This window comes from Staurois parvus, unplaced genomic scaffold (genome assembly GCF_062004578.1).
Source record: "Staurois parvus isolate SC_StPar_1 unplaced genomic scaffold, SC_StPar_1.0 ptg000108l, whole genome shotgun sequence".
Taxonomy (NCBI): Eukaryota; Metazoa; Chordata; class Amphibia; order Anura; family Ranidae; genus Staurois; species Staurois parvus.
In genome coordinates, this window is record NW_028317904.1 from 1,465,645 (window position 1) to 1,537,733 (window position 72,089).

The following is a 72,089-nucleotide window of genomic DNA, read 5'->3' on the forward strand; positions in this document are numbered from 1 at the left end:
ATATCTGTATGCATTGATTGTGGATCAAAGCAATTTATATGCACAACAATTTATTGCGCCAACCCAAATTCAAACCTTGCCAGACCATTCGCATGGAAACTCATTACGGTTTCAGAATTAAAATTTTTTTTGGACCTAACCCTCAACATGGGCATTACTAAAAAAAATTAATTGTGGATGTATTGGTCCACAGACCCGATTCATCATATGCCGTGTTCTCTGCTGCCATGGTCAGGCATAGATATGAGAGTATAATGTGTTTTATGTTTTTCAACGACAATACACTGTCGTCTTCGAGGTGACCCTGAATTTGACCGACTCCACAAAATTCAGCCCCTCGTAAATCACCTTAAGCAAAAATTTGCAGATGTCTATACTCCCCAGCAAAACATCTGCATTGATGAGTCCCTCATTCACTTTTCTGGCCGCCTTGCACTCAAACAATTTCTCCCCAGCAAGCATGCCAGATATGGGGTCAAGATGTAGAGAAGGGCAACAAGCTATACTTTTGAAGTTTCGGATTTACGAGGGAAAAGATAGTCACGTGGAGCCCCCCAGATGCTCAGACTACATGGGAAGCAGTGGCAAGATAGCTTGGGACTTGGTGTCATCCTTTTTCCATATGGGGTACCACGTATACGTAGACAATTTTTATTGAAGTGTGCCACTATTAAGACATTTGTACAATCTTGGAATTAGTGCATGTGGCACCGTTCGACCTAATGTGTGCCCACCATTAGCAGTGGGTGGATACAGTACGGTATATTCTAATGGTGGGCATGCCACACACTTTTTCTGGCAGAGATTTCTTCTCTTTTTTTCATTCAGCCCACAGGCTGCATACAATAAAAAAAAAAAGAACATAGCATATATACAACTGCAGGCATCCTCCTGGTATCATTTGTTTCAGCCGGCGATCTGCTTTCATGTAAAAGCAATCCTAGTGGCTAATTAGCTGCAGGATTGCTTTAACAAGCAGTGGGAGATGATGCCCCCCCTCCCCCGCTGCCTTCCACAGCCTTCTCGGGCAGTCCCGTGCCATCAGGGGAACCAGAGAATACAGCCGGTGTTTCTTCCAGCTGACCATAGAGCTGATTTTAGACCAGAATGGTGCTAATCATCTCTATAGTCTTAGAAATCTGAATCTACGAGCATTTCATCACTTCAGTTTTGCAGGATATAAACAGCGCCATTTGTAAATTGGGAAAGCATCTGAACACACTGATCTTGGTTTGATTAGATAATGTAAGGGCAGAGGAGATACCTAGAATCTGATAGACCCCAGATTTCTCAAAAAAGAATATATGACAATGCCCATTGAAGTTGTAGGGGATATTTGCATTCCCTGTGATAGCATTAAAAGTGATAAAAAAAAAATAAAGGGACAGTGTAAAAATAATTAAAATAATCAAAATAATTTATAAAAAAAAAAATTCACCCTCGCCTTCCCCCGAGCGCGCACACCTGTGTGCGAGAGCGTTGACCCTGTGCAGGTATGTAAACAGCGGTTGCACCATGCATGTGATATATTGCTGTGAACATCAGACCCAGAGCAGTAATTCTAACACTAGACCTCCTTTGTAAATCTAAAATGGTAGCTTGTAAAGGCTTTTAAAACGTTGCCTATGGATATTAAAAACGTATGCAGTTTCTCGCCATGGCATTATCAAATAATTGGCCAATATATTGTGTTTTTGTGCATTAAAAGTAAAAAAAGTGTATTTTTTTAAAATTGTGTTTGAAAAAGCGCTGCGCGAGTATAAGTGACATAAAAAATTGCAGCACCCACTATTTTATTCACTAGGGTGTTTGCTTAAAAAAATATATAATGTTTGGGGGTTTAAATTAATTTCCTAGCAAAAAATACAGATTTTTTTACATGTGAAATAAAAGTGCCAGAAAAGGCTTGGTCTTCAGGTGGGTGATGTGTGGCATAAACTTCTAATGCTGGGCATAAAATGCCCCACACGCCAAGATGACCCCTTTTTGGAAAGTAGACACCCCAAGCTATTTGCTGAGAGGCATGTTGATTCAATAGAAGAATTTATTTTTTTACCACAAGTTTTTGGAAAATGACAAAAAATGTTTTTTTTTTACACAAAATTGTTACTTAAAGGATTTATTGCTCACACATGCCATGGGTATATGTGGAATTACTACCCAAAATACATTTTGCTACTTCTCCTGAGTATGGGGGTACCACATGTGAGAGACGTTTTGGCAGTCTAGCCCAGTACAGGACCCCAAAATCTAATAAGCACCTTCAGGATTTTAAAGGGCTTTATTTCCTCATTACACTTCCTGACTACCTATCACAGTTTCGGAGACCCTGAAATGCCAGGATAGCATTAAACCCCTCCCCCCAAATTACCACTTTTTGGAAAGTAGACACCCCAAAGAATTTGATAAGAAGCATGGTGAATATTTTGCAGATCTCGTTTGTTGCCACAAGTTTTCGGAAAATGAAGAAAAAAAACAAAAACATATTTTTTCTTTTCTTTTTTTTCTATTTGAAAACCTTTTCTATCTCAAAAAATGGGATCTGCAAAATACTCAACATGCCTCTTTTTAAATTCCTTGGGATGTCTAATTTCCAAAAAGGGGTCATTTGAGGGGGGTTTGGTGCTATCCTGGCATTTCAGGGCCTCCGAAACTGTGATAGGTAGTGAGGAAGTGAAATGAGGAAGTTACGCACCTTCAGGCTTTCAAAGTGGTCATTGGATTTCAGGCTCCTGTATGTGGCTAGGCTCCCAAAAAGTCTCACACATGTGGTATCCCCATACTCGGTAGAGGTAGTAGAATGTATTTTGGGGTGTATACCCAAATATATAATTTAAATGACAACTTTGTGTAAAAAAAAAAAAATGTTTTTGTCATTTTCCAGAAACTTATGGAAAATAAATAAACCTTCCATGGACTCAATATGCCTCTCCGCAGATAGGTTAGGGTGTCTACTTTCCGAAAAGGGGTAATTTGGGGGTGTTTGTACTGTCCTGGTTTTTTAGCACCTCAAGAAATGTGAGAAATGTGCAGTTAGAAAGTAAAAGCTGTGTAAATTTCATTATCTATACCATAGTTTGTAGAAGCTATAACTTTCACACAAAGCAGTCAAAATACACTGACTGGGATTTTTTTTAACCAAAAACATGTAGCAGAATACATTTTGGCCTAAATTTATGATGAAATTTTAGTTTTTTTTGATTTTGTTTATGACAGAAATGAGAAAATATTGTTTTTTTTCTCAAAACTTTTTTTGCTTAAAAAATAAAAAGCGCACAGGTGATCAAATATCACCAAAAGAAAGCTCTATTTGTGTGAAAAAAGGACATACATTTATGTACTGTATTGCATGACTGCGCAATTGTCAGTTAAACTTGTGCAGCGCTGTATAGCAAAAAAAATGGCATAAATTGCAGTATTTATACCATAGTTTGTAGACGCTATAACTTTCACACAAAGCAATCAAAATACCCACAATTGGGATTTTTTTTACTAAAAACATGTAGCAGGATACATTTTGGCCTAAATGTATAACTAAGTTTGAGTTTACTATATATTGTTTACAGCCAAAAGTAAAAAATATTGTTTTTCTTAAAAATGTTTGGTCTTTTTTTGTTGATAGCGCAAAAAATAAAAAAGCGCACAGGTGATCAAATACCACCAAAAGAAAGCTCTATTTCTGTGACAAAAAGGACGTAAATTTTGTTTGGGTACAGCATTGCATGACCACGCAATTATTTGAATTAGTAGCAAAAAGAGGCCTGGTCATTAAGGGGGGTAAATCCTCTAGAAGGCAAGTGGTTAAGGACTGGTCCCCCGTTCCCCGTTATTTTTCAATTTTTTTCAAATTCGAGTGAAATCTTTTCATTTTTAAATGACTTTTCAAATTTTTTTTAATCAATTTCAAATTCGGTTGAACCAATATCGAATATGAACGACTTTTCATACTTGGTCAAAATGTTTTCGAATACGAATTACCGAAACAAATCCAGAAACGAATTGAACGATTATACAAAGTACACAAAATTTGTTAGATTTTTAAACTAAACAAAATGAAAAAAGTTTTTTCGTTTTGCACATGTCTAAGAGCCATCTTTGCTTACCTGTTTGTAATACGGAAGAGGGATTTTCAAACACATACAATTGTAAGATTGTTTATGAAATTAATGAGAATTAGAGGCTTTTAGTTCTCATGCACACTGGATGTTGTTAGTGCTGCTGTTTTTGGCTCTTGACATTTTTTTCTACAGCCAGTAAACTCCCCAGCATGTTATCCTATGTGTCCATGCACACATTATTATTATTATTATTATTATACAGGATTTATAAAGCGCCAACAGTTTGCGCAGCGCTGTACAATATAAGGGAGACAGTACAATTACAATACATTTCAGTACAGAAGGAATATGAGGGTCCTGTTCATGGAGCTTACAATCTAAAGGAAGGGGGAGATGATACAAAAGGTGATAGCTGTGGGGGATGATCTGGTGGAGATGATTCAAGTACAGTTCTTAGGTGGAGGTGGGGTAGGCTTCCCTGAAGAAGTGAGTTTTCAAAGATCGCCTAAAGGCAGACAGGGTGGGGGATGATAATAAAGATATATATCTTCTATAGATCTTGTCGGGTGATTAATTTAGATATTTAAGCCTAATTATACACTCAACAGGTAAACCTGTTCAATTGCTTGGTAACACAAATTGCTAATCAGCCAATCACATGGCAACAACTCAATACATTTAGGCATGTAGGCATGGTCAAGACGACTTGCTGAAGTTCAAACCGAGCATCAGAATGGGGTAAAAAAGAGAATTAAGTGACTTGAACGTGGCATGGTTGTTGGTGCCAGATGGGCTGGTCTGAGTATTTCAGAAATTACTGACATAGACTGGAATCAACTTTTTTGGCAGGGACGTTTTTTGGCTGGAAAAAAACTCAGGACTAGTGGGTTTCTAGAGGAGTTTTTAGTTGTAAAAACACTCTGACGCTATGAGGGTACCCGCTGCTCCGTGTGCCCATTCACAAACAGAGCCGTGTCTTGGCCCTGCCCCTGTCTCTCCTCATTGGCTGACTAGCTGTGATTGATAACAGTGGAATCCAGTGACTCAGCCAATGAGGAGGCAGAGAGGGACAGTCGAGGCTGTTGTGCACATTGCTGGATTTTGCTGATGCTCAGGTAAGAATTGAGGGGCCTGGGGGAGCTGCTGCACACTGAAGGTTTTTACCTTCATGAATAGAATGCATGAAGGTAAAAAACCTTGATCCTTTACAACAGCTTTAAAGCTCAATTCCAAGTAAGGATTTTGGTGCGATCTGCATAGACATCTGTTAAGGGATCAAAAGTAATGGGACAGAATACTAATCATAAATCAAACTTTCACTTTTTAATACTTGGTAGCAAATCCTTTGCAGTCAATTACAGCCTGAAGTCTGGACTGCATAGACATCACCAGACGCTGGGTTTCATCCCTGGTGATGCTCTGCCAGGCCTCTACTGCAACTGTCTTCAGTTCCTGTTTTTTCTTGGGGCATTTTCCCTTCAGTTTTGTCTTCAGCAAGTGAAATGCATGCTCAATCGGATTCAGGTCAGGTGATTGACTTAGCCATTGCATAACATTCCACTTCTTTCCCTTAAAAAACTCTTTGGTTGCTTTTGCAGTATGCTTTGAGTCATTGTCCATCTGCACTGTGAAGCGGTGTCCAATGAGTTCTGAACCATTGCACAGAGCAGGTAAGTATAACATGTTTGTTATTTACAAAAAAGAAAACAATTAATATCGCTTTAAAACAGTACATCAGTGTAGGCAACTTCGGCACTCCAACTGTGGTGAAACTACAAAACCCATCATGCCATCTATCTATGGGAGTCATGTCGGTGGCTGTAAGAGTCTTGCAATGCCTCATGGGACTTTTAGTTGTTAAGCACTTGTTTAGGTATCTAGTGTTCAAGGATAACTGGTCAGGAAAGGGTTAAATTAAGATTTGCATGTGACTGTGTTCCTTACTACCAATTCCATATACAGGACATGCTGTGCATGCTGCTTAGTGATGAAATGCAACAATTGTGCTTGACTGCTCATCTTATCTCAAAGCAAGTTTATGGTTCAGATCAGATCCACAATAGCTCACTGAACATAGACGTTTGCTTCCGGACAGAAAAGTTGTCTACCTCTGTATGTAAAATATGGTTTAAAAGTACGAGACGGCAATCCGTCACAAAATGTCTTTCAGGTAATCTTTAGAATAATAAAAATGTAGAATTGCTGAAAATAAAAGGTATTCTCTATTTAATCTAAAAAACTAAAAATGCCGCGCTCCAAAATTTATGTGATAAATCCAAACAATCTTAATCCTACTTTAAATAGGTAATCAGCTGTGCCTAATATAAAAATTGCGAAAAACTTAAATGTGATTTATAAATTATAAATTAATCACTAAAATAAAACTTAATCCACTGTGCTATATAAAATAATTGCAAAACTCAAATAAAATATAAATATAATTAGTTCAATGTTTATATGAATATATAAATGGTGACAGTTCCATAAGTAATTAATGTGTTCCAAACGATGTCTCAATATGTGCTCCAATTAATGACATTAATATGCACTCACCTCCATGTAAGCCTAATATTAAATTTAGCCAAACATTATTATTATACAGGATTTATATAGCGCTACGGTTTGCTCAGTGCTTTACATTATAGTGGGAGACAATACAGTAACAATACAGTTCAATACAAACGGGAGTTGAGGGCCCTGCTCTTTGGAGCTTACAATCTAGGAGGGAGGGGTGAGTGGTACAATAGGTAAAACTGTGGGGGATGGAGTGGTTGGAAGCGTAGAGGATACCAGTATTAGCAGAGGGCGGGATAGGCTTCCCTGAACAGATAGGTTTTCAATGATCGCCTAAAGGTAAGTAAAGTAGGTGATAGTCTGATAGAATGGGGTAGGGAGTTCCAGAGGATGGGTGACGCCCTGAAGAAGTCATGGAAACGAGCATGGGAGGAGGAGATAAGGGAGCTAGAGAGTAGGAGGTCTTGCGAGGAGCGGAATGTGCGGTTTGGGTGATATTTAGAGATAAGATCGGATATGTAAATTGGGGCAGTGTTGTAGATGGCTTTATATGTCGTTGTTAGTGTTTTGAATTTTACCCATTGGGCAACTGGGAGCTAGTGGAGGGATTGGCAGAGAGGGGTGGCAGATACAGAATGGTTAGTAAGGTGGATGAGCCTGGCAGCAGCATTCATGATAGACTGGAGTGGGGATAGCCTGCGATGAGGTAGGCCAATGAGGAGGGAGTTACAATAGTCGAGGCGTGATATGACAAGGGAGTGAATAAGTAGCTTAGTGGTGTCTGGGGTTAGGAATGGTTGTATCTTGGAGATGTTGCGGAGGTGAAGTCTACATGATTTTGTCAGTGATTGGATCTGAGGCTGGAATGACAGATGGGAGTCTAGGATTACACCTAGTACCCTGGCATGGGGGGATGGACTGATGATTGTGTTACCGATATTTATGGTGAGGTCAGTGGAGGTGGCACGGGCAGGGGGGAATACTAAGAGCTCAGTTTTGGAGAGGTTGAGTTTGAGGAAGTGGAGTGACATCCAAGCCGATATGTCACTTAGCAGGCTAGTGATGCGAGTGGAGACTGAAGGGGTGAGGTGAGGGTTAGACAGATAGATTTGCATGTTATGAGCATACAGATGGTACTTGAAGCCGTGGGAGTTTATCAAGTGACCAAGGGAGGAGGTGTAGATGAAGAAGAGAAGGGGTCCAAGGACAGAACCTTGAGGGACCCCTACAGAGAGAGGGAGTGAAGAGGAGGTGGCAGCGTTACAGGTAACACTGAAGGAGCGCTGCGATAGATAGGAGGAGAACCAGGAGAGATAGGAGTCTCCGAGGCCAAGAGAGTGTAGTTTTTTGAGGAGGAGGGGATGGTCAACCGTGTCAAAAGCAGCGGAGAGGTCGAGTAGTAGAAGTATTGAATAGTGGCCGTTGGTTTTTGCAGTTAGTAGGGCATTAGAGAGTTTTAGTAGGGCAGTTTCATGGAGTGTAGAGGGCGAAAGCCAGACTGTAAAGGGTCGAGAAGGTTGTTGTCAGTGAGGTGGGAGCTCAGACGATTGTAGACTACGTTCCAGGAGTTTAGAGGTAAATGGCAAACATAACTTTGTGTCTAAAATTTGTGATCTGATGTATTCTGTTACTGTATACTCTAGGGTCTGGTGGGTGATGGATATCCCCTAGGATTTCCTGGGTAAACCACTGCTTGCTTGCTGTTATAGCTGTTGGGACCTCTCCCTCTTTGCACTGCAGGATCTTTCCTCCGTCCCTTCGATTCTCTCCTTCATTCTCCCCCGTATTGAATTTAAGAAAGAAAGGGAATATAGTGCCTTATCCTTTAAAATTATTTTTATTTGGTACCCAATATGATGATGCACTCACATTTTATAAAAACATAACACGCTTAATAAAAGTATATGAGAGCCTCCTCTGTGTGTCTGCAGCGCACAGCCTATACTCGCCATATGTTGCTTGGGTGCGTGGTGACGTCAGAGCCCCTCCCCTATGCGTTGTGCCACAGGATCATGTGGCTTCGGCAGGGGGATGTGATAGGCTATGACGTCACCACGCACCCAAGCAACAGACAGCGAGTATAGGCTGTGTGCGGCAGAGAGAGCCAACATGACTGGGAACATAGAGGACTGAGAAGGAGAGGGAGGAGGGAGGAAAAATTGCGAGAAAATACAAAGAGACCCTGTCACTGCCGGATCACATCTTCCTCCTCTGTGTGTCCCTGTCCAGCTCCTCCCTCCCCCTGTTCTGCTGTTGGCAGGGTGGGAGAGCCAGGAGAGGAGACACAGGCATGGCTATTCGAAAAACGAATGTAAAAATGAACATGAAGCCAAATGGGTCAATCTCAGACAGCTTGGAGTCCTGTGAGGATGGTGCCTGTGGGAAAATCTGATGTGTTTCAGGAGTTGAACTCCCTTTTTCAAAGCTAAGATGATAGAGAATGCCCATGCCACATATATGCCCCTGCATGGAAAACAGCCCCACTGCTGGGTTGTAAAGCTATTTGCATAAAGTCCTTCATATCATTTATGCTTGCGGCATACAGTTCATTGGTTGCACACATCTTTGTACAAGCAACATTTATTTTCATTCGTTTAATTCATGGAATTGACACATGCAGAGAATAGCTTTACGACCCAGCAGTGTGGATATTTTCCATGGAGGGTTTGTGGTAATGATTTCAAACAGTTATTCTCCCTGTATATGCGGCATGGTCATTCTCTATCATCTTGGCTTTGAAAAAGGGAGTTCAACTCCCGAAACGCGTCACCTTTTCCCACCGGGCACCATCATCACAGGACTCCATGTCACGTACCTGGGTAGTGAGACTGACGTGAAGAGGCAGACCTCTCGTACAACTCCGGCTCAAGGACTGCTGCGAGTGGGACAGCGGTCACAGGTGCTCGGTGGGGTATGAGGGCCTGGGATCTGTGCGGTAACAGCTGTTGGGGTGATGAGTAGCAGGCCAGAGCAGGGTGCAGATGTATCCATGCAGGATGGATGGATGGATGCTGGAGCACCGCGTGCAGAAGAAGCATATTCAGATGAGCCGGGTTCGATATTGATGAGACAGATCAGGCTTAAACGGCAGGCAGGAGAATAGTCGGGTCACAGGCCGGGTTCAGTAACAGGAGGTCAATCAGATAGGAGCAGGCAGAAGAATAATCTGAGGACAGGCCAGAAGTCAGGGCAGGAAGCAATCAAGCAGAGATCAGGAACAGGCTGGTTTGGCAACAGGAATCAATCACAGAAGTCAGGAAACACGTGCAGGGGAAAAAGACCATACGGCAATGAGATAACCACAGCAGTCAGTTTAAATAGCCCTCTTGGCACCAGCATTAATGACAGGCGCGCGCCGGCGTGTGCGAGTCCGCATGCACGAGCACAAATGCACGCGCCTCTGTCCAGGCGCCCGCACATCTGCTCGGCTTGTCAGAACCCTGCGCATGCGCATATTTGTGCGCCGAGATGGTTTTACATGGTATTGAATGGTATTGCACAGAGCAGGTAAATATAACATGTTTTTTTTTAAATTAAATGTATTCTTTACATTTGCTTTATGTAAATACATACCGTAGTTGTAGTACTTGGTGTACTTTATTATACATGACTGTCCAGCCTCTGGGCAAACAAGTGACGTTCTGGATAATAGTTGGAAACACAGTGTGTAAGAGGGGAACACAGGCTTCAAACACAAGTGGAAAGTCAGATGCTGAAGATTCTTCAAGTGGGTGTAGCTCTTCAACAGAGCAAAGATCTGAGGCACCAGCAGCTGGATAGGTTAGTATTAAATTGATATTAAAGGAAAAAATATTTTTAATTAAAAAAGAAATAGAGTATACTTATCTGCTTTGTACAACGATATCGCACAGAGGAGTCCCTTCCCTCCTCTTTGGTGGCTTCCCCTCCAGTGCTGTCATCTCCTTATTCGTCCCGGTGCCCTTTTAGGCAGTTATGTGCTATGGGAGCACCCACGCAGGTTTGCTTCTAAGCCAGGCTGTGTGTGTATACGCACAGTGCCAGTAAGCTATACCCTCACACAAGGATTTGGCTCCTGCTGCCCTCTGTGTCTCCTGTGAAACCAGGAAGAGATAATCGCAGTGCTGGAACAGAGATAGGCGCCAGGTAAGTAAATAGGAATGAGGTGGGGGGGGGGGGGACAGTGAGTGGAGTGTTTTTTAACTTAATGCAGGGAAAGCAATAAAGTAGTTGCAAACCTCAGATATGAAAATTGAACAAAGCACATACCATTATAGTGTGTATTAGCCTGAATCCAAAGCACAGAGTCTGGTTACTCTCTGATGTCTCCTTTTTGCTATTTGCATAACTCACTCCTAATAACTCGACACCTCAGCCTCCTACAAGACAGCCCGGGTCTTCTCAAGCATGCAGCATGTGTGGTACGTGTAGCATGGTGCTGCAGCAATAATCACACAGAGGCCCAGAGTGCAGTAAACGGTGTATTGAATAATTTGCAAACAGTACAGCAGACTGGTGGGGAGCTCACCTGACAGAGAACCTACAAACTGAAGACAGAGCTTGGCAAGGAAGGTGGAATGTGGCCTGACCTGTCCAACCCAAAAGGGAGCTTGTGGAAGAACAGACATAGGCTCTGCTCTTTCCCTACTCCTCCGGAACCTCTCCCTACCATTAGTGCTGTCCCTGGCAATATTAGCCACTTTGCAACTGCGTGCTAAAACCTGGGACTTAAAAAACCTCTGTGTGCCCCAAGATGGCCACTAGGGTCACCTGGATACAGCGTAGCCAACTGGAATACTGCTCCAGGGAACCATAGAGAAACCAAGTTTTCCCTTCCCCTCCAGCTGCAGTACCATTCTGGATGAGCGCCACCTACAGTGGAGAAACTAGACTGCACCTGCCTACAAGCAGATGGCTCATACCCTCAGCTCTATGTTGCTCTGAGCCTGTGAAGAGAGTTGGGGATGTCGCTTTCCTCCAATCAGCTCTCAGAATGCACTCAGCTCTGTGCTCTAGCTCTGCAGTGTGTGAGAGTGGTCAGATCCCCACCCCTTAATTTCTGCTTCTGAGAAATAATCCATTCATCTGGGTGTTGTCGAAGGCTGTACAGGACAAATGGGTGCAGATAAACAGGTATAACTTATGTAGGAGGATTTGTTTAATCTCTGTGTATCATCTGAGCCTTGTCACTTCCCTGGGTTTATGTAAGGGTTTACATCCAATTTAAGATAAAAAAAATGTTTGACTTCAGAACAAAGTTAATGTATACACTATATTGCCAAAAGTATTGGGACATCCCTCCAAATCATTGGACTCAGGTGTTCACCGCCATGGCCACAGGTGTATAACATCAAGAACCTCGGCATGCAAACTGCTTCTTCAAACATTTGTGAAAGAATAGGTCTCTCTCAGGAGCTCAGCAAATTCAAGTGTGGTACCACGAGAGGTTGCCACCTGTAAATTAAATCCATCTGTGAAATTTCCTTGCTAATAAATAGTCCATGGTCAACTGTTAGTGACATTATAACAAAGTGGAAGCACCTGGGAACAACAGCAACTCGGCCACCAAGTGCTGAAGCGCACAGTTGTCAGAAGTCGCCAACTGTCTGCAGATTCAATAGCTAAAGACCTCCAAACTTCATGTGGAGTTCATATTAGCACAACAACAGTGCGTAGAAAGCTTCATGGAAGGGGTTTCCATGGCTGAGAAGCTGCATCCAAGCCTTACATCACCAAGTGCAATTCAAAGCATAGGATGCAGTGGTGTAAAGCATGCCGCCACTGGACTCTAGAGCAGTGGAGACATGTTCTCTGTAGTGACAAATCACACTTCTCTGGCTATCTGATGGATGCGTCTGGGTTTGGCGGTTGCCAGGAGAACAGTACTTGTCTGACTGCATTGTGCCAAATGTAAAGTTTGGTGGGGGGGGGGGGTTTATGGTGTGGGGTTGTTTTTGAGGGGTTGGGCTTGGCTCCTTAGTTCTAGTGAAGGGAACTCTTAAGGTGTCAGCATATCAAGACATTTTGGATAATTTCATGCTCCAAACTCTGTGGGAACAGTTTGGTGATGGCCCCTTCCTTTTCCAACATGACTGCACACCAGTGCACAAAGCAAGGTCCTGACCTCAACCCTATAGAACACCTTTGGGATAAATTAGAGCGGAGACTGCAAGCCAGGACTTCTCGTCCAACATCAGTGCCTGACCTTACAAATGCGCTTCTGGAAGAATGGTCAAACATTCCCATAGACACACTCTTAAACCTTGTGGACAGCCTTCCCAGAAGAGTTGAAGCCGTTATAGCTGCAAAGGGTGGGCCAACTTAATATTGAACCCTACAGACTAAGACTGGGATGCCATTAAAATTCATGTGCGTGTAAAGGCAGGCGTCACAATACTTTTGACAATATAGTGTATCTAAAGCCAAAGTTTTTTTGCCCCCCATTTTGAATAGCGTAAGAGAGGGTTAAAACCACTGTCAGGTTTTTTTGCTACTTCTGTCTCATTAGGTAGATTTCCTTTCATGTCCTGTCTTGTAGACACAACAGGAATCAAGAAGATATCTTTCTAATTTGAGGGAGATGCCCTCTTATCCAGTGTCCTGATTGGATGATTTCTCTTGTTCTATGGTAATCAAATTTTTAGATTTACCCTCACTTTCATTCCCTGTGACACTGACAATCAGGACAATTAGACATGGTGAATCTCCCTAATGGGGACACAGACAGGATTACAAGCTTCACAGTTGTAACCCCTCATCACTCTATCCCACCAAAAAATTATTTATTTTCTTATGGTATTTATATAGCGCCAACAATTTACACAGCTCTGTACACATATATTGTACATTGTCCCACCCCTGACGACATCTTCCTGATGATGAAACGTGTTGGTTGGTGCTTCGGTGTGTGACTTCACTGCATTCTGGAGGGATGACGGCCATTTTCTTAGTTTGAAACTTTTGTTCATTCAGTGCTGGTTATATTAGGAGTTGATGTACGTGGATCTTTGAATAAATTGGCCAAAGTTTTGATTGATTACTACACTATGAGTTCTTTCTGTTCTTTATTCCTTTTCTGATTGCCGGAAGGGAAATTCTTGGAAGTTTCATGAGTTTTAAAGTGGACAGTTCTTCCTATATGGGCAAGAGGATTTCCTTTATGGATCGCCTGCCATTTCCAATTACATGGTGCTTACTGACCAGTGTTATTGGGGATTTCTCTTCACGGAGTCATTATCCATTGAAATTATTTGCCACATCTATTCCTCATTACACTGCGCATACCAACCGCTGTATACGGTCAAAGTGTCCAGTAAGGGGCCATTTTTTTCCAGGTGTATTGTGATGGTGTATAAGATCAAGACCATTCTCCTTATCCTTGTCTTATTTCTTTGTGGACTTTTAAAGACTTTAATTTGGACTTTATAATTTTCTAATTAGCGCTGCAGTTTTTCAGTTTATAATATATTGTACATTCACATCAGTCCTTGCCCTCAAGGAGCTTACAATCTCAGGTCCTTAAGCCCTAGTTCACAACGGCGCAACTTCAGGTGCGACATGCGATTTGCAAGTTGCATCTAATATATTTCTATGGTACTGTCCTAATCAGTGCGATTTGCAGTAGAGTGATTTCAAAAGTAGTTTCTGCACTACTTTTTTTCTTATTTTATTGCAACTTGTATTGACTTCTGTTAAAAGGAGTTGCAAGCCGCAGTGAAATCGGAGGTGCAAATTGCACTGATCTGCAGTTTTGAAATTACACTACTTCAAGCGCAGTAGCGTGATTTCAAAGTCACATTCAGTGTAAACTAGGGCTAACTCACATTCATACATGCACATACTAGGACCAATTTAGCCAGAAGCCAGTTAATCTATCAGCATATCTTTGGAGTGTGGAAGGACACTGGAGTACCTGGCGGAAACACACACAGGGAGAACATGCAAACTCCAGGCAGATATTTTCATGGTTGGGATTCAAACTAAACAGCCTTCGAGTTGCCAGGCAGAAGTGACAACCATTTTGCCTTTATTTACACCTTAATAAAACTAAACTCTCACAAAAGAATATTCAGTTTTGTAGAGCACTGTAACCACAAGTAGGGATGCAGTATTGTTTTGCAAAAAAAAGAAAAAAAAATCCCCTTCGTTCCCCTGTACAGTGCACATTCTGTAGAATTTTTGTAGGAATGTCTTGGTGCTATTTCCACATACCAAGAGGGGATTTAAACTTTGATATTACAGAAACATGTACAACATACTTTGTTTCAGTGTTTGGATACAGTTAACTGGGCGTCAGACTTTTCATTAAAAAAAACCCCTCTTCTCATTAATGTATATGCACATTTAACATTTTATGCATGTTATTCACCTGTAAAAGCCTCATTCCTGTAGACATTCAAAAACATTAGGACTGCTGCTGCACCATTTTGGATGTGACGACAGCAGCCTAAGAGCTGTCACTGAAGTCAAACTCTATATAGCATTCCACTTCTGACATCTCTCAGAATCTACATTAAGGCTTAATGTACACTTGCACCTGGGGGGAGGGGGGCGTAAGCACCGCTTAACCGCCTGTTTTTACTGCGCAGTACTACCCCCATAGGGGTCACTGAGTTTCAGGTCCCCCAAAAGTTCTGCACAGCTGGGCAACATGCATTTTCTTCAATGCTTTGCACTCAGAGTTAGTAAACAATTCTTGAGCCTGGTTTTATAATTTTATTAAGGAGTTGATAACTTGATAGTATTGAGGGGTGTATGGGATGCCCAAGGAACTATGAACTTGAAGACAAACTTATTAGAAACTATGTACAGATGGGAACAAAAATAGTCTCTCCTTTAAGAACATTCCAGCTCTCTGGTGTACCCCCTCACACAGCTGCACTGAGAGTATTCCCTGGGCAAGGGAGCCCAGAAACTACCAATTTAGCACAGCAGCCCTAGTTGGGTTTTCCACCTGACTGCCCTCCCCCCTTGTTCGGCTAAGGGGTGTAGGAGTACTCACACTGTCCTTCCTGCCAGCTTGGCGGGTTAGTGGCTGCCTTCAGGCCTTTAGCTGGGCTGGTTCCTTCCCTGCTGCTCAGGATGTCCTCCCAGGGAGATGGTGGCACAGTGGAGATTCTCTTCTCCAGCACCTGCCTGGAGTTCGGCTCCTTCCCTGAGCCCCCTCCCAGGCTCCACACTCCAGCCTCTCACTCCATTTTCTACCCAGCGCTGCCTGACCCACCCCAGGCACTGCCTTGAGGGTTATCCTGGTCACCATGCCCAGCCTACTGCCAGGGGCTTGGCCAAGGTCCCCCAAACATACAGATATGGGCCTTTTCAACTCCTTCACCCCTTCTCCAGAAAGCTCTCAGTTTTCTGGAGAGGTGGAAGGGCTCCAGAAGCCCTGACTTATTAAAGCATCCCAGCCTGTCCTGAGGTATCCTCACTACCTCATTCCCCAGCTGACTCATCCCCAGGCTACTATTCAGCCTCTATCTAACAAAAACTAACTAACCTGGAGGTCATTGCAACTGCCCCCATCACAAGTGTAATTGTAGCCTCAAAACGAAGTTCAACCACCTGTTTTTACCACCTCTCCTAAGCTGCAAAGGCAGTCATGTGGGAGTAGATACATGCTGCAGCTGTGATAATTTTTGCATGCCACAATGCATCTCCCATGTTGTATTTGTGGGGCAGTGCCGTCTGCCAAATGAAACCTATTGAAGCCAATAGGGCCATGTTGCAACCATGTACAATGCACAAAGCTGCAGTTTGGGGGTGTGGACTTTTATGGGTTAAAGGGTTAGTTCACTTTTAAACAACTTAATATGTTCATGTAAAGGGGGCCTATATTAAGGAAATGTACTGAATAAAAAAAAGCATTTCCTCTCATGACCTTTAGCGCTTGCAAAGGTGATGAGAAGGCAATATATTGCAACCTCATCATTTTTCAAATGCCCTCTAAAAAGTGATGCACAGGGGATAAGCAAGCCCAAAGGGTTACACAGGGAGACAAGAGTAATGGGGAGATGCTGGGACAGCACAGACAGTAAACAGCTATAATAAAGAGAATATGTCACCATCTTAGAATGATTGTAGATAATAAGAAATATCAAGTATTTTGCTTACTTTTTTTTTTTTTAAATTCACTCACAATGTGCCTTTGAACTTGCCAGAAAGTCTGACTACCCCAGGAAGAGTAATTTCCCTAGCAGAGCCCCCTCCTTGCACATCATAGCCCTCTCCTCTTTTAGAAGATGCTCATTCCAGGTGCCCTTGATTAGAACAGCTTCTCTAGCATTGCAAAATTTTCATTGGCTGTTTTTCAATTTCACCATTTAAAAGAGCACCATGTTTTTCCCCCAAAACCAAAATGTATGATATATTAAATTATTTGTAAAAATTAATATTTTAATGAATTCAGATCTAAAATTATTCATGTAATTTTAATGCAAAAATTTTATTCGGCCTCTGTAATCCCTTCTACACCACCATTTTAATTTGGACAAAAAGTTCCTATCAGACTCATCTGTATCATGTGATGTAGCCAGGACAAGAAAGCAAAGGGATGACTGCTGTTCCTCCATCATGTCATCAGCAGCCTGGAGTGTGCTCTTGACTAAGCTATGCAAATGTTATTGAAATCAAGGATCTGGCTGCAGCATCTGCCAGGGGGACCTGGATTATAAATTAACTGCAGAGAACTATATCTTTTGGCAAGTAAAGCATTTCCAATACAATAAAACAGTTTTGCATGGAGTTAAACTGTAAATTTGACAATGCAGCTTTTATTTTGTTGCCTCGCTCAAGGCTGTCAAGTAGCACAAAAAACTGTATTTAATGACCCAAGATAGGGCAAAGGCCCCAGTGCGGTGTGGATTGGTCTCCAATCTGCCTTTTCTTGTTGGCTGCACAGGGACTCTAAGCCAACAACAGCTGTGATTGGAATTCACCTTCTCTTGCCAAACATAGCCTACTGTTTATTAGCAGCACAGTAAACACACAAGAATAAAAAAAGATTCACGTCTTTATTATCATCAACCAGAGAAGCACTAGGGAGCAATGCATTCATCCGCTAGAACATCAGAGCATTTGTGTACCTGCACACAGGAATAAAATACAACAAATAAATATTCTCATTTATCAACATAATAGGGTCAGACTGGCATTTGAGTATCAGTGTTGTTCGTACCATTATTAAAGCTGCATTCTACCCTAAAATAGATTTTTCATATTGCATGTGGAGAGAAGGGTTGATAAAAAGGGACCCTTGTTGGGCCTCTGGAGTACCCCATTTGGCTACTGTCCCTAAAAATAAGATGACCCATCATAGGCAATAAACTGATTTAACAAATTTGATATGGTGCCCAGTGCACCAAGGACTACAGCTCTCTAGCCAAGTGTCACAGCTACTCCTGTAAAATAAATGCACTTTGTTTAAAACACATTTACACTGAATTACAAAATTCTTTGGCCATTGCTTTAGAAAAGATGGTTAGTCTTAAAGCACAAACCCAAATTCATTGACTAAAAATTGTTGAAAAAAAAAATTCTGCATACAGTCTTTAAAAGAACATCTGATTACCATATGACAGTCTAGATTAACAGCTTGGCAAATTTTTTTTTTTTGGAAATAAGACAGCTGTATGTCCTTCCAGCAGTTAGACACATCCACCAGGGATAATCTTTATAATTGTAAAAGGGCTTTGCTATGCAGTCAGTTACCAGAAGCATTCCTAAATCACCAGGTACATCTACACCAGCTTCACTCCACCAGGGTTCTGTGGGACCCATGGGTTCCTCTCAATGTTGTTAGGGGTTCCTTGAGCAATGTTTGCCTCTCAGATAAAGTTCCTACTCATGTAAATTATCATTTTAACTATCGGTAATGCCTAGTACACACTATGAGAAAATCAGACGAATGATTGTCCATTTTTCCATGAAAGTACATATCATGATGTAGCCAAAAATGGTAAAATGTAGCCATGTACTAGCATAGTATAAGAGAAAGCGTAGGGTCTCTTGTTTGCTTCTGATTACGCATTTTGTTCACTATTTTATTATTTCCATATGATTACTATATACATTGGGCAAAAATCAGACCTTGTATAAAAAATTTCTAGGTTGTACCTTCTATTTTTGTCACCTAAACAGTTGAAATCAGCCATCGTAAACACTATACTAATGAACAGATAATCGACTTTTCCATGTATGGAAATTTTTGTGTGATTTTCTTAATGTCTGTACGGGCCCTAAGGTGGGAGTCTTCCCACTGACCACAATGGTAAGGGGGCACTCTTCCCACTGACCATCATGGTAATGCACCAGTAATTATTAGCAGGGGCTCCCTGAGACCGAAAAAGAATTTCAATAGTTCCTCAATGTAAAAAAGGATGAGGAAGTCTGAGCTACACTATAAGTAGTAAGGAAAAATCAGGAGGCATTTTAGGATTACTGGATACTAATGATCCCTTTTTTCAATGTCAGCTACTAAAAATGCTACCATGGCTACACCTCAACAGTTAAAAATGGTACCAACCTCAAAATAGGATCCCCTACTTAGCTATTTGGTCACCATGCCATCTTTTTGTGGAACTCCTAGCAGTAGTAATGTCCATTCTGGGTTGGTATATGGTTTTCGCTACAGATTTAAAAGGTGGACAAGGAAGCAGGGGAGTTTCATTAGACAAGAGCCCATTCACACCTTGATCACCACATTCTCACTGAATGGGCTAGTAATGCTCTTTAATGAGATAAATAATGCACCTGCATCGTTTGTGACATGTATTGACTTACAATGCGCAGGGCATTCACATCTGTGTTGTGATGTGTTATAGTGCAGGAGGTTAAGGTCATAGTGTTCATTACTTTGGCCCAAAGGTGTACATCCAAACTAAGTCAACTTTAGGCCAGGCATGATGCTTTTTTACCTAGGAAAAATGAGGTAGACCTTGTACAAAATCTGCATTTCCCAGAGCAATCAAGGTCCCGTTGTTGCCCATTGCAAATACCAGCGGTACATTTTTATTTTATCCTAAATGACAGATGGAATCCATTTCTTGCTGTAGGCAACTGCTCTATCTCCCAAGCAACAGCCATGTATTTATTTTATGGGATATGTACTATATAGATCTCCATTTCAGTGGCTTATTAGCAAATTCATGATAACCAGATAGACATACAAGAGAAAATTTAGAGAGTCAATCAGAAGATGATTTATGAAACCTGGCTGCTGGGGGGCACATTTTCTCCAGAGCCCTCTCTGCTTTGAAATATGAAATCTGATTAGATACCATGGGCTACAGCTCCATTTTGCTCCAGTTTTTATAAATATATACACCTTTCTGCCCTATATGTACAAAATACTAAATAAAAGGTAGTGGAATGCTATTTGGAGAAGGGGAATATTTGTTTGTGCAAGTTTATTTTAGTTCAGGAGACACTTTAATACAGTCCAAATTGATACTGTATTAACATCGATCAGTAGGAGTATGCAATTCTCTATATGTTGAAGGGCATTTCCCAGCAGAAACCTTTTCTAGCAGCTGATGAATATGTCTGGTTTTACTAGTGGATGATCAAATACAATGGAATACAGTCCTGAAGTCTACGTCCCTGCCAGTTCCAGCTGTTCTCCAAAACGCTCTTGATGGTCTCTGACTAGTCTTCGTGCTGTTGCTCTCATGGATGTCATCGCATACATCACAGCCATATTTTGGAGTTAGAGAACAGATTGGAGTACCAGCTGCAGCAAGACTGTGAAGCAAGTAATCTTCTTGATTAAATCAACCTCTAGTAAAACAAGAATTCTCTTCCTTTGCTGGGAAGAAAGGGCCATAGTTATTTGTGCCTGGAATCCCAATTTACCTTTTATTGTCCCTATGTTATTTTTCCTAAGTTTTACTATCGGTATCTTTTACAAAGGGTAACCTACACTTAAATTGTAGAGTAAAAATATTACTTGCAGGTATATTTTCCACTTACAGGAATTAAGCATTTCAGGATGATGGGGCCTATATAAGAACTAATGCAAGGGTCAATAAAGTTGATTGCCCTTGGAAATCAATCATATTCTGGCTTTCACTTTTGTAGTGTTTGCTAGAAAAAAAAAAAAGCTCTCTGGCAGCTTTAGACAGTCGCAGTGTTTCATTTTCGTGCCGACAGTGGCTGTGGACACAGTTAAGAGTCAAGAAATCCATGGAATCTACATAATCATCTTTTGATCCTGCTCACAATGCCAACAATGATTGCTTTGTCTATAAGTACTTCCTTCAAATCCTACGTAATGACAAATGCTTGAAGGTATATTTTTCCATACTTGCTTTTGGGTGAAAAATATTCACTACAGTCCCTAAAGAACACATTCACCTTTTTAAATATAGTATTCAAGAATTTGTTTGATTCAAGTTCATGACATTTCTAACATACATTATGTGCCAAACTAGGCTGTTCTCAGAGCTAGCCTTTCTAGAGATACAGTTGGTCTGCCTCTAGGCAGAGAGGGGAGTATATGGTGTTCCATGATAGGATATCAATTCTACAGGATACCTCTCTCTGTATCACCCAGTGCAGTAAACAAATGAAGTGATGTTAAGCAGAGGAAAGGTATATTATGTGGCTGCAAAAACATTTTAAATATTGTATGAGGGATGAGAAAGTCATAGCATCGACTGATATAAAATAGTAGTATGGAGTAGGCTTGTCCTACAAAGACACCATGCAACAAATACTCGGCCTAGAATCAGCAAAAATGTTTTTTAAATAAATAGGTATATCTGAAAAAAGCCATTTTCTTTACACACACTCAAAGTATTTTTAGAAAAAAGTAAGTCAATCAACATACTTTAAAAAGGGACAAGTTGGGTTAAAAGCATTGTGAATGTACACATTTTGTTTTCTTGCCTTGTATTCCTATATGAACTCCATCTGGTCACCAAGCCTTTGGTACATGCATGTATTTATGCAAATCTGTCATCTATGCACAGTACAGACTGCCACTTTGTAGTCTGTGGAAATCTTTCAATTCACTGGGAACTAGTCATGTCTCTTAAGTCAAGTAAAAGTTTAATATTGGTCAAGCAGAGTAAAATGTCTGCCTCATGTGCTTTGTGAATTAGCAGGCTTAATACCAGTTCACAAAATCTCTGCTTCTGATAAGTAAAAGTGACCGTTCAACCTCAAGAAGTCAGTTACTAGCGACTCCAATGATTATTAACTTAAGCAATAATAACAAAAAGACAACACATTTATAAATAAATAATGCAAATAAACAAAGTATGCTCTTACCACCTGCTAGTAAAAAGGACAAAATATGTCCTTGGGTCCTGAGAGGTGGGGGACAATCTGTAGCTGTATGCAGGAGAGCACACCCCAAGCATGCTAGGGGATCCTTAAATAAATTTCACAGCAATAAACTGAGGTAAAAGGGCAGCAAAGTATTGTCACAGACACAGTTTGGCTTCTAGGGCTTACATTCAAGTAGGACCTAGGGGAATTAAAATATAAATGTTGCAGTACTACCCTTAATACTTTTCTACATTACACCAAGAGTGAAATTGCATGGACCAGTCTGAGATATTTCAATAATTTTGACAAGTGGACCAAGCTGGATTAAAGAGTCCATTGCTCTAAGGTCTGATCACACCATGTTATTACCCAAACAAAAAAGATGAAACACAAGGTAAAGCATTTGTCACCCCTTTTGTTTGGTATAGAAGAAAAAAAAACAAAAAAAAACCAAAAACAACAAATTACTAAAAGACCATGTTCACTCTATAATAAGTTTTTTCAGCTTTAAGAAGGCTGTACAGCAGCAGCGATGCTACCCCTTCAGGTCAGGTTAGATAATTGCACACAAAAGCATTTAGCCAATGCCTTCAAAAGTCTTAGGCTAAAAAAAAAGAATAAAAAAAGAATAAATAGGGCCCGATCTCCAGTTTTGGCAATTCCACAATCACCTAAACCAAAGTCTTCTTTGTTGCCCACAAAAAAATGTTTTTTTGCTCATTCAATATGAAGAAACATTTGAAAATACGTTAAATTTCTCTGCATGCTATTCAGTTCTGTCATGGGTCTTGAACATGCGGAAAAGAAAGAATCAGGGGAAAAAAAAAAAAAAAAAAAAAAAAGACAGCAAGACCTACAATGTTCTGTTTGTTAGATCCCAAATGTCTTTCTTGAAAAATTGAGAGTTCCTCACAGAGGAACTGGAGAGATTGTCCTTACTTGTGAGCCAACTTCCAAAGTGTTCTCCTTCAAGAATGTTTGGCTTTTACAGCTGGGAATATTGAGAGTAAATGGACGAGAAGGTCCTTCATCAAGGCTTTTTGTGTTTGCTTTCCTCTTTTTTAAGTTTTCTGGAACCTCCCGTTGTTCACAGTTCCCCTTTGGTCTTATCTTGTGACCTAGCATTTGGTTTTCTTGTGCTTCTTCTTCTTCAGAATAGAAGTAAAGGAAATTAAGTCCAAAACCAAGGAAACGATCCCACAGTCCCGCCGGTTTAGAAGAGATTGGTTTTGTGGGGACAAGCTGTGACCTGGAAGGCTGATACAAATTTTTGTTTGTATCTGTAGAAGATAAGGAAGTATATACAGATTTAATGTCCAGGGAGAAAGAACGCTTTAAGCTACTGATTTCATGACGCTGGTATGAGGAGATCCCCATGGATGTAAACCTGCCCGTCAAAGTGGAATCTGACTCCTCTTTTGCCAAGTTATCGTCTAGTTTAGTAGCATCTATGGCCACCTCTATTTCCTGTGATGTAGAAGTGACATGATGATTTTGGCAACTCTGCTCCTTGTTTGTTGGCTTACTATCAGATGGCTGATCAGTGCATGTTCTATCCATAGGGCTTTCTAACTGAACTGGACTAGGAGGCTGTGATTGCTGCGAGTTTGCAAGACTCATCTCATATTCAAGAAGTTGTCCCAAAAAGTTAAAATTTGGAGAAATGGTGGGCCTTTTTTCTTTAACAAACCTGTTAAGACAAAAAGTGAATACCTGTATTTAACGTAACTTTTTTTGTAAGACAAACGCATGCAACAATTCAATAAAAAGATGAAGTGTGGATTTGCTGAAGCTGTCGCCCGCCAGCTCTAAGCCTGAAAACTAACAAATATGACCACTAATCACTCAGCCCTTGGTCCACCTGGGTGGATCCCAACAATATGGTTGGAATACTTCTAGAGCCTGGAGCAGGTCTTATCAGTTGGCAGCGGGCTTTAGCCCACTGTCTGCTGATTCTGGGTCACAGAATCTTATGACCCATAAGAGAAGTATGGCCAAAAACAGTAACCATACTTCTCTTAACATTGACTTGAATGTATTTTTGACTGAAATCCCAACATGGATGTTAAAGTAATGAACAAAAAATATCAAGCCTAATAATGCCTATTCAGGTGACTTACAGTCTTGTGTGCACAGCAACATGGAGCAACCATTCCTTTCATGAGAGCCCTAAAATCTCCTGGAATCCTACACATCGCCACTTGCTTGGCTATAGTATGACTACTAGAATCAAGGCATTAGAGTTTGGAAGACAACAGATACCAAAACTTTGCATTCATTCATGCCCTATGGCAATGCATGTTTTAGCACAGAGCTTGAAATTTCCACTCGCCTGCTCGCCAATGGCGAGTGGAAATTATGGTGGGGGCCGTCTTGCTGAGCAGGCTCGGAGCTCAGGCCGGATCTGTCATTGGCACTGGGAGCCGTCAGACTGCTCAATAGCTGAGCTCAGTGAAAGCAAAGCAAGGCGTGTGTGCTGTGCCTTCTGCCTCCCCCTAGAGTGCAATACCCGGATCTGTGAGTGAACAACCGAAGTACTACAACTTTTTATGGGGGGGGTGTACGTGTACATGTGTGTGTGTTTGTGTGTGTCTGTGTATGCATGTACAATTGTAAATGTGTGTATCTGTACGTGTCTGTGTATCTGTACATGTACATGTGTGTGTCTGTATATATGTACATGTATCTGTGTGCATGCGTGTCTGTACGTGCCTGTGTGTGTACATGTGTCTCTGTGCGTGTGTGTACATGTGTCTCTGTGCGTGTGTGTACATGTGTCTCTGTGCGTGTGTGTACATGTGTCTCTGTGCGTGTGTGTACATGTGTCAGTGTGTATGTACAGGTCTGTTTGTGTGTGTGTTTGTTGGTGGTGAGTAACTCTAAGGCCTGGCTAGTAGCTCAGGACTTGAAATTTTAAGCCCGGTTTTAGCACATCAGTGCAACATACACAACAGTACAGTGTGTTGCGGTGTCATTCATTTTGTGCTTTGCGCTGCTACAGTGGCTGGCTAAACACCCTAACTACAGTGCACCTCAATGCACATGTGCATTTAGTTACGAAATTATATATGTAAGAACTGCATAGTGCTCCATGGGGAAATTCATTCAGCTGTAAACTGTAACCTCCACCTTGGTCATTTGACACTTTTTTAACAAATTACAATGATAAAATTAAAAATGTCAAAGTCAATAAAGTTTATCATTAAATCAAATTTTCCATGTTAAAAAGGAATAAAAAAAAAAATGGAGTCCACCAAATGTTCTGCAATAAAGATAGTGTCTGTATATGATGCGCTATTTCTCCTTACCTGTAAGCATCATCAAGAGTAAGCCCCATTGACCTCATGATATAAGCAATCGCTACTGCTGCAGAACGTGAAATACCAGCAAGGCAATGAACTAATACTCTGCCATTAACCAGCTCCACTTTTCCTGTAAGCACACAAAGGAAAAGTAAGGTACAGCTTTCATACATGTTCACTTTCAGTATATAGTGTAACCCCAACTGGCTGCAAACACAGGGTATATATGCTGTTGCATGTCTTCAGCAATGAAAAGTATTAAGGGTCACTACCATCTATCAAAAAATAAAATTAAAGTTCTGGCTTAAGATATGCTTTAAAAGCAAGTTACGATAATAATAATAACAATAATAACAAATAATAGGAATGATGCTAATAAACATGTACCTATAAACTCAACAGCTGCACTCAGCCAAGGCAGAATCTTCTCACAGTAGCTGTCATTGATGGGGATTCGAAGAAAGTGGTTATCGGAGATGAAGACTGGCTTTGGACAGCTGTAGCTGACATTCAGAACATGAGTGATACCATTCTGATTTATCACTTCCTATAAAAACATTTTAGGTAGCACAATCAATTATAAAGATCTTAGCACATCATAAAAGAAGACAAATGCTCTATTCATGCACAAATGCATAATACCATGACATCTCACAAAACGTGAGTTTTGTAAAGTTGATGTCCTTTTAAGCTGAAATATACACTCACAGGCCACTTTATTAGATACACCTTGCTAGTGCCAAGAAAATATCCCCCACACCATTACACCACCACCACCAGCCTGAACTATTGATACAAGACAGGATAGATAAATGCTTTCATGTTGTTTATGCCACAAATTCTGACCCTACCATCTGAATGTCGTAGCTGGAATTGAATACCCATTCTCCTCTAACAACAACAATGCAATTTTGTCTACACAACTGCTGCTTGCTGGATATTTAATCTTTTTTGGACCATTCTCTGTAAACCCTAGAGGTCGTTGTGTGTAAAAATCCCAGTAGATCAGCAGTTTTTGAAATAGCTTGACCAGCCTGTCTGGCACCAACAACCATGCCACATTCTAAGTCACTTAAATCCTCTTTCTTCCCCATTCTGATGCTCAGTTTGAACTTCAGCAAGTGATCTCCACCACGTCTAGGTTCCTAAATGTATTGAGTTACTGCCATGCGATTGGCTGATTAGCAATTTATGTTACCAAGCAATTGAACAGGTGTACCTTTTGCCTACAACACTAACTTTCCCAGAACCCAACCCAAGTGGTGCCTTGGTAACATACAAAAAAGTAGGGTAGCACACAGAATTAGTGCAAGGTTTAAAAGTAATATTCCCAAAATCAAGAAACATTTTCATTACAATGGATAGACAGTTTACGATAAACTTACATCTGATTGGTTGATATTAGTTACAGCCATGTACATATCACCACTGTAACATTAAACTACATAATCAAAAAAGTCGGTTTCTCCCCCCCTCCCCTCCCCCCCAAAGAATAACTCAAAGAACAGTTCTGCAACAATGTGCAAAGAGGGCAAATCTTAGGGCACACTATCAGCTGGTTGATTCAAGTAAAAGTCAAAACACGCTCACCCTATAAATTAACTGCATAGCACCATATAGTGTATGACAGCAAAAAGGCTTTAAAAGCTTAAAAAAGTGCATGAAATGCAAAGGAAAAATATTAAAGCTATTTTCAACACATATGGTTTGATAAATGAGGCTCAGAGAGCACACTTCTGGAGTGTATGGACAATTTGTCTTGGCCTGGTTACACCACTGCGTTGTAGTAACACATGCATTACTACAAATGCACAATAGTAAACCAAAGCACAGTATGATGCAATGTGGTGCCATTCATTTTGAATGGAACCACAGCACATCTACAAAATGCATCTACACTAAAACTTATCATGCTGTGGTGAAAAAAAAAGAAGATCAGCAGCAATTTTTCTGCAATGGAATCTTATTAAAAATGAATGGGCTGCAGTAATGCAGCATTTCATACCTCAAGATAAATCATACTGCTGCACATGGCTTACTGCAACTCTAACTCTTTAACAAGGGAATTCAAATTTGTAGTAAATTCTCCCTGGGATGGAATGCAGTTAAATTCCCAGAATTCTGTTCTCAATGTTTCATTTGGAAAGCTCCAGTCTCTTGAAAATTGGAACTCCAGTCTCTTGAAAATTCTCAAGATGACTGCTTATGCAGTTTTTTTTCACTTTCTTTAGAGAATAATGACTGGTATATTTTTTGTCTCAATTCTGAAAAGAGAAATTAAATTTTCCCCCAAACTCTTTTGTTTTGGCAAAAATAAAAAAGTTTTACAACTAGCCTTAAGCTTGGCATATCCAGTAACACAGGATCCTCCAGCCATGCAATACAGTGCAGGCAGACATTTCCTGTCCATTGTAGTCTGACAGTTGGCACCAACAGCTGTCAGAATACCAAAGTACCTAAGTAGAATTTTCCATCCGGCCTCTTTGATTTTTCAATCGAAGGATGTCGGATGAGAGCACCACCTACTGAGCAAATTTCATCTGGTTAATCAGGAATGTTGGGCACATACGTTCTGGCTGGTTTTGAAAATTCTGCACATTTATTTTTTTTCTCCAATTTTGCCCTCTTTTTCAAGAGCCCTGAATGAGATCCTGCCAACAGTAAAGAATGAGACACACAAAATGTCCCTCAGAAAATGTCCAAAAAAGATTCCAGCTATCCTTTTAACTTGTACCGTCATGCTGATTTCATAAAGATTAAAAACTGTAGCTCAGGAGGAAGTTTCCTGTAACATGATCTGTGTATTATGTTTATTGTTCATACCTGATCCATGACATCATTCTGGGAACCAAGGTAAAGGTGTGGCAGGATACGGGTAACAGACACTGTTGAGGTGGAGAGGCAGGGCTGTGATATGCTGGTGTGCAAAATGTTAGAGGTTCTTCCTTCACACAAATTCGGGAACTGTGAGGAGAAGTTTGCAAACCCTCCTGTGGAATAAAGGAGAGGTGTATGTAATACAAATGCCCAACTTCATGCATAAAATACAACAGGGGCCCATTTCTCACAGCCTCATTGGCAAGAGCTGTCTTAAACAGTCAGCTGTACTAATAGCAAACAACTACAATCTCCCCATCAGGTTCACATTGCTAGAAACCAATTTGTAATATGTGTGGATGTTACATTTCCAGTTTGCATATAAACTGCTCTGTCATTGTAAAAATAACAAAATACTGCAAATGACCACTTTTGCTTCCATTCTTTGCAATTTCCCATTTTAAATAATTATTCTTCTAGATTCTTACACCAATTGCACTATAAAGGTATTTTTGAAAAGTTACCCAGTTTGGTTCAGGCAAGGTTGAGGAATATGCATATTCCATTTAAAGAAGGGTGACTGCAATAAAAATACATTGAATGAGAACATTTGGGATTTCCAGTGACATTCAAAGCCTACAGTCAACTCCTAATTTATGATGTAAGTTTCAGCTAAGTGGATGGACTGCCAAGAGAGAATGCAAGAGATAGAGGAAAAATTATTTTTGCATTATTTGCTGCCCATAGTGACCACTTAGAGCCCATTCACACTATTGTATTGCAGGTTTCAGCGTGATTGCGGTGCCAATCAATCTGCATAGCACCTTGCTGATGGACATGCACAGTGTTTCCAAAAATGATATATGTACCTTCTTGGTGAATTAGACTACACATTTAAATGAATGGGTTTGCATTAACCCAGTTAACAGGTGGCATAATGTGAATTAACCAGCATGTACTAACACACTGCAATGGTGTGCATAGGCCCTTATCTGAGAAAATAAAACAAGCATTCTAACCCGTTATATTGTAAAGCGCTGAGCAAACTGTCGGCGCTATATAAATCTTGTATAATATAGTAACCCGTCACTAGGGGCCATTTAATTTTCTATAATTTTTAAAAACATGACCCCTTTGTGTATTGTTCCATGGCAAGTAAAACAGATTAATTTCAAAAGAAAAGCTTTTTAATGCTAAAGAAGAGAAAATACTATTACCAAAGTGGAATATATATTATCCTACCTTATAATATCAAATTGCCAAGAAAAAGAGCAAATAAGGTTTCACTTAAATCAGATATTTCAGGCAGTGAAAAGGCCACCTGCAATGTATCTCATTTGTATTAGTTAAAGGAAGTCTGGTATGAGTTGTGAAGTAATGTTTCCTAGAACACTTTCACCCAACTTCTTCAGCTCAAATAAGCAGTTAAAGCTTTTATGTTTCACAAAAGTCCACTTTTGTTTTACTAGTCATTCAAGATTTGATGACTGGTAGCAATCAACTAGCATTAGTAACCATAAAAAAAAAAAAAAAATCTTATGCTCATACACAGGTGACTATTATTATTAGAGATGATTCATGCAGAAATACAGAGAGTACATCCCATTGCCTCCTCAACACTATTCCCATTCAGCAGCCTCACTGTGGTTTTTCTCTAGGGTAATGACCTAAGCCATAGAGACACGGGATCATGCATCATACCGTGAAATCTAGTAACAGCACAGTTGCTGAGCCTTTTAGAACATGATATAACTCAGAAATAGATTATTCATCAGTTGAACAATTTTAAATGAATGGAAAAAGAAAAATCAATAAGACCCATCTTCTTAATGTAACTTAGGTCATCCTACTCATGGTATCACCACCATTCAAAAACTATTGCATTGTAATGCAATATCTTTCCAGTTCTCCCTGTGCTTCAATCAAAATGATGCATTCATAAAGCTTTACATACTGTAATTGCATTTAAATACTGCCTTATATTGTCATGAAAGTTATTAGGCAGCAATGTGAAATTGTAGATTTTGCTTAATATAATGCTATCGTTCTTGAAGTACAAGGGAAAAAAAAAAAAGTGTTTGGGGTGTCAAAAATTATTTTTAACTGTAAGCTCTGACAAAATATATTTTGTGAATGTACAATGGCTACACTTTTGTTCAGTACCTAAAAGTTCTTATCCAGATACAAAACTTAATATGGTTTATCCATCTAAAAAATTTAATTTCTGTGTGTAGACAGGTGGGCAGAATTAACCACTGGAATCTTATAGCTTCTGGAGATTTCTGTTGCAAACTCTGCATCCTCTATGCTGTACAATAACTTGTAATTCCAAAAAAAAGAGAGAATGACCACCCTTCTTGCAGCTGTAAAAGGTAGGAAAGGCTGAGAACACCAATGAAGAGATCTCACGAGCTAGTAGGTCACTCAACCCATCTGCATCTACACAATAATGAAACACGTTGAAGTGAACCAACACTCTAAAGTGAATCTGTGCTTTGCCCATACTAGGCAAAATAACAGACTTGGTGCCAAGGAGGCACCTTAGGCAGACCATATATACCTTTCTCTGCACTCCCCTGTCAGATCGCCCACAAATTCCTGTGCGCTGACTTTGCATACTTTCTCCTGACTCAATGTTACAGTGCTTGGGTCTGGCTTTGGCTGAATTGTGAGGCTGTGTAAACAAGTGACACTTGCCCATGCACTGTAGTAGTGCATACTTCTTAGAGCTTTGGAAGCAGATCAGGCAGATAGAGACCAATAAGAACCTAAATGCAGACTACCAATGGTAATTTTTATGCAATTTCCCTTTAATGAAAGAGGACTTCAAGAACTTCTTACCTTCTAGAAGAGAAACCGAGCTGTATTTTTTCTCCAGTTTCCCTACAACCAATGAGACAAAATGGCCAGCAGATATCTCTTGACTGCTCTGATCATATACCACAACTTGCTTCTCGAAAGAAGGGTCAATCTGTTTGGATGAACCAAAAAAAGTTGAAAAAAAATTTCTAGACACTAACAACTAAGTACTATAATTTTTAAAAACTCACAGAATTTAAAGCCAAATATGCATATACTGTATACCAGCACACCAGCTTTATTTACTCTAGAAACAATAAATGGTATTTGGATTGTATTTCCCTTGAGGCATAATGTGACTCTACAACCTTTGCATATACTATTCTATATTGATCTATGATACATAGAGTATCCTACTGTCACCAGCTCTTCTGCAGATCAACAAGTTCAGTTGAAAATGTATGGATGCATTTAAAATTATAATAAAATTAATAGAGTGGATATTTAAAAATCTAAGAACATGTAATCATCTTGGTGCTGACAAACCTTTATAAATTTGTACAAACATATTTTGATTTACTGGAATTTAACTTTCAGCACTCCTGATCCATTTTGGATGTATCCTAGATAATTAAGTGGATAAACTAAAGCTTAGGGTAAAGCAACAAGTATGCTTTAATCCTTTACCCCTAACTAAAACTAGCCATGAATCCTTCATCTACACTTAACAACGTGGATAGAGGAATCCACACTGACAGCACTCAAGGCTGCTTGAATACCTGAATAGTGACTGTTCTATGAAGGATGCAGGCACTGTTCAACTGTTTTATACCTGGCTCCTTTAAAATTTTCAATCAAGTTTTGTCAAGCCAGGTGGTGCTTAAACTTTGGTAGATTCAGAAAGTATTTGGCTGGAATTCGAGCCATGTATTGCCAGCTTAACCGTTTCTTTGCTCCCCAGTTGCTCTCTGTAGCACCAGGAGCCAAAGGAAACACCTGGAACAGCACTGGGACAATCAGACTTGTCACATGGGGATCCATAGCTCTGTGAGAGATAAAACTCCAGTGACTTAATATATACAGGAAGATTTTTACTGCTGGAGAAGACCAAATTAAAACTTTGAAATAAATACAAGGGCCGGTAAATGGATCCCAAACACAGGTAGAACACACTTCAAGTACTGCATCTATTTGTGATGTTTTGGATACTCTGCATTTCCTGAGATCTCACCGTAAGCATTGAAATGTCATCTACATGTCGCAGGTGAAAGCTGGGGGTAAGGCCAGGGCTGGGACAAGGGGTGGCTGCCCTGGGCGCAATGGTTTACTGAAGGGATAGGGGTGCCTTCCTTCTGTTACAAAACTGACAGGGTTAGTGACTGTGGCAGTGATTTTGACAAGAGAGTGACTGCTGGTTCCCTGAACTTGAACATCCTGACTGGGGTTGGGGGGGGGGGGGGCGGTGCAGTTTGGCATCTTTGCCCTGGGCGCTGGATGACCTTGTTCCAGCACTGGGTAAGGCAAGTTTTTTTTTTATAAAAGCAAAAACACACATCTTTAAGAAAAGTTGTGGTTTTTTTTTTTCTCTTACTGCAAGGACTGCTTTAAAGGGAAACCTGTTGCTTTGCTCTTGGTGGGCAAAGCGCAGGTTCACATTAAGGTATACCTAAAAATGAAAAAATGATCATGGTCATGAACAGAACCCAAGTTATCTTAATCCACAACAATTTTTAAACTAGCTGGCCTATATTAAGGCTGGATGACTCAGTCACTTAAAAGTAAGCTGTGTCAAAGTGTACTGTTTACTTGGAGAAATGTAAATGATAACTTGTTTGTGGGACTTAATGCCTTATCGCTCTAACCCTGATATAGTTTTGCAAGCAGGGCTTCTGTTAACTGAAGAAGTGTCCTTAAATAGAGACTCCTATTTCTGGGTGGAGAGAACATTTTTACAGCAGTGACAGCAGCACTAAATGTCCTGTGCGATTGTAGGACTGATAACCATGAGGCATGTGGCTATGTTCCCCCATCTTGGGGAAGGGGGTGAGGACCTGGGAACCATGCTCCCCAGGGGCATGAATAAACTCTATTAAGGGAGAAGTTGCTTAATCCTAGCAGTGCAGATGCCAGAAAAAAAAAAAAAATAATAGTGCTAACAAAAGCAGAGCCTGATTAATATGATCATGTTGAAATTGTGTCATTTGTAAAGCTGCAGTTAGGCATACCTATGCATCAAGCTCAAAAAGCATTTCAAATTACTCTGGTGGTGGAGGAGAACAATGGCATCTCTACTTAAATCTCATGAGTACTACATGTGAGCTTGAGCACACTAAAGGTTTATGGCCCTGGAGGCTGCCAATGAAGTACAGTACCCTGGCTTAGAATCAAAAGCAATGTCACCCAAGAAGTCCTGTGGCTTTATGTACCACTATTAAATCTACCACCAACCTTAGGGTGATGAGGCAAGACAAGAAGCTCTTTAAGAAGACGTTTCCTGGCCAGTTTTGAGCCACAGAGGTTGACAGAACCCACCACATGGAGATTGTTGTACTCGGTGAACGATCGGCAGTCAATTATTAGGACCCCTTCACTGTCCTCTCGTAAGATTCCAGCCAGTTTCTGGGCCTGTATCGCCTGGGGTGGCTTCTTCTCTCCCCCCATTTTTAACAGTCTGTTCAAAGAAAACAAAAATAGAATATACATGTATTAAGTCATGCAAATGAACATGCTTTATTTGCCAATCTTTTAAAATGATTGTTTAGGAACACTTTGCAGCTCAAGTTGTGTATCTAAACACAATGTCAAAAAATAAAGCGGTATGAAACCCAAAACCAAAATGTAATAAAATTGTTTCTTACCAATCATTAGATGTGGTTGCTCAATTAGTTAGGAAAAATAGAACAGATGCCTTATACCCCTTTTCTGTGGTTACTGATTAGTCACAATCGGCTACCAAAGTGTGGAACTTACAAGTATGTACTATTTCACATTGGTACTTTTTTGAATTTGTAGGCCTTTTCTGATAGAGGTATGTGGAAAAATCATGCACACAGGGAGAGGCGCGGTTCTCCATTTTACTCCAAACTTCTGCCTTTTGGTATTTCTCTTAAGCTCTTCTGCAACCACCTGAGGGGGGGGGGGGGTGTATAGATCGTGTGCACAAGAGCCAGGCACGGCCCTCACTGTGTTAAGATTCTTTATGTATCCCGTCATTCCCCCTCCCTCAGGAATGCGTTCAGTATACATTGCTAAGGGGCTGTCTATGCCATCCTTTTCCCAAATAATGTAATTGGCTTACTGTTGCAAGAAGATACCAGTTGATTTTGGGTAGAAAAGAGGCTGTTATGTTTGGTGTGTAGAGAGAGTACAAAAGATCTCCTGCGTTTTAACATCTAGCAGACAGAGAGAAAGGAGAATCTCGCTTTAACAACGAAACTGAGTGCGAGACCAGAAATCCCTTTTGAGCTCATCAGTCTTGAAACTGCTTAACCCCAGGCATCTTTCGGCAAGTACTTATTTACCTAAAACGTCTTTCTGTTGTCTGTTTGCTGTGCTCTGTGTTTGTGTGTATATATATATATATATATATATATATATATATATATACATATATACATACACATACACACACACACATATACACATACATATATATACACATACATATATATATATATATTGGTTACATCTTTTTTTCTGTAAATATTTCTACTGCACCCTTTTGACCTTTTAGTAATAAATTTTACTCTCTGAAAGTGTTGAGCTGTTTCTATAGCTCTTTAATGTAACTTACGAATCCCTGCCGCTGAAGAGCGCTACTATGAGTGTTAAACCCTCTGTATAACCGGTCTGTGGAGATAGCGGTATACCGACGATTAACCAGTCATCCTAGTGTATTGCTGAGTTTCCTCTTTCTCTGTACAAAAAGGAGGTGGTGGCAGTGTGAAGGGTTAATTGCATAATTAACCTGACCCAGTAACAAACACTCCCAGGCTGCAGGTGTGTTGATTGTGGTCCAATTAGCTGGAAAATCGGTGTGCAGGGTGCAGCTGGGCGTGGCATTGTTACGCACGTGACATCGTGGTTTCAGATTGGCTAGTCCTTCGGTCACGAGTTTGGTGAGAAGGTCAGGGGTCTGACGTTCTATCGTCACAGTATGTACAACACTAGTCAGTGTTTTTTTAAATGAAGTACATAAAGGATTACAAATGTAACATTTATACATGTGCATTCACCCACAGTGTTCATGAGGGAGGAGACAGCTAACGAGACATTGAAAAAACAAATCTGGTTAGAATTTGTGAGCAAATTTATGCCGGCAATAGATGGACTGAATCTTAGCTAGTTCAACAGGGACCGAGTGAGATTTGATCCATTTAAAGGCAAGCTTGTTGTATCCAAGTCAATCAATCGATCGACATGGGTACAACCAGTTTGTCTTCAACGTGTTGGCTGAGAAGGCCCCCTGCAGGCAGACAACAATAGCGCTGCGGGAGGGATTCCCCCCATGGTGGAAGGAAAGAAAATGAAATCGCTTATGGCTTGCCTAAGCTACCTTGGGGTCAAGGCTTATCTTTTACATTATAATTGATTAGACCCCCACCCAAGGATCTTTATGGTTTGTTTTATTTTTAAATATTTCATGACAGACACACATACTGGCTTGTTTTTCCCATGGAAATTGCAAGGTGAATATGTCACTGGTACTAGGGTGTCCGTTTATGAACCAGCGGTAATAGATCGCTGCTCAGTTCTCCGGCATTCTCGGAGAACACAGTTCTCCTGAGAATGCAGTTTATGAAGCAGTTCTCCGAACGAAGGGAGAACGGTCTCCAAACGCTGGAGAACGGTCTACAAACTCTGGAAAACGGCTGATTTTACTATAATCTCGCGAGATTACAGTAAAAGATCAGTTTACTAAACAGAGGTAAATTATCTCTGCTTAGTTTGCGGTCCCTCTGATTCTCCAGCTCTGGGCTGGAGAATCTGCAGGGAGAACACAGATCTCCAGTGAAGGGCTGACATGATCTCCTGAGTGTCAAACTGTGAATGACCAGAGAATAGCTGAGATCCGTTGAATCGCAGCTATTCTCTGTGTCATAAACGGACACCATAGTTAGGCAATTAATATACGTGGAAAATTCTCTTCTTCCTGCCAGACCCAGATCAAGACTTTAGATCTTAAACTCTACAACTGGATAATAGTTAAAGTGGAAATATAGCTGTTATTCAAAGAAATTGCTTTTGCAAAACCAAAAAAAAAAATGCAGTCAGTAGGAGCAGCATTCCTAGTAATGCAGCAGCCAGCCCACCATCACACTCGCCCAGCAGCCAGTCCATTCCACACAGCCCCTAATTAAAGTATGTAAATTACTGCACAGATGTCTGGCACTGGCCATCCTCATTAGTATTGTATTGGTCAGTCCATTTTTATTTTATGTATATTATATATTGCATGTTTGTTCTGCACACCCTGGGCCTATTCATGTCAGCTGTAATTCAAATATATAGACTATTTTTCCACAGTCAAGCTTGTAAAATAATATATTAATATTTATTAGTGTCTGCCACTTGACAATCCTAATAGATCATTTTGCATTGTTCGTAAAAATGTATTCTCATTACTTCATTCTGCCTGCCAATCCTTGGCAATCCCAATAGAGCATTTTGGAACTGGCATAGCATTACTCAAGTTGAACCTACCCTTCCAGTTGAGCTACCCCTCTCAGTCCCAGCAAGCCAGATGCCTGTGATGCGTTTCCTGTATGAGAAGTCACCATCACACCATGGGTTATCAAACGAGAAATCTATTGTCACAAAGGGATAGTACAACATTGTAGGGCCTCAAAAACTGTGTTCAAGGAAACAGTCATCTTTTGCTGATCACTATCTGCTGGTGATTTTTTGCAATATTGACGATTTACCAATGGCGGTGCCATCTGTTTGTCACTGTAGGTCTGTACACTTTAAGCAGCATGCTCCATTATAAGACCTTTTTCTGTATATCAAAAGAGGGCCTGAAAAACTGGTGAATACAACAGTTTACTTCCTGGCGTGGCTAACTGTTCACCCAGTGTCTGTATAACAGCTTCTATTTTTATGTCTTACAGGTTGCTTTTAAATCTGCTAAATTAGATTACTTTCAAGAACTACCTTGAACCAGAACTGCTGGTGTTCTGCGACCACATTCACCTATTAGCTCCCAGAGTCCCAGCTCCCAAAAAAAGAAAAGCAAATACAAATTGTCTACTGCTTTACCCTCCCCGCCAGATATCTAAAATCTTTTCAGTATGAGAAGAGGACCTGTCATTCAGAATCAAGGTTGAAGAACAGGTGAGTACAACAGCTTACTTTCTGGAGTCATTGGCTGACTGCCTGGTATGTATAACAACTTCCATTTGTCTCGAAGGACAGGTTTATTCTCCATATGCAAAATTAAATCCCCTTGCAAACATTTACCTGAAAAGAACCAACGCAAACGTTTAACGCTGAGTCGTGTTTAAGCTCCAAAAACAAGAAAGAACTACTCAAAAACTTTCTAGCCCTTAGCTTCCACAGCAGATTTGTGAACCAAGACATGCCTGATCTTTTTTCCAAATTTACTAACCACTAGATTGTAACAGCCTTTCATGACCTGGTTTCAGATAGTGAACAGAGCACCACAACAAATATCAATAGATCCCAATCAGCCCCTTAATGGCACCAATACACACACACACACGATGCAATGGCTTATGCCATCTTCATTGCCAGAAAGGATTGCTTTACTAATGATGCAATACCACTGAAAAATGTAAGGGCAGTTGGGACAGAATGCACCAATGTTAAAATTGGCTCTAAAAATTCTATACTTTATATGTATAATATGAAGCAAGTACTTCATATAAACTACACAAGTAAATGTGTTGCTTTATGTGCTGCTGATGCCTGCAAAGCTGTTCTCAAACTTGTGGGATAACTGTGAACAAATAGTCTCTGACTTACTAAAGGAGTAGAATGTGTTCACTCTGCAAAATAATTTTTCACCATTTCCCTTCAGAAAATCAGCCCCATAACCACAACTAATTTGTACACAGTAGTAAACACCTACAGGCTTACCAAATATTTCAAAAATGTATGCAGGCAGAGAAAAAAAAAAGTACAGTTGTGTTCTACGAGATAGTTAGACTTGCTAGTGTACATTCACCTAAATGTTGATTTCAGCCTAGAAAAAAAAAAAAATACCCTTGCAATGAGGTCCAACCTGGAGTTCAGCTTTAATTCTCAATAAGTACAGGGCACTTTACAGCTATTTTTAGTCAATTGATGATGTTGACTGTTTATTCTCAGTTGAGAGAATCAATATCAAATTACAAGATCCTATTACCAAATGTTATTTAGATGTTACTTACATAGTATGCCCATGTCAACAAATTTTTTCACGCTAAATCACCAATTCTGCCATATTTGAATGACCAAGCCTCTTAGCTGCTGCAAAATTCTGTTAGCACAGTACATTGTCAACCACAAATGCTAGTAAGCTTGCACAGTTACTTATTGATGGTCTTTCACCATATCCAAATTGACAACTTTGGACCCCAGGATAGTATATTCACTGGATACTAAACATAAGTACAACTGGCAAGGATTGATGACCTGTCGAACAATAAAAGTTCCATGACAGACGTCATTACTTTCTATCTGAAAGAAGTTTCCACAGTGAAATAAAAAAAAAATCCTCATAACATAGTTACATAGTTAGTCTGGCTGAAAAAAAAAAAAAAAGACGAAAGTCCATCCAGTTCAACCATGAAATTAAAAAAAATAAAATAATTTATATTCCTATACCACGGGTGATCTAGAGGAAGGCAACAAACCCAGCAAAGCATGATGCAATTTGCTCCTGCAGAGGAAAACATTTATTCCTGATTCCCCGAGAGGCAATCGGATATTCCCTGCATCAACTTTACCTATAAATGTTAATTTCCAGTTATATTCTGTGTATCCAAGAAAGAATCCAGGCCTTTTTTTAAGCAATCCCCTGAGCTGGCCAGAACCTACTCTTGAGGGAGTCTATTCCACATTTTCACAGCACTTACTGTAATACAATTGTTAGACTGCTTTCAGTACTAAGCCCCCAAACAGATCCATAGCAGAATCATCCCAAAAATTGTTCAGTTGGTCATTAGCTTCCAACAAATTTTAAACCCTTTGATATAGTACAGTCTGAATACATTGAATATCAAGTATGTGACTTGAGTCAGTTTTTCTAGATTATGTCCTATGATGAATACTAAGGAGGCAAACCGAGGTTCAGATATCTTGCACCATTCACTAAGACCATGCTGGCCCTGCTGATAAGAGAGCTACTTTTGGCAGTGAACTTAATGAAATCAGATATTTGAAATAAACTTTCAAATACCCATGCTTGAAGGTCTTCTGCCTGTAAAAAAAAATGGTCTTGCGAGAATAATCAAAACCATGGAATACAGTGGGGTCGATTTACTAAAACTGGAGCACTCAGAATCTGGTGCAGCAGTGGATGGTAGCCAATCAGCTTCTAACCTCAGCTTGTTCAATTAAGCTTTGGCAATAAGACCTGGAAGCTGATTGGTTTATATGCAGAAGTGAGCCTTATTTTGCACTCTCCAGCTTTAGTAAATAAACCCCAGTGTGTCTCTTGACAAAAAACTGTCCAAGAACCAAAAGGTTTCAGTAAATTATTTTTTTTGCACTTACATGAAAATAATGTGTTGTGGCTTTAGGACTACTAAGGCATATTGCTGTATTCTCTGTCTTAGCTTCTTGAAAAGGACCCATTTACACCAGCACCAAATGATGCAGTGCAGTTAATGCCAATCAATGTGCACTGCGTTAGGCTAGGTTCACACCTATGCAGTTTGCGTTTGATCCGTTTTCTTTTTGCGGTGCGTTTTTGCCGTGTTTTGCATTTTTTTCCCCCAACTTGTTGCTGGGCAAAATAAAAAGCATTAAAAAAATGTACTACTTGCTTTTCTTCAGCATATCCATTGAAGTCTATAGAACAAAAAACGCAACATTTTGCGTTTAAAAAAGTCCCTGGCCATTTCCAAAAAACGCACTAGGTGTAAATGTGTAGATGTAAACCTGTCCCATAGGAAATCATGTTAAATGGACTGCTGTGCATTTCTGCAAAACGCAGTGGACAACTCATAGGTGTGAACCTAGGGCAGGCCATTCATTTGAATAGGCTGCCTAATGCAGCCCAACAGACTATAAATTCTGCATGGAGCATTTTCAGCAATGCATTTTATAGGGAGGTTGCGCTGGGGTGCTACTCAGAATGAACAGCCCCAGGACTTGAGTGTGAATAGGCTCTAAAACCATTACTCTTATTAGCAACGCTGCATTGCACAACAGTACATAAAGGAGCAACAGACTCACCTTTCAGGATTCTAAGCAAACTTAGAGCAATAAAGCTGGAAGGTATTTGCCAAACTCAAACAGCTTCCTGTTAACTCTACAGAAACTTTCAGGCCACTCTAGATGGAGCAAACTTCTTAGAGTGAAATCTAAACCTACACTTTAAAAAAACTGGAAGCAGGCAGCTTTATTGCAGTAGATACAGGCTTTTAATTCTTCCATAATAAAACTAACTTAACTGCCTGTTCTTTTGTCTAAAGAATGTACACAGAGCCTTTAGGCTCCATTCGCACTTGTGCAACTCTAAAGTCACACTGGAAATCCTGCGACTTTGGAGTATTTGATGCAACTTTACACTCTGGCACTCAAGTTACATCAAATTTGCATCAAAGTAGTACAGGAATCTTTTCTAAGTCGCATAGATTCAAACAGGTGCTATTGAAAACAATGGGCTTCGACTTCTCATGCTACATAATGTGTCCAAAGTCACATGACAAGTCGCACAAGTGTGACAGCATGAGCCAGCTACTCCCGCCCCCTCCATAGTTCAGTGCTCCAGTGTGTGCTGGAGGGGCAGAGCAGAGAGCCAGTGACTAACAGTGCTCAGAGCAGACCTGAGAACAGAGAGGTCAGTGGTTTTTGATCGCTCAGTTCTCAGTGTAGAGCTGATGGGGGACAGCAGCACCACTGAGTTGATGCTGCAACCATCTAGGCGAGTGTTTTTTTTTTATTTTTAAAGTTACCTATAGTTCTACTTTAATCAAAAAATTGGCACAAAATATTTATAAACTTAACTCTTAGGGGGTTTCTTTTATTATAAAAATTGTGATTTAAATAAAAAATGCAGCCAATTTTCAATAGATGTTGCAAATTTGTGCGTTGCACTATATTTTTGTTCAAATCGAAACAAAGAAAAGAAGGGTTTTTGCTTACTGCATGGTGGAAGACATCTGAAATAAAAGTAAAGTTAAAGTAATATTAAAGGCAATTTTTTTTTTTAAGATAACAAATGCGTTATATTTATCTGCTCTGTGCAGTAGTTTTGCGCAGAGCAGCCCTGATTCTTCTCTTCCCTCCCTCCTGCCAAGTGCCTCCAGAGCAAGCAGATTGCTATGGTGGCACCCAAACAGGCTTGCTCCCAAACTGTTGCTCTCTGCTCTGAGTATCCATTCACACACAAAGCTGTGGTTGACCCCCACTTCCTTTCTCTCCTCATTGGCTCACTGGCTGTGACTGACAGCAGCAATAGCCAATTGCTGCTGATTCAGCCAATGAGGTGGGAGAGTCCCCAGAGAGCCGAAGCTCTCCTGCACACTGCTGGATTGTGATGGGGCTCAGATAAGTATTGGGGGGAAGGGAGGCTGCTGCATGAAGGTTTAAAACCTTAAGCCTTACAACCACTAATATTTTAGAATACTTTCTCCACACAATCACCACAGCAAAAACAATAAGGACAATACAGTGTACGCTCTCAGAACCCAAGAACAAAATTGTAATGTATAGTATCTTACCAAGTTGATAGATGTGGTGGTTTTATGACTTTTTTTTTTTTTTAATTTCCAGCTGATGATCTTAATAGTAACATACCTCTTGTCCCAGGGTGACAACGCTCACCTCACCTGTACTCTATGGAGCAGAGTTGTCAGCCTAAGGCAAAAATACAGAACGGGGGGGAGGGGGGAGTGGATACCTGGTTCTGATAGGTACCTGCTCCCACTTCTGACTCAGTTCACCGTAGCAAAGTGAGCTAGAAGTTTTGCCCCCCCCCCCTCCTTCCTCCTGCAGTCTCCTGGGAACCTTCACAGGTTCCAGAAGCCTGTCGGACTAATCAGGGTGCGCAGCACGACTTCCGCATGCGCAGTGGGCACCTGGCTGTGAAGCCGCAAGATGTCACAGCCTTCTGCCCACAATTGTAATGCTGGCACCGAGGAGAGAAGGGACAGCACAAGTGAGCACATCACTGGACCCTGGGACAGGTGAGTGTGTGCAATTAAAGCCAGCAGCTACAGTTTTTGTAGCTGCTGACTTTTAATAAACCACAAAAATGACTGGAATTCAGATTTAACAAACTATAAATGAGCCAATAAGAGATCATTGTTCGTGTTTACATACTAAAGGGACTCTGTTCGAATTATGCTCACTAATACTCAAGGCTGCTTTCAATTTATTCATTGCTATATATATCCCAAGCTGGGAATAGTTTTGAGATCGGGTCCACATGTATTGAAAAAAAAAAAGTTTAACCTCAAGCATTTCAACTGTAACAAGTTCAGCTCTGATTTTCTCTTTAACGACAGACTTATTCATTCAGCAGTAACTTAACTACCTAAAGTGTTACTAAACCCACAACAGTAAAATCAGTCTGTATATGCAGTAAAGCATGCTTGTTATACTCACCGTGGAACCTAAGGGGTTAATCCTGTGCATTGTGTAAAAATGCTGTTTGAGCCTAACTTCTCTGATCTTCTTCTTCCAGCGTCCCTCTCTTATCTCCTGATAAGACATTTCATGTGGAGACACTCTGCACATGCTCAGTTTGGTGTGTATTTCTAGAGAGGTTTTTTGGGGTTTTTTCTTGTGAGAGTGCATGTGATCAGCCAGTCAGCACTGTCCAGACAGAGGTCAGGAGTTCTGCATCCTCCTAGATCAGAAAGAAACTCCTCCTACAAGCTTTAACCAGTGCTTTGCTGAACAGTGATAGAAAGCACAAGACTGCTCTAACTGCTGATGAGAACAGGTATTTACATATATACAGTGGCTATAAAAAGTCTACACACCCCTCAGAACATTTAAGAACATTTTCAACCTTTAATGTGACCTATAAACTGTACAACTCAATTGAAAAACAAACTGATATCTTTTAGAGAGGGGGGGAGGGGAAGTAAACAAAAAACTAAGATAATGTGGTTGCATAAGTGTACAGACCCTCTTATAACTGGGGATGTAGCTGTGTTCAGAATTAAGGAATCACATTCAAAATCATGTTAAATAGGAGTACCTGCCATCATTTAAAGTGCTTCTGATTAACCCCAAATAACGTTCAGCTGTTCTAGTAGGTCTTTCCTGACATTTTCTTAGTCACATTCTACAGCAAAAGCCATGGTCCACAGAGAGCTTCCAAAGCATCAGAGGTATTTCATTGTTAAAAGGTATCAGTCAGGAGAAAGGTAAAAACAAATTTCCAAGGTATTAGATATACCATGGAACACAGTGAAGACAGTCATCAAGTGTAGAAAATATGGCGCAACAGTGACATTACCAAGAACTGGACATCCCTCCAAAATTGCCGAGAAGAATACTGGACTGGGAGGCTGCCAAGAGGCCTACAGCAACATTACAGGAGCTGCAGCTATATCTGGCAAGTACTGGCTGTGTGGTACATATGATAATAATCTCCCATAGTCTTCATATGTCTGGGCTATGGGGTAGAGTGGCAAGATTAAAGTCTTTTCTTATGAAGAAAAACATCCAAGCTCGGCTAAATTTTGCAAAAACACATTTGAAGTCTCCCAAAAGCATGTGGGAAAATGTGTTATGGTCTGATGAAACCAAGGTTGAACATTTTTCCCATAACTCCAAAAGATATGTTTGCTGCAAAAACAACACTGCACATCACCAAAAGAACACGCTACCCACAGTGAAGCATGGTGGTGGCAGCATCATGCTTTGGGGCTGTTTTTCTTGAGATGGAACTGGGGCCTTAGTCAAAGTAGAGGGAATTATGAACAGTTCCAAATACCAGTCAATTTTGGCACAAAACCTTCAGGCTTCTGCTAGGAAGCTGAACATGAAGAAGAACATCATCTTTCAGCATGACAACAACCCAAAGCACACATCCAAATAAGCAAAGGAATGGCTTCACCAGAAGAAGATTCAAGTTTTGGAATGGCCCAGCCAGAGCCCAGACCTGAATCTGAAAATCTGTGGGGTGATCTGAAGAGGACTGTGCACAGGAGGTGCCCTCGCAATCTGACAGATTTGGAGTGTTTTTGCAAGTTAGAATGGGCAAACATTGACAATTCAAGATGTGCCATGCTGATAGACTCATACCCAGAAAGACTGAGTGCTGTAGTAAAATCAAAAGGTGCTTCAACAAAGTAATAGTTTAAGGGTGTGCACACTTATGCAACCATATTATTTTAGTTTTTTATTTTTACTTCCATCCACCTAAAGGATATCAGTTTGTTGTTCAACTGAGTTGTACAGTTTATAGGTTACATTAACCTCCCTAGCGGTCTGATTATGTCCATATTTCTGTGCTCAAAGCGGTACTTTTTTTGCATGGAAATATGTATTTTTTTTATTGTAAGACTGTAATTTTTAGGAATAACTCACTGAAATCTGTCCGAACAAGAGCCTAGTAAACATCCCGGGTATGTTAAAATTTGAAACACGAAATCATAAATTATAATTTAATAATCATTAAAAATAATAATAAAATAATAATACATTTAATTCAATAATATAATCAAACCAGAAACACTGAAATTTGAAATATAGCACCAAGTTCGCACATCACTGAGCAAAGTCGCAAAATCGGTTTCAGTGTCTAATGATGAACTTCCCCACGAATCATCACTCAATTCTGCAAGTAGTTCTAATTTACTATTGCTGTTCTCTAGCCGGTCTAAAACTGATTTTGACCTAAAGGGACGCTTTTTGGACACCATGGACATTTCTCAGTTTCCAGGCAGAAAGAACAGTAAAAATGCAGGCAAGGCACAGGATAAAGCACTAGGGACAAAATGTATGTGAAATGGTTTGATACAGCAATGTTTTACTATGTTATTTTAGGGAATTTAGTGAATGTCACTTTGTCATTTTCAAATTTCCCGCCGTTCCGTGCCCGTACGTCCCGATGTCGCAGGGGACGGAACCCAGAAGACAGATGCCAGCATCCGCCGGAGGACAATACATGGGACACTGCAGGAGAGACATGGCGGGAGCACAGGACAAGGTAAGAGAAGAACAGATCCCGGAGCAGCACCGCATGGGAAGCCCTAGTGTAGCTCGGGGTTACCACTTGTGGTACTGAAACTTTACCCCGAGCTACACTTGGGAATACCGCCAGGGAGGCTACAAGTGGAAAAAGTTCTGAAATTATTTATCTTTGTCTAATTTTTTTACATCACAGAAACCTGACATTTTAACAGGGGTGTGTAGACTTTTTGTATCCACTGTAGTTTGTCTGGCTGAAAAAAGACAAACGTCCATCGAGTTACAAAAAAAAAAAAAAAAGTTATAATCCTATACCCACAGTTGATCCAGAGGAAGGCAAAACCCCCAGCAAAGCATGATCCAATTTGCTCCTGCAGGAGAAAAAAATCTTTCCTGATCCCATGAGAGGCAATCAGATATTCCCTGGATCAACTTTACCTATAAATGTTAGTATCCAGTTATATTCTGTGTATCCAAAAAAGAATCCAAGCCTTTTTTAAAGCAATCCACTGAGCTGGCCAGAACCAACTCTTGAGGGAGTCTATTCCACATTTTCACAGCTCTTACTGTGAAGAAACCTTTCCGTGTTTGGAGATTAAATCTCTTTTCCTCCAAACGTAAAGAGTGCCCCCTTGTCCTCTGTGATGACCTCAGGGTGAATAACTCTACACCGATTTCACTATATGAACCACTGATGTATTTATACATGTTTATCATATCCCCCCTTAATCTTCTTTTCGCAAGAGAGAATAAATTCAGTTCCTCTAATCTTTCCTCATAGCTGAGCTCCTCCATGCCTCTTATCAGTTTGGTTGCCCTTCTCTGTACTTTCTCCAGTTCCCCAATGTTCTTTTTGTGAATTGATGCCCAAACTTGAACTGCATATTCCAGATGAGGTTTTACTAATGATTTGTACAGGGGTAATATGATATCTCTCTCTCTGGAGTCTGTACCTCTTAATACAAGAGAGGATTTTGCTCGCTTTAGAAACTGCAGCTTGGCATTGCATGCCATTATTAAGCTTTTGATCTATCAGAACTCCCAGATCCTCCTCCACCATTGATTCCCCCAGTTGTACCCCCCCACCCTAGTATGTATGATGCATGCATATTCTTAGCCCCCAAGTGCAGAACCTTACATTTATCAACATTAAACCTCATTTGCCACATAGTTGCCCAATTAGACAGTGCATTGAGGTCGGCGTGTAAGTTGAAGACATCCCGTAATTACGTTATTCCACTGCACAGCTTGGTGTCATCTGCAAAGACTGAAATGGTATTTTTAATCCCATTTCATTTAGCAGTTTATATTTACTAAAATAACTGCATATTCATGTTCGGTGTACTGTGGGAGACCAGATATAGTGAATGCAGGGTCCTGGGTTTAGTAACACTTTAAGACAACAAGAGAAAGGATAAATATAGCCTTTTGGTGTATTGTCTTCAAAGATGCAATTTAATTTTCACTATACTTTCCTAAAAGGCATAAAAAGTCAGACAGAGAAAATACACTTTTTACTGATCTTTGGCCAGTGATTTTAAAATAACAAGTGTTTTATAAATATTGAGTGTTAGTTTTGCTGATTTGCGATTTATCCTATTTATTTTGACTCCAAAATAATGTTTTCCATACCAAGTATGTCAAAGTTTTAGAATGGTTATGTATAGAAAAATCTAACTAACGAAATTAAGGTAAATACAATGGAAATCTGTTGAACAGTAAAACTTTTACAAAAAAATAGCAAACAAAAAATAACTAAGGAGAGCAGAGAGAGGAATGAGATATTGAGGGCTAACTGTGAATAAAAAATAGCAAACGTATTTCATATTCACACCTTTTAGAATAAGCAGAACTGGGATTTTTTTTGTCTTTTTTTAAATGAAAAACATTCTAAAACTGCACTGCAAGTTAATAGTGCATGCTTGTATACGTGTGCAAAACTACGGAGTCTATAAAAAAAAAATATTTGCTGTGCGGATGTCTAGGCAGTCACACATGCAACAAAAATTATTGCCATTTTTTGTAATATGATAATCCACTGTGATTGCCAGTTCCATCAAGTGGCCATAATGCAGTATTTTCCTGAAATACCTCAATACAAAAACAAAACAAAAACACACACACACACACACACACACACACACACACACACACACACACACACACACACACACACAAAATACAGAAATCATTGATGCAAATACTTAAGACACCCGCACAGCAAATTTTTATACACACCCGTATGTGGATTAAGGCTCTCTCAATAGGTTTTCTAGGTACTTTGCATCAGGATTTAGGATTCTCTACAATCATTTGGCTTGATTTCCTCTGGTGTCATTATGCTCCCATATTTGACATAAGAAGTAGAGCACCTCACTGCACAGAACAGTGCAATTCCTCCCAGTCCCATTTTCTCATTTGTTTTCCATGTAATAAAACAAGGGGCTGATAAAAGAGCAGGAAGGAGGGAGGATTAGGTTTGGAATAGAACATCCCCATCACACGCCTATTTCCTGGAAAAGAATGAAAGTAGTTTCTACAGAGAACTTTCTGTAAGGGAATGATTAAGACAATAAAATTGCCTTCATCACCTCCCAGTGGAGGTAATAGAATAGACTGTATGATGGCATGGATGTCATTAAATAAAAGAACACATATCTGCAAGAATAAATGCAAACTTAAATTTAAAAAAAAATAAATACTGGTAAAGATACTGTACTTTACTAATAATAGATACTTTTGTTCTGCTATAAAACAAACTTGGTTTCTTTGGCAACTCCTTGTGTAAAAAAAAAAAAAAAAAAAAAAAAAAAAAAAGATACAGACCAGTTGAATTTCACATGAAAAGAATGGAGGACAAGCTCATTAATGAAAGATTCACCTCCTCCATTCATAAAGTGCTTTTCATTACTGGAAGCCATAATACAGCTTTCATGAATGGGGAAGGGGGACGGAAAGGGCAGGTATAATTGGCACTTTTGAGGAGTACCTATAACAGGTCCGGTTCATTATAACCCCTGCAGCACCGGAAGATTACCGATGCTGGAGTATGGAGGGGAGTGTTGGCAGAGGAAGGAGGATTTCAACTAGCAGTGATCAGCACAAGCGACACTTCCTGTTCTGTCCCTTGTGCTAATAAATTAATAATAATTAAAACAAAAAAGACAAAAAATAACCAAACAGGCTTCAAAGCGTTTTTAAACCCAAGCACATAAACCAAACATGGTTTGTATACATTCATGGAATGTTACAAAAAATAAATAAATACATGTTTTTATACAGTATTTTCTTCTTTCAATTAAATAATTCCAGTGTTAAAATGACTAAGGTTCATCTATTGGCATTTCCTTTTTTAGGAAGACCACACATAACTGTTTAACTGCAGTGCTGTTACCCTTTCCTGTACTTTCCTGAATTGCACTACAAACAGCCATGCAGTAAAATTATGTAATTTCACACTGGAACATGCACATGTCCACATGAAGTTCACAGCAAGGAGGGGATTTTTTTTTTTTACTTCTAAGGCTCTACAAAAAGTATTCTTTAGCTAATGTTTAATTAATTATGTTAGACATGTAGCAAGGCTAATTTATAGTAAAACCGAATATAAACTAATTGGGGACAAAAAAAAAAAAGGAACACAACCTATTCAGATTTCTACTTCTGTGAAAGTATAAGCAAAAGGTATTTGATTGTGACATACCAAAGATTTCACAGAGGAGAGAGATTTTTTTTTAAACTATAATTTTAAAATTCTAAATGTTTTACATTCATCCCAGTGGGTTAGCTTAGTGAATTGATCTTATTGTGGTCTGAAGGTATAAAAGGTATACAAGATTTCTTACAATAGACTAGAAACAAAGCACATGGTTCTGAATGTGACAGTGGTACTGCCAAGCACGCCATTCATTGCAACTGATCTCCACCTTTATGGCTGCCTTGCCAGCTTATTTAGTCATTACATATATTATCTCATAACGACCATCTATTTTCTACTGTGTGATTAGACGTACTATAGATAAGTTACTGCCCAGCAACAGCCTTCTTTGGAGGGCCCATTAGGTCACACTTGAGAGCTCTGGATGTGGGTGAGGTCATGCAGAAAGCTGGGCATGCTACTTGTGATGTAATGGGATACCAAAGTGGTGAGTTATAGCTGTAAATAATCTTTGCTACAGCAGTTAAATATGAATCAGCCACTTAGAGGTTATGATCTACCTCTAGAATCCAGAGTTTCCAGTTATATATAAAGTAAAAATAATTTCAGGATCTTCTTGAACAAAACAAACCTCTTTCTTCACTAGTTTCTCCTTATCTACCCTTAAAATCAAACTAGATGTTGGATGGTTTTTGTTTTTAGTATGCTTTTAACCAGTTATTATACACTTTAAATGAAGAGCAATATTTTGCAGTATGAACCCTGTTAACCTAATGCTCCCAAGTTTTTGAGTTGGTTTTATTTTTTTTACTTTTTTGTAACGATCTGTATTAAAAACACAATTTTGGGGTGCTATAGAGTTGGAAAATATCCTGAAATTTACTTATTATAATACAGGATTTATATAGCACCAGCAGTTTGCTCAGTGCTTTACAATATAAAGGGAGACAATACAGCAACGATACAGTTCAATATAAGAGGGTTAGGAGGGCCCTGCTCCTTGGAGTTTACAATCTAAGTTTATATTTTTATTATATTTCAAGCTACATTAAAGACCATTAACCATAACTACTAAATATATAGTTTCCACTCAATGATTATTATTTTTATAGGCTAAAGGTGTAAGTTCTAAAGTTCATCAGACCATAGCCAACAAATTTTGGCTATTGTTAGAGTCTGTTCACACCATTGTTCCAGATTTGTTTCATTACCTAGGAAAGGTAAAAAGTCTTGTTTCCTAATATGTCAGTTCACACCATTGTGCTGAAAAAAAAAAAAAAAAGTATGGCATGCAGTACTTTTCAGCGCATTGGCGTTCCAGTGCACACCAGCGGCAACAGGATAGCGCACTCTGCTTGGGGTGAGTGGGCCATTGTTTTTTTCTGCTTTATTGTAAAGCCAAAAAATTGATTGCTATAAGTAACTGCATATCATCATGTAAAAGTTCATATTATATGACTGCAGTGTAGCTAGCAGTCTTACATAAAGTTACGATCTTCTTGTTATTAGCCAGTATTGTTTTCTTACCCTAACCTGAAAGGCTCATTGGCAGGAATTCCACTGTCCATTGAGATAATACCCCTTACACAAAGCCCTGGGACGGTATATTATAGGACCAGATTTACCATTAGGCAAAGTAGGCCTGTTCTTACCAGCAAGCGGGTAACACTTCACTGTAATAGCCAACACAACATATAAGCTACAAGGAAATGTTCTGCATAAAATAGGAAATAATCCTAGCAGAAGTGAGTTGTCAGGAAACAAAAAAATCTTTAGGCTCTGGTGATGAAAATCTATTTCTAATGATATATCTGCCCATGTTTCATCTCACATCTGCATTTGATCTCATATGGCAAAGGGCCAAAAAAGGCCCATTAGTAGCCAAGCACCTTTCCATATTCTTTTAGGAGAACATATCTGGATGGTGGGAAGTAGAATAACTCCTACTGCTGTACAAGTGTTACAGTACATTTGGCCGGGTGCTTACAAACTGCTGCATAAAGCATTTTTAAAGAGGTGTGGTGGTGAGAAGGGTCCTCAAAGGCCTCATTTCACCACATTGCAACTGCACATCCTTTTGAGGCCTCCGGTTGACAAATGAACCCAACATGTCTGAAGTTGGAGTCATCAGCATTGCCTAAGGACAGCCAATCAAATTTAAGAACTCCCCAAGAAAATTAAATCGAAAACCTTGTGATTGGCTACTGTGACAATACAGTTTTTTTCCCTTTTTTTTTTTATTTAGACATTTTGGTAAACAACCGTCCAAATGGTTTCTATTCTAGCATCCCAAATGGTAGCCTGCCATTATCCTATGGGTACAATAAACAGAGGGCCCTGCACAGATTAAACCAGTGTTTTATTAACCTTTTACCCCAGAGCAACCCCTAAAATATTTCTCAGCTAGTGGAGAACCCTTACTAAAGCCAATTCATCAGGGTCAAGAAGAAAAGTGCCCCTTATGTTGGTGGTCAATAGGAAGATCCCAACCCTTACAGTGATTGTCTAATTGCCACCAATTAGACAGCTAGATATGATTGGTGTTATGTTGCTGGCTTTGCCAAGTGATGTTGGTCCCAGAATTATGCAGGCACCATCAAATGGGAGGTCAATCACCCATACCTCAAGGAACACCTAGCACATTTTGGAGCAACCCTTCGATCTTATGGAGCAACAGCTGAGAATGGCTGGATTAAAATGATTATACCTTACTATTTACTGTATTCTCTAAAATATCACAATTCCCCCCCCCCCACTACTTATGTTTATGGACATTTATAGTTTTATTTCTCCTGCTTGTGCTACCAGCAGCCAAACCTCCTTTTTACCTAGTAGGCAAGATAAGGTAAAGCTTTTCTATCATTCGGTAGGTCTTGTGTCTGCGTCATTAGATGGCCTTTTATTTTTTTTTTCTTTTAATCCAAAACAGCCATTATTAGTATTGCAATTAGCATAAAGTAACAAGATCAATGCAGGCAAAGCTATGCACCTATGTTGTACATATTCAGCCATGACTCCTTTATATAAAAAAAGATGCTGCTTTCAATAATACAATTATCACATGACCTAAAATGACAATAATTCACCCCATTCTACTACAGCGTCTAACACCCTCCACAATCTTCAATTTACAAATTCTCATGAAAAACCTGCCTGTGGTCCGACTACCAATAAGCACGTTCAGTCTATTTCAGGATCCCCTTCATTTATAAATCCCCCCCCCCCATCATTTGTGATGATGCATGCGCTATTTATGATTTTAGCCATCCTCAGCCCTCTGCAATGCGTTCCTGGCCTTCTTACAGCAGATCAGCCATCAGCCAACCCAGCAGACTACGCAGTCATGAACACGGTCCCGTTAAGGCATGTTATAGCATTTCTCTTTTCCAGTAATGCCATAAGAAATGGAATTCCAACATAATCAGTCATGCACAGGAAAGCGGGAGGCTAACAAAAAGAAAAAAAAAATCATGTAGAAAATGTTATAGATCTAAAAAAAAAAAAAAAAAAAAAGAAAAAAAAAAAAAAAGGGAAATAAAGAGACATTTTAAATAGCTAATGATAGGGCTGCTGTCACAACACTGAACACTGCAATGAATAGGAGGCACACGCTGCCTGCAAAATGCATACCCCCTGTCAGTGAGAACGGCAATCCAAGACTGGATAGAACAGCTGCTGGGAGGATTACCTCTGCCTTTCCCATGGAAATATGGCCAGCTTGTCTGCAAAAAGCAGAATGGATCAGCCAACTAGATCTAGCCCCACAGATTTCCCCATTGCACAAAGCCTGCAGGCGATCTGCTGCATAGGCATACACCTGCAATTGGATCAGCACCCATCTCCTACCTTACAGGGTCTTTGGAAGCTGCTGAGCCCCAATGCAGCAATGTCAAGGAGAAGGAAGCAGCCCAGGCAGGCACAGACGGATGGATGGACTGACAGACGCAGGGAAGCAGCAGTGTATCCCAGGTGCTCTGTACTATATTGTTATGGTGACTGGAGCCAGCAGAGAGAGAGGATGAGGTAATGTGCAGGGAGGGAGGGGAAGGGGGGGTTGTGGGAGTGTTAAAAATAACTCAGGTTGATGTCATCTCCAGCCAATCAGAATTCAAGCCAGCCAGAGCTGTGATGTCACCTCTTAGCCTGATTAAAACAATCCCCTCGGTGGATTTTCCACTGACACACAGCATTAACCCTTTCCCCGAATCGGCACACAAAGGCTGGAGGTCTTGATGAAGAAGGAAAGTGAAAATTTTGACAAGAATGGAATCCTAGGGACAGGTTCTGTTGAGAGATGCAATATGTATCAATGTTACAAAATAGATTGCAATAGCAAAAAAATATATATATACAATGTAAATCAAAATAGATTGGAATAGTAAGAAAGAATTTTGTATTCTTTCTTACTATTGCAATCTACTTTGATTTACATTGTACACAATGTGAAACAAAATAGATTGCAATAGTAAAAACAAAAAGAATACAATGTGAAACAAAATAGATTGCGATGGTAAAAAAAAAAAAAAAGAATACAATCTGAAACAAAATAGATTGCAATAGTAAAAAAAAAAAGAATACAATGTGAAACAAAAAAGACTGCAATAGTAAAAAAAAAAGAAAAGAATACAATGTAAAAAAAATAGACTGCAATAGTAAAAAAAGAATACAATATGAAACAAAATAGATTACAACAGTAAAAGAATACAATGTAAAAAAAATAAATAGGTTGCAATAGTAAAAAAAAGAATAAAATGAGAAACAAAATAGATTGCAATAATAAAAATGAATACAATCTGAAACAAAATAGATTGCAATAGTAAGAAATACAATGTGTAACACTGTTGTCATGTGTGAGATTATGTTTAGAAAAAAAAAAGTTGCAATTGTTTGTATATGCAGATTATTTAAAGGGTATCTAAAGCCAGGAACACAACTGTAATATATTCCAGTTTACCGGTCCTTAGATGTGATGAGTATGGATGAGCCAAACCTCCCTGTGTCAGTTTGAGGCAAGGTTCAGAAAACCTTACAAAATTTTGGGTTGTGAATCCAAACCCCCATAGACGTTATTGAGTGTTACCAAATGGATTGCAATAGTGAATAAGAATGCAATAAAAAAAATACATTGCAATAGTAATAAAAGAAAACAAATGGTGTAATGTATGAGATTATGATTAGAAAATAAAAGATTGCAATTGTTTGCCTATTTGGGTTATTTAAAGTGGTTGTAAACCTCTGACATGAAATATGAAAAAAAGCATATTCCTCTATATTGTGTAAATGTCACAATTAAGAGTGCTAAGTGTAATTTAATTTCTGTCCGCCACTTTGTTCCTCTGCTAGTAGCATGAATCACTTCTGACAAGGGGGGGGGGGGGGGGGGTGTTGGAGAGTGTAGTATCTTCCCTCCAACCAGCTCTCACTGTAACTTCAGCCCCCTTTTTTCAGAACTCTCAGACAAGCTGTAAAGTCAGCACTTTGAACAGATGTAGAGAAGAGAAAGTTGCAGATAAAAAGGTATAACAAGAATGATTTGTTTCATGTCTGTGTATCACCTGAGGCCAGTCACTTCACTAAGTATATATAAGGGTTTACAACCACTTTAAAATTAAACTTAACCCGCCCCCTCTCCTCTAACACTTTTGGACACAATTTTTCTGGAGGTGAGCAGGTACCTGATTTTGACTTCTGCTCAGATTGCCTAGTAGCTTTCTGGGACACATCACAGGTGAAAGAAAGCTGCGGGACCATCACAAAGTGCAGTGAGACTCGCACATGCACAGTAGGAAGCCATCTGTGAAGCTGCAAGGACAAATAGCTGGTTTCCATTAACAGTCATGCTGGTGCCGGGGACCCGAAGACTGGTGAAGAAGCAGCCCAGGTGAGGACAGCGCTGGACCCCTGGACAGGTAAGTCTCCCTACATGAAAAGTCAGCAGTTACACAACTTGTAGCTGCTGACTTCATTTTTTATTTTGTTTGTTAGGACAGTGAAGATCTTCTTTAAAGTGGTTTTAAACCCTAAACATTTTTTTACTTTAATCCATTCTCTGCATCAAGGTAAAAAATGTTTCAGGATTAGTGATGGGCTGAACACCCCCCTGTTTGGTGTCCGGTCGAACATTCAAACATAATGAAAGTTTGATTGCAAACTTCGAACAGAGGGGGCAATTCACTAAGTGGTATCTTACCGCCTCTGAGTATGCAGTCAGATACCGCACAGCTACTGTAAACATTCTTTATTGTTCTCCTCGTGACCGCTGAATGTAAAAAGAATCACCGGCATTGCCTGGCAATTATGTTTTATTTTAACAAATGCCCCCCCCCCCCATCCATACCAATCCTTTCGGGTCTGGTATAGATTTTTTTTTTTAAATGGCAGGGGTTCCCCCAAAATCCATACCAGACACTTATCTGAGCATGCAGCCTGACAGGTCAGCAAAGTTGGGGGACGAGTGAGCACCCCCCCCCTCCTGAACGGTATCAGGCCACATTTCCAAAACATGTGCACCTTGTCCCCATATTGATGGGTTGATGGGGACAAGGGCCTCTTCGCCACAACCGTGGCCGGTGGTTGTGGGAGTCTGCGGGCGGGGGCTTATCGGAATCTGGAAACCCCCTTTAACAAAGGGGCCCCCAGATCCTGCCCCCCCATGCGAATGAGTATGGTTACCCCCACCTCCTTGTGATGTCATCATGCGCTGTGATTGGTCAAAGCATTGCACCTTACTTGTGATCAGGTGCATTGCTTTGGTCAATCACAATGCACAGTCAGGGCGCAGTACATTGTGGGATGTGGTGGGCGAACAGCCCACCAAACGCCCTTACTGTTCGTGTACAGGACGAACACACGAACGTCTGATGTTTGAGTCGAACCAACGTTTGACCTGAACATACTGCCCATCACTATTCAGAATGTGTATCATCCCCTCTCCACTCCTTACACTTACCTGGACCCTCACTCCATTCAACACTGTGGCTATCTGTGGCATCTCTCTCCTTTTCTCCCTGCTCTCACAGGCTTTGCTGACAGAAGCGGGAGCCACTGGCTTCCATTGTCGTCAGTCAAATCCAGTGATGAGGGAGTGGGGGGCGGGACAAGCCTTGCAGTTTGTGTCAACGATGCAGTCAGTGGGGCTCAGGATTAAGCACACAGGTTTGCCACAATATGAAGTGATGTCCTCTGATGGCACACCAAGAAGAGAAGGTGCCAGCACTTTAACCACTTGCCCTCCAGAGGATTTACTCCCCTTCCTGACCAGGCCATTTTTTGCGTTACGGCGCTGTGTTACGCGGTCATGCAACGCTGCACCCAAATGAAATGTACGACCTTTGTTTCCCACGAATAGAGCTTTCTTTCAGTGGTATTTGATCGCCTGTGTGATTTTTCTTTTTTGTGCTATAAAACAAAAACAAAACAAAAAAAAGGCCGACAATTTTGAGAAAAAATTATTTTTGGCTTTTTGCGATTAAACATGTCCAGTAAAAAAATTTAAAAGCAAATTTCGGCATGAATTTAGGCCAGTTACATGAAAGTTATAGCATTTACAAATGGCAGTATATATGCACTGGGACTTTGCTATGCTTGTGTGGGTTTTCTTCCACACTGGAAGGACATGCTGGTAGATTAATTGTCTCCTGTAATAATTGGCCTTAGTATTTATGTGAGCCAAGGACCACGGATTGTAAGCTTAAAATAAAATTCAACACAAAACTGTTTTTGTTCTGTTTTTTTTTTTAGGTTTTTATAAAGTGGAGAGGTATTACAACATTTGCTAGGTTTTTTTTTTGCTGTCTGTACCTCTGTCAGGGAGATTCACCCTCTCTATTTGTCATGTTTATCATTTAAAAAAAGACTAAAAGTGAAAGAGAATCCTAAATTTTGGTTTGTCACCAGAACAGGAATAAAGGGGAAACCTTGCAATGGGGACACTAGTTTAGGTGACCCTGGTGACATTGCAGGATATCCTCACTTTTCAGGGGTTCCCTCTCACTTCCTGTTTTGGCTATGAGACAGGAAGTGAAGGAAAATCTCCTTAATGGGGCCTGGTAGGGGTTAAAACCCTCTCTTAGGCCCCCTTTCACATTCCATATATCCGATTTTCATCTGTCTGATTACAGATGAAAACCTGACACCCATGGATTTCTATGGACTGGCGTATGTAAACATATGATCATCTGTTTATACCTGTTAATGTCCGCATCCGTTAACATCCATTTTTTGAATGGAAGAAAACCCTCTTTTTCTTCCATAAAAAAAAAACAGAATGGAAAAATGGATCTAAAACAGATGTCAACAGACGAAAAACAGATGTCAACAGATGTAAACTGATGAAAAACTGATGTGAACTGATGAAAAACTGATGTGAACTGAAGAAAAACTGATGTGAACTGATGGAAACTGATGAAAAACTGATGGAAACTGATGAAAAACTGTTGTAAACTGATGTAAAATCTGTTTTTTCTTGGAAAAAATGTGACTGAACTGATGAAAAAAATGTCACGCCTGTGTATAAGAACCTTTACTTATATGAAAAAAAGTTTTGCCTTTAGTTCTACTTTGAGGAGAAGGGACTTATGTGCACTGCTTACTCTGATTTCAAAGCACAATGTGAGTATCTAATAGTGTGCATTAGCAGCTGCAGCTAGTCAGCTAGAGCCTGTCTCATTTCCTCGGTGGAGTACATCTAGCATCATCAATCGCTTTCCTCCCCAGCCTGATTGTCCCTGGCCCACCTCTTTCATTCATTAGATTTCAGTTATTTCAATCCTAGAGCCTCAGTAAAACATGTGGGCATTATCACAGCTGCCTGTTTTCACGTACAGCACCCTGCCCATCATCCATTATCTTGCTTCATTGCCTAGAGAAGCACAGAGACCCAGTGATAATGTCACTAGGTGTAAAATAAGCTATATAAATAAAACAGAAAGGTTTATTTAACAATGTCATTAACATGTTGATGGGGGAGGAACTGGCGAAGGCAAAATTTGGCAGATTAGACTTCAGCTTTGAATTTTAGACTTTCTTTAGAGTCTTCCCACATACAACACATTGCAGGTACTTTTCTGTATTTTGTAAGCTTTAAGTAAGCCAATAAAATCTTCATTGTATGTTTTTTTTTGGGCAGCAGCACATTATTAACTAGCATCAGGCTGTTTACCTTATATTCTTGTCTGGGTAATTGCCCCTGCCCCCAACTTGCAGGCACTCTAACTATACAGTGTATCTGTGCTGTCAGTCATATTCTGTGTGCTATCACTCACCAAGTTTGAAAAATAGAAGAGTGATGGCAGAAAAAAAGACCAATTGGTCCATCAAGCCTGATTTCTTTTTTTAATACTTTTTCGTTTTTGCTGTTTTTTTTTTTTGGAAACTTTTGTTTTGTCTGAGTATAGATCTATGTTTGTCCCAAGCATGTCTGAATCTACTTACTGTTGACTGACTCACTACCATTGCTGGAAATCGTTTGGTAAAATAATACTTTCTAAGATTAGTTTTGAACTTTCCTCCTGCTAGTTTGAGGTCATGTCCCGGTGTTCTTGACCTGGTTCTCATATTGAAAATACTGCCCTCAAAATACTGACACTGAGCAAAATTTCTTCAAGTGGCTCCATAAGTTGAGCTCCAGTTCCAGGCTTGCTTCAGAGTCTAAGAAAACTTTCAGCTCTAGCTCCAGAAACCCAAGACTTCAACTTTGGTTTCATACTCGTAACACCCTGCAGAAATACTGGCTGCAGAATGTTAAATGGACACAAGATGGCAGTGTTCTTCAGTTCAGTTATACAGACTCTGTTGAAGAAAAGCTTTGTTGGACTTGTAGGCTGATAGCAGGACTTCTTTGTTTAATAATGAGCTAAGAAACTACATCTCCCAGAAGAGCTAGCTAATGGGCAGGGGCAGATAAATACAGAAGCCCTGGAACCAGAGTACAGGAAATGGACAGTGAGAGCTGGGGAGCAGGATTAAAGGGAAAGCTGTGCGGGACACCATAGGTCCAGGCTGGGCCAGGCATCAGAGAGTGAAGGAGTGTGGAGAAATTGCTGACCACTGACAAGTCAGGCTGATGATTCTGTGACCAGAGTGCTGTCCAGAGTGATCTCTGAAGGAGGAACCATAGATGCCCCTATCTACAGAGAGGGTGAATGTTCAGACAACATCAGATGAAATGACCATTAAACAACTAATAAATGTACCCCATAGTCTTTATAGGGTGAGGATCTCTATGAAATGTCCTGTCTTGTTATTATTTGTGTCTATGCTTCTCGCAAATTCAGAAACAGAAAAGACCAAAGCTAAAGTCCAAAGCATTGTGGCTAATGACATTTGTTAGCATGACCTACACTCTCCCCATTCAGCACTAAAATTTACAATTTTACGTTACTGATTGTATCAGAATAATGCAAATAATTATAATACTTTCAGCTTTATTATGATGATGACTATTATTATTGTATTACCTGTTTTAGGATCTCGTTATTTCTATAATTGCCATGTTTTAATATTTTTTGTTTTAGCATAAATCATATTTTATATTTGCTGTGTTTATTAATTTAGCCTATCTATACTTTTCTTACAACCTGACAAAATATATATTAGCTCTTCTAGAGTGTTTATCCTAATTCCATGTCAGTAACTTGGAAACTACTGAACCCATTGGAATCCACTTGACTGCAGGGAACATAGTATTTCCTTCAGCATTTATTGGGGATCACAGTCAGCCAATCTGCTATTGATGGGTATAGCAGGAGTGTCTGGGGAAAAAAAAAAAAACATGCTCCAATGGAAGGAGCTCAAGACCAAATAATAAAGGGGTCCAAATTAACTTATTGGGTATGCTCCTTCATTACATAACAAACCTGAATGAAGATGATGTCAGCACACCAAAAATGTTAAGTAAATAACCTTGGTTTACTTAAATGGCATGCTAAAGGCAAACATATATCAAGGCTATTTACTTAACTCCACCTTTACAAAATTGCTAATAAAATACATAGAATATACAGTACAATTGCTGTACCAGCCATGTTGTAATTTAGTGTTATTAAAAATTACCTTTCCTTTTTAATCTGCAGCTGGTGTAAATTTTCTGTAAAATTTAATTCAATAAAGCAACCTGGGGGAATTGCTTTTCTGCTTGTGTGATTGGCTCACAGATTTTCCTATGAGTCTGCACTAAGAAATAAGTCAAATTTTAGGTACCCCCCTGCAATAAGAATTTCAGTTTTGTGGAATACACCCCAAAGGTTAAATACTTTAAATGGGATGCCGACACTGCGACTTCATTAGAACATCAAGAATGCACCAGATGATTGTAATGAACCTGACCCTCTTGTTCAGATTGAGCCATTTCTTCAGAACAACAAAAAGCAGGAATTTGCTACAACATTCTGTTAAAATATTGCAATGTACTTCAATGTTTTTTTTCTCAGCAAAAGGGAGTTAATTTTTAACATTTTTAGTGTGCTGACTTCATCTTCACTCATGTTTGCAGTTCCTCCACAACAATGCTCCCATGTTTTTTGAGGGTTTGTGTGGTAACATCTACGAATTAATGAATTACATACCAGACTCCCAGGTCAGCATAATAATTACAGCATGCATCACTGATATTGGATCCCCAGATTTGGATATGTACTGCACAGCTCAATGCATGTGCTCCACCTCATCCATAGACCCTGATATTCACTGCTCACCTGGCTCAGGGCACATCAGAGTCTCAGACTGCAGGATTTTACTGATAAATCACAGAGAGTGATGAGTTGGCTGTAAACTGAGGACTTTTCAGTGTCTCCTTCTGTGTCTCCTTGGGTGGGTGGGGGGGGGGTAAGATATCAATTGAGAATGTTTCCCTAAAATGCTATCTGTGGTGCACGCTTCTGCAAGTGAGCAGGGTTTGCTTCAGAATCACTGTACAGTGACAGTGTTGGACCCAGCATGTAGATTTTCTCTTCTGCTCTGTTATTTCTGCTCCATATAGCCACCAGGGACAGCTTGTATCACTTGCCTGAGCCCCAGTGAGTACTTGAACAGCCTGGCAACCTAGTGCCTTCCCAGGGGCAAAGAGATCAGCCTTTCAATTGTGTTTAACTCCTCTACTACTGCACAGACCCAGTTTACAGCTGACAACAGGCACTCCAAAAACTGTCATATAACAAATGTAGTGTTCGTTTTAAATTAAAACAAAACCCCCAAAAATGAAAGGATTTATTAACCAAGGACCTTACATTTTTCCAGCAGCCTTTACAGAGAGTGTTATTTATGAGCCCTGAGCTCAGGCAGAACATAGATAGATTGGCCTCCATGGAGGCCTTGCTGCTGTTTGATATCTGTCTGGTTACCCTGCATTTTAGATTGCTTTTGGTAATGAATTGGACTGCCACTTGCTTTGAACATCTGCCTGTTTGACTTTAATTTCAACTCACATTTGGATACTTCATACCTCCTTCCATGGGACTAGCTCAGGATTTCAAAGAAAATTCACAGTCCCATGGACCCATCCCATGCTGCGGCACCAGGTGCTTAAATGCGCATTCCAGCACCCAGTGCCAGTATCTGATTTCCCAGCTTGAGTCTTCACCAGGCCGATGTGGCAAGTGCCCAACCCTGTCACTGCTGGAGACCCTTCATGCACTGTGAGCCACCTTTGGCCTATAGTCCTGCACTGTCAGTGTTTCTAATATAGCACTGTCCTCTTTACCCCATATGGAGCAGCTATTTTCCTGAGTGATCCATGTGTTGGGGTGTAACCCAGGCCTCCATGACAATGCAGGGCACTGACAACTACTTGGTTGGCACCAGGTGGAGATGCGAGTTATTACCGTGGACAATGCATGCCTAGTGGGCTCTTTTTGTAATACTTACTGGGTACAAGCAGCACCAGCTGTGCCAACCTGTAGCTCTTGTATGTGTGGAACTGCAGTCACAACTCTGTCCACTCACTGACCAATACCACTATACATTTTTTTCCCCACTGACCAAGGCATTTTTCCTCACACTGACCAAGAATGCCAGGCTTATCTTCATATGTATCACAACAGAGGGGCATTAGTTTTTCCCCTACTAACCAATGATATTGGGAATTTTTTCTCACACTGACCACCAACATCAGGGCATTTTTCTTTTTTCCTTGACAGCATAAAAGGCACTGCTACATAATCTTAACCACTGCAATCTTTATGCTGCTCTGTATGTTACATACTCCTGAACACTTAACAAAGTGTTAGTTGTTTCAAAAGTTGCTGGTTATTTAGTACTAAGTACACGATTGTGACAAATGTATATACTTTGTATATATACTGAACGTGAATGTGTATACTGTTCATAGCCTCAGACTTTCCCCCCTTCCCCTTTTAAACCATGGCCAATATTTTATGCTATGTAATCATGCCCAGCTTTGCCCACATACAAATCCAACATTGTGTAGTACCTCATCTGTTTTTGCCTGCTGTTGGCCTTCAGCTCTTAGTGACACAGCGAGTACATCAAAGCCCATGATATATTGCACTATTAACAAAAATAAATAGTAGAGATTCAGATTCCTATTATTACCCATTCCTGATTGGTTATTTTTAAGGGACTATTTACATAATCAGGGATGAAAAACAGTAAGCATATTCCAGTATTAATATATAGGCATTTATGAGTATATTTCAGTGTTGCACTGCATGTTACAATTGTTGTAAGAGCATTGTCTGAGCATTTGAAGCATATTTTATATAATTTCCATTTTTTAAATTATGTGCGCCATTTTAGGGTTGCCAAATAAATTTGTATTCTACTGCCAGCAGCCTAACAAACCTGCAGCAGCCTTAAAATACAGAGAGCGGGAAGTATTCAAATCTCTTCAACCATTCCTTTTCACTCCATTGCATGCATTCAACAGTTTTTCTTGAAGAATACCTGTTGGAGCACATTAATTCTCCCCTAAGTCCAATTATTATTATTATTATTATTATTACTACGAGTTTATATAGCGCCAAAGGGTTTGCTCAGCACTGTACAATAGAGGGGGGGGCAATACATGGCACAGTACAACAACAACAAACAACGTACGAGGGGTAAGAGGGCCCTACTCTTTCGAGCTTACAATCTAGGTGGGAGGGGGTAAAGGTACAGTAGGAAGTGGCTGAGGGGAATGAGGGGTGGGAGGAAAGAGGGAGAATGGCCGTTAAGTGAGGGTGGGGTAGGCTTCCCTGAAGAGATGGGTTTTGAGGGAGCGCCTGAATGTGAAGAGGGAAGGCGACAGTCTGATGGATTGGGGCAGTGAGTTCCAGAGGATGGGGGAGGACCTGGAGAAGTCCTGCAGTCGTGCATGGGAGGAGGAGACCAGGGAGCAGGATAGAAGGAGGTCCTGTGAGGAGCGAAGGGTACGGGTAGGGTGGTACTTGGGGATCAGGTTGGTGAGGTAGTCAGGGGCAGTGTTGTGAATGGCTTTGTAGGTCAGGGTTAGGAGTTTAAATTTGATGCGTTGGGCAATCGGGAGCCAGTGGAGGGAGAGGCAGAGGGGGGTGGCAGAGGTGGAGCGGGTGGTGAGGTGGATGAGTCTAGCCGCTGAGTTCAGGATGGTCTGGAGCGGGGAGAGCCTGCACTTGGGTAGGCCGGTGAGAAGAGAATTACAGTAGTCGAATGTTCCTCACCAGTGCTGTTTGCAGTTATAGAGGTAATTTAGCACTTCATTTGTGCCCACACCAATCTGTCCCATCACATCGACAACACCATTTATCTTGAAATAAACAGAGTATATAGTTTGAGAGACAATAGCCACAAATATTATGCAGTAACTGGACAGTATATAAGCAGCTTGGTAAGGCTGTATTGCAAGAGGGAGAGACAAGGTGGGTTTTATCTTGAAACACACATTAGAGTGTATTATCTGAGGGATAGTAGTCACAGATATTGTATGTTTTAAGATTGCCAAATCAACTGGCATCAATGGAACTTTTCATGGATACATTGCCATAACTTCATTAGGGTGTACTGTATGTAATGACTGTTCTCATATTTACAGTATCTACTTTAAAGTAATGGAGCTGTATTACTGCCAATTTAGAAATTACATTATGTATTGATACTTAAAGCCTATCTCCAGCTTTAAAGTAGAACTGCTCTATCCTTTTCTTTGCTTCCTTGATTTATTTTTTCTTTGCTTTTTTTTAAAAAACAAGGATTTGAATCTTCTTTGCTTCAGTGAATTCTCTTCTCCCCCCTGTGCGAATTCAAATTCTGGGATGGTCGTCAAGCATAGTTTGATGTAACAAGTCTGGTACCACAATACTGCAACAATCAGTATGGAGGCTCAACACTGGGACATGTAGTGGCATACACATTAATAAAGTGTGACACTTCTACTCCCTGACCATGGCCTAGGCAATGAGAGATGTGCAGTGGAGCTGGGGCGGTCAATTGACCACTATATCTGTGAAGAATTAATGGTACGTAAATGGCACACAAAAAATTGTTTCAAGCCCATATCCAGGCAAAAGTTTAAATCTTTCCTATCCTTCCTTCCTACTCCAATTTCATCCATTCAGCACTTTTTCTTTAAAAATACCTGTTGGAGCATTTTATATTTATCCAAGTCCAAAGTCTCTCACTGGCATTGTTTTTGGACAGATAATCCAGCACTTCGTATGTGACAGCACCAACCTGTCCCATCACACCAATAACACCATTTCTGGATCCTGATCCTAAGGTATTTACATCACTCAGATGGTGCCTTGAACATCCAAGGAAGAGCCCTCCTCCTGGGACAGAAGGAAAGAAAGGACATGGGACCAAAACAATTGACTTTGAAGTTAGATGAGAGTAGAACTCATGCTGGTCTTTACACTGAAGTCTGTAAGCTTTTTATCATTCTCTAGGTGACCATGTACCTGGCTGATAAAAGTTCAGGAGGACCTGAAATGTCCCGTGCCATTGCAGCAAAGTTTTTGCAGCTCTGTTTTCTCAGGTGAGACTTTCAGTGAGAGTCCAGCTCTGTTCTGCTAATTCTATACTGCTTGTAGCACCCTTGTAGGTAGCTAGGGGGAGCTAGAGTTCTAATTGTCAGAAGGGCTGAGCAGCAGCCCAGGTGTTATTACACCTCAGAGGGGTCAAATTTCATTCAGGGGATGAGAAGCTCACCAGATCAGCTCTCTGGGATTTCCCCCTGCAAGAGAGCTTTGGAGAAAGTTCTAGAAGCAGTGGGAAGGAGTGAGGAATGGCTGGTTTGCACTCTCAAGGGATCCTGCCCAATCCTTAACAGGAGGCTTGACTTGAGGGCTAGGACAGCCCTTAGGAGTGCTCAGCTGAGGATAGTAAGAGGAGGAGGGGAGAGTTTGGGTGGAGGATGGAGAAGTGAGGCTGGAGAGTAGGAGCCTGGGAACAAGCCCAAATGGAGAGGGCCTCACCTCAATGCAGAGACGCTGGAAAGGAAGAAAACTCAGCACCTCCTTGGCCCTCAGAGAGAGGACAATCTGTGCAGCAGGGAAGGAGTGGCCCAGCTGGAAGGCTTGGTAGCAGCCACCAACCCATCCGCTAACAGACTGAGTGAAAAAAACTACACCCCCTGGGCCAGTAAGGGGAAGGAGCACTTCAGTGGGAAACTGAATTAGCTGCCTACCTAGGAATGTTTTACATTTAAAGTGACAGGCACTGCATCCCCTGTCCAGAGATTCCTTCATACAGCTGGATTAGGAGAATCTAGGGTATGGGGTGGTAATACATGAGATGCTGGCTACTTCTGCAGAAGAGAATTTTTGCTGTACAATGTTCCAGGAAGGTGTCCTCAGTTTCTATACCCTTGAGCATCTCGTACACCCCTACCCAATCCAAGCTCTAATTCCCCTAATAAAATGCAAAAAACAAGCTCAAGGACTGGTTACTGTCTCCTGGATGAAAGTCTGAATGAAAAATGCATGTTGCCTGGCTGTGCGGGACTATACGGGGGCCCAAAACTTCAGCAACTCCTACAGGGGTAGTGCTACATGCTTATATCTATAAAGATTCATATTTTACAAGCAAGCCCCCTTTATGCACATTCATTTTGAACTTCTTGCATACAGCCCCAAATTAACAAGGAATGCAAAGGATTTCTATCATAATTTAAAATAATTGGGGTTTCTTTCCTAAAGTGGTATGTAATAAATATTGCTGGGGTGGAAGAAGGAGCCTTACAACTACTGGAAGAACCCCTCACCATAGGCACAGGCAGCATTTTATTCAAGGAAGGGGGGATAAATTGCCAGGTATCTAGTTACATAGTTAGTCTGGCTGAAAAAAAGACAAAAGTCCATCCAGTTCAACCATAGAAAAAAAAAAAGTTATAATCCTATACCCACAGTTGATCCAGAGGAAGGTAAAAAAACCCAGCAAATCATGATCCAATTTGCACCTGCTGGGAAAAAAATTCCTTCCTAATCCCCCCAAGAGGCAATTGGATATTTCCTGGATCAACTTTACCTTTAAATGTTAGTATCCAGTTATATTCTGTGTATCGAAGAAATTATCCAGGCCTTTTTTGAAGCAATCCACTGAGCTGGCTAGAACCAAATCTTGAGGGAGTCTGTTCCACATTTTCACAGCTCTCACTGTGAAGAAACCTTTCCGTGTTTGGAGATTAAATTTATTTTCCTCCAGATGTAAAGTGCCCCCTTGTCCTCTCTGTTGACCTCAGGGTGAATAGCTCCACACCGAGTTCACTATATGAACCACTGATGTATTTATACATGTTGATCATATCCCCCCTTAATCTCCTCTTCTCAAGAGAGAATAAATTTAGTTTCTCTAATCTTTCCTCATAACTGAGCTCCTCCATGACTCGTATCAGTTTAGTTGCCCTTCTCTGTACTTTCTCAAGTTCCCCAATGTTCTTTTTGTGAATTGGTGCCCAAAACTGAACTGCATATTCCAGATGAGGTTTTACTAATGATTTGTACAGGGGTAATATCATATCTCTCTTTCTGGAGTCTATACCTCTTTTAATACAAGAGAGAATTTTGCTCGCTTTAGAAGCCACAGCTTGGCATTGCATGCCATTATTAAGCTTGTGATCTACCAGAATCCCCAGATCCCTCTCCACCATTGGTTCCCCCAGTTGTACCCCCCCCTAGTATGTATGATGCATGCATATTCTTAGCCTCCAAGTGCATAACCTTACATTTATCAACATTAAACCTCATTTGCCACATAGTTGCCCAATTAAACAATGCATTGAGGTCAGCTTGTACGTTGAAGATATCCTGTAAGGAAGTTATTCCACTGCACAGCTTGGTGTCATCTGCAAAGACTGAAATGGGATTTTTAATCTCACACCCTATATCGTTTATAAATGTATTAAAAAGTAAGGGTCCCAACACTGAACCTTGGGGTACACAACTGATGACCCCAGACCATTCAGAGTATGAATCAATAACCACTACTCTCTGAATACGATCTTTTAGCCAGTTTTCTATCCATTTACATATGGATTTTTCCAAGCCCGTAGACTTTACCTTACAAATTAGCCTTGTGTGGGGAACTGTGTCAAACGCTTTTGCAAAATTCAAGTATAGCACGTCCACCTCCACCCTCTGTCCAAGCTTTTGCTCACCCCTTCATAAAAAGAAATCAGATTTGTTTGACAACTTCTGCCTTTCATGAATCCATGCTGTCTGTTGCTTAAAATATTTTTTTCCAGCAAGAACTCATCTATGTGGTCTTTTATTAAACTCTCCAGTACCTTCCCAACTATAGACGTTAAACTAACAGGTCTGTAATTACTTGGTAAAGATTTTGACCCCTTTTTAAATATTGGCACCACATTGGCCTTACGCCAATCCAGTGATACTATGCCAGTCATTAAAAAGTCCCTAAAAATTAAAAACAAAGAATTGAGATCTGTCATTTCAAAGCCATTAAGGACCCGTGGGTATATGCCATCTGGTCCGGGTGCTTTATTCACCTTTATTCAGTCTAAATATTTTTGGATCATATCAATTGTGAGCCAATGTGGGTCATCTGGAGCTGTGTCAATACCTGTGTAGTGTTTTCTTTGCTTTGGTATCTAGCGTTTCTATTAGGGATGCACCTATACCAATACCGGTATTGGTATTGATGCCAGTACTCGTACTCATGAAAATGCTCCCGATACTGGAAACCAAAACTTTGTGGTACGATTTGCATCAATACTAATTGCACTGCAAAGATTAGCATGCAATTTGAACAGGAATGCAATTCCTGTCCAAATTGCATGTGGTTTCCCCACTGCTCCTGTGTAAACCCAGGCGTGTCAAACCTCCCTTCAAGCATCACATGCTTAGCAAAGAGTGGGCATGTGGGGATGTTTACTATGAAAGCAGATGCTCCATATTCTCACTGATGAGAGGAGAGAAAGTGGTGGGGATTTGAAATCCCCGTGGCTTTCTCTCTTCTCTTTGCAGGGATGACAGTTTGGGCTAGAGGGCTTGACTGGTCAGCACTGTCACATGGTCAGTGCTGACCAGTCAGATGCCGTCTAGCCCATACTGTCATCCCTGCAAGAAGAGGAGAGAAAGCCACAGGGATGTCAAATCCGCAGACCTGTGAAGTGGCTTTTTCTGGCATTAAGATTTTTTTTTACACTACCATCTACAGAAGAGTCATCTGCTTTAAGTAGGATACTGCTGGACACTGATGGGGGGTTAAGAGAAGGTTCAAGCCTTTGACTGACCCTCTTCAACATTGCCCCATGACCCCATTTCCCATTTGAATTGGTGTAAACCTCTGAAAACCCTTTTGAGACTTCCCTCCCTGTCACTAACGGCTGCAAATCTAGCAACGGATGCAGCCGAAGAATCTTTTGGGCAGGGGGATCTGGAAAATAGGAAATGAGGAAGAGGAGAAGGACTGTGGGTCTTTTGCTGCTGACTTGTCTCATTGTGATGTTATGTGCTGCCTACTCCAAGCTCTATGGTGCACTTGTTTCCTCAGGCACGTGGTACCTAGATGACTGACTTTTAACATGACTAATAAGCTGCAGGCAGAGGCTGAAGACCATAAAAGTGCTATCATCAGCAGGTATATTAAAAAGGATCACACTACAGAGCTCTTGGGATTTTGGCCCAATGGATTGGCATAGCTGAGTTCTCTGCAAGTTAAAAAAAAATAAAAAACAAAGGCAAACTGTAAGTAGGGGTGCAGGCAGCTAAACAGAAACTATAGTTATTTGTGCCACATATAAAAAAGGTAGTCATAAAGAGAACTCTTGGGTCTCTGAACTGTGAACATGGGGATGGGGATGCACACAAAAATATGCAACTAACTCTCCCTACACAGACTGTCAGCTCTTCCTAAATTACCCTAACAGACACTGACAAATGGCTACTGGGAACCCACCCTTTTTGTAGTAAAGGGGCTAGCACATAACAAAGCCCCTATGATTGGCCCTTCAAATCTAATTTATCCAAGTTCAAAGGCAGTTCAGTGCATTATGGTTTAACCAAAAGTTTGGTCTGGTGATTTTTCATCTTGAACATACAGGGTTCATCTTGAACCCATGGTAGTGGCAAACCCAAACCTCATCCCTAGTCATCAAGCATGCTCCTAGTTATGGCAATACTCATAATCTGATGCCATTGTCCAGTCTACATTCTCCATTTATTGCTATAGAACAATTGCAGGGGAGCTAGTGACACCATAATCCTGGGGATGCACAGATGGTAACAAAGGTTTTCATTCCATAGCCAAGCTGTCAGGAAGATTGCACAATATGACAGGATCATGTTTTAGCTCAGGCACATGCATGTCTGCATGCACAAGAGGACCAGGCCCTTGGGGGTAAGCACATTCATGCATCGCTGCATAGGTGCATGCACACAAAGTGATGATGGCGTGGGCACCAGATGAATTATTTAAGCTCCTGCAGATCCCTGGCCGTGATTAATCATCAGCAATAACCTGAACCTGAATTCTGCAACCTAAAAACTTTAGTACCTCTCTCTTATCAACCTGGCTGCCTTTACCCGTGTTTTTTCTTGGCCTGTGCTAATCCTGCCTGAATGCATTATCACTTATTGCTGACCTTGGCCTGTTCCTGTAACCTTGCATCTGCTTGCTCATTCGGTATTATGCTACTCACCCTGACCCTTCCTTGTTCCTGTGACTTTGACCTGTCATGTTTTAATTGCTGCCTGTGTCCCCATGAAGAAAATCTCCTCAAAGGGACACAGATTGTGCAAAAAACTAGCAGAGGTTATAACCCTCCAAAATGATAAAAGGTTTTGACTTTAGATATAGTTTAAGTACCAATTTGACCACCTGTTGCTGACCCTGGCCTGTTCCTATTACCCTTGTACCCCCTGTCTTTAAAGGACCTGTGGGCTAGAGGTGTAAGACAGGCTCAGAGGTCTCTCTGACTGGACCATGGACATTATAGGCCAGGTGAGAGATCAATCCCCTGCACAAATTAAAAGCAAACCTATTGCTTAAAAAATGATCCTGGAGATAAATAATAGAAACCATTAGCAGCCACAATCTGTGTTCTACCACATTTTCCAAATAAAAACGTAACTTCATGTATATGGGGAAAGCAAGCATGCTCTTCCACCCACTTTCCTACCTGACAATGCTTGGACCTTCAAAAACGTATAGTTAAGCCCAAACATTGTCTGGTAAAGACTGGCAGCTGTACATATATCTACTACTAAGTAGAGACTTTCAGAAAACCAGTCTCTGGATTGATAATCTGAGGGTTATGGTGACATACAGGGCCTTGAAAAAGTATTCATACCCCTTGAAATTTTCCACATTTTGTCATGTTACAACCAAAAACGCAAATGTATTTTATTGGGATTTTATGTGATAGAACAACACAAAGTGGCACATATTTGTGAAGTGGAAGGAAAATGATAAGTGGTTTTCAAAATGCTTTACAAATAAATATCTGAAAAGTGTGGTGTGCATTTGTATTCAGCCCCTTTACTCTGATACACCAGACAAGTCAGGGATAAAGTGGAGAAGTTTAAAGCAGGGTTAGGTTATAAAAAAATATCCCAAGCTTTGAACATTTCACGCAGCACTGTTCAATCCATCATCTGAAAATGGAATGAGTATAGCACAACTGCAAACCTACCGAAACATGGCTGTCCACCTAAACTGACAGGCCGGGTGTCAGGGCTCTGTCCTTGGCAGAGGTGTTAGGAAACCTGGAACCCTTGCCAGTACCTTGTATGGCCGCAGAAGTTAACATCAGCTCAAATTTGGCTCCAAACGGCCCTTATAAGGAAGCCCTACATTACTCTCAGGTGCTGGTTGATCTCTGGCTTCCCAGTACCTTGTTCCTGTTCCTGTGCTATTGTGATCTGTGATTTCCTGATACCGACTTGGCTTGCTGTTGGACCTATCTTCTCTGCTTAACCCCTGATCTGACCTTGACTTGGTTAACGGATATTCTCTCCTGCTCCTCTGTGTATGACCTCAGCTTGGCTAACGGATATTCCCTCTTGCTCCTCTGTGTATGACCTCGGCTATGACATCTGACTACGTCTGCTCTGATTTCCACCTGGTACCTGACCTTGGTTTTGATCTGGCTATCCTGTGATCCTCTCTTTCCCGGAAGGCTTGCATACCTCGCACAGGCACCACCTGTCTGCAGATCCCATCTCAGTGCATCAGCTGTGCTCCTGGGTGGACCACCAACAAGCACTCCTACAGGCGACCTGTGCCACTTTGGGTCTGACTCCTGCTGTCCCACTCTCAGGGGAGTCTGGAACTTAGCAACAAGGGAAGCCCTCTCTCCATTGGCCTCTAACACCAGGTACGTGATACCGGGCAAGGAGAGCATTAATCAGAGAAGCAGCCAAGAGGCCCATAGTAACTCTGAAGGAGCTGCAGAGTTCCACATTTCAGGTGGGAGAATCTGTCTGCAGGACAACTATTAGTCTGGCACTCCACAAATATGGCCTTTATGGAAAGCCCTAAGAAGTCCCATTTGCAGTTTGTGAGAAGCCATGTGGGGGACACAGCAAACATGTGGAAGAAGGTGCTCTGGTCAGATGAGACCAAAATTTTACTTTTTTGCCTAAAAGGAAAAAACGCTATGTGTGGCGGAAAACTAACATTGCACACCACCCTGAACACACCATCCCCACCGTGAAACATGGTGGTGGCAGCATCATTTTATGGGTATTATTTTCTTCAGCAGGGACGAGGGAGCTGATCAGATTTGATGAGAAAATAGATGGAGCCAAATACAGGGCAATCTTAGAAGAAAACATGTTAGAGTCTCCAACAGACTTGAGACCGGGGCAGAGGTTCACCTTCCAGCAGGACTCTGACCCTAAACTTACAGCCAGAGCTACAATGGAATGGTTTAGATCAGGGGTTTCCAAACTTTCTAAACAAAGGGCCAGTTTATTGTCCTTCAGACTTTAGGGGGGCCGG

General features: G+C 40.6%; 1 protein-coding gene across 1 annotated transcript; it reads right to left on the minus strand.

Annotated features, from left to right (window-relative positions):
- Positions 1–17,541: 17,541 nt before the first annotated feature.
- Positions 17,542–52,733, minus strand: LOC149467488 (dual specificity protein phosphatase 8-like). The gene is made up of 7 exons (XM_089671597.1): positions 52,560–52,733; positions 33,185–33,407; positions 30,779–30,908; positions 27,944–28,110; positions 25,508–25,667; positions 25,127–25,250; positions 17,542–23,508 (listed from the first exon to the last, which is right to left on the minus strand). Exons 2-7 carry the CDS (start codon positions 33,395–33,397, stop codon positions 22,728–22,730), a joined length of 1,575 nt encoding a protein of 524 aa, XP_089527723.1. The 5' UTR covers positions 33,398–33,407; positions 52,560–52,733; the 3' UTR covers positions 17,542–22,727.
- Positions 52,734–72,089: the final 19,356 nt, after the last annotated feature.

Coding starts and splice junctions, on each gene's coding strand:
- LOC149467488 (XM_089671597.1), bottom strand. CDS start 33,397: ATGGGGGGAGAGAAGAAGCCACCCCAGGCGATACAGGCCCAGAAACTG. Junction 28,111..30,778: donor CTCGGTTTCTCTTCTAGAAG/GTAAGAAGTTCT, acceptor TTTATTCCACAG/GAGGGTTTGCAAACTTCTCC. Junction 23,509..25,126: donor ACTCTTGATGATGCTTACAG/GTAAGGAGAAAT, acceptor TTGTCTTAACAG/GTTTGTTAAAGAAAAAAGGC.